The 72089-nt window shown below is 36.4% G+C and overlaps 2 protein-coding genes and 3 pseudogenes across 5 annotated transcripts; 3 read left to right on the top strand and 2 right to left on the bottom strand.

The window, feature by feature from the left end:
• Positions 1-9976: 9976 nt before the first annotated feature.
• LOC150037057 (peroxisomal targeting signal type 2 receptor pseudogene) lies at positions 9977-11387 on the top strand (annotated as a pseudogene). Its single transcript, XR_016528671.1, has one exon. The product of XR_016528671.1 is annotated as a peroxisomal targeting signal type 2 receptor pseudogene (transcript).
• Positions 11388-22616: 11229 nt separating this feature from the next.
• LOC120074129 (peroxisomal targeting signal type 2 receptor pseudogene) lies at positions 22617-23720 on the top strand (annotated as a pseudogene).
• Positions 23721-27183: 3463 nt separating this feature from the next.
• Positions 27184-28102, bottom strand: LOC120074160 (peroxisomal targeting signal type 2 receptor-like; annotated as a pseudogene).
• An 11922-nt stretch (positions 28103-40024) lies between these two features.
• LOC120073301 (alpha/beta-Hydrolases superfamily protein) lies at positions 40025-46892 on the top strand. Of its 2 annotated transcripts, none has more exons than XM_039026053.2 (14): positions 40025-40537; positions 40654-40802; positions 40998-41079; positions 41229-41332; positions 41564-41690; positions 41779-41873; positions 43455-43578; positions 44222-44302; positions 44499-44597; positions 44685-44870; positions 45649-45786; positions 45877-45933; positions 46148-46285; positions 46517-46892. In XM_039026053.2, the coding sequence occupies exons 2-14, from the start codon at positions 40762-40764 to the stop codon at positions 46712-46714; spliced, it is 1470 nt and encodes a 489-aa protein (XP_038881981.1). In that variant the 5' UTR covers positions 40025-40537; positions 40654-40761; the 3' UTR covers positions 46715-46892. The 2 variants fall into 2 exon arrangements, with proteins under 2 accessions (XP_038881981.1, XP_038881982.1); XM_039026054.2 differs by having other exon boundaries at positions 40090-40537; positions 40685-40802.
• Positions 46893-47171: 279 nt separating this feature from the next.
• On the bottom strand, positions 47172-51082 carry LOC120073302 (myb family transcription factor PHL7). Of its 2 annotated transcripts, none has more exons than XM_039026057.2 (7): positions 50611-51082; positions 49322-49547; positions 48689-48765; positions 48532-48574; positions 48353-48410; positions 48076-48145; positions 47172-47949 (listed from the first exon to the last, which is right to left on the bottom strand). In XM_039026057.2, exons 2-7 carry the CDS (start codon positions 49536-49538, stop codon positions 47437-47439), a joined length of 978 nt encoding a protein of 325 aa, XP_038881985.1. In that variant the 5' UTR covers positions 49539-49547; positions 50611-51082; the 3' UTR covers positions 47172-47436. The 2 variants fall into 2 exon arrangements, with proteins under 2 accessions (XP_038881985.1, XP_038881986.1); XM_039026058.2 differs by having other exon boundaries at positions 49709-50612.
• Between the last annotated feature and the right edge of the window lie 21007 nt (positions 51083-72089).

Here is a 72089-nt window from a genome sequence, read left to right as displayed (position 1 = left end):
TAAGTCTATCACAACCGATAGGGACAAAATTTTTCTAAGCAATTTCTGGAGGGAAATGTTCACATCATTGGGAACAAAACTGAGGAGGAGCACAACATTTCACCCTCAAACCGACGGGCAGATCGAGAGAGTTAATCGTTGTCTGGAGACTTATTTGAGGTGTTTTTGTAACGAACAGCCCACCCGCTAGATCAAATGGTTGGCATGGGCCGAGCTATGGTATAATACCACTTTCCATCAATCAATTAGAACTACTCCTTTCCAAGCAGTGTTTGGCTGCCCCCTCCCCCCCTCCTATAGTACACTACAGAGATCGGAAGTCCTCTAATAACAGTGTTGAACAGCAGCTAAAAGACAGAGACCTGGCTTTGAATGCCCTCAAGGAACACCTAGCGATTGCTCAGAACTGTATGAAGAAACAAGCAGATTCACATCGTCGAGAATTAGAGTTTGAGGTGGGAGATGAGGTATTTCTCAAACTACGACCCTATAGGCAACGAACTCTAGCTAAAATAAGAAGTGAAAAGTTGCCCCCTAAATTTTATGGGCCATATACGATATCTGAGAGGATTGGGGAAGTAGTCTATCGTTTGAATTTACCAGCTGAGGCCGCCATTCACAATGTATTTCATGTCTCTCAACTAAAAAAGAAGCTAGGCCAAACCCAGCAAGTTCAACACATTCCCCCTATGCTGACAGAAGAATTTGAACTCCAAGTCAATCCAGAACTAGTATTGGGAGTAAGGTGGAATAGTGAGACAGATGTGCAAGAGTGGCTAGTTAAATGGAAAGGTCTACCCGAAAGTAAGGCAACATGGGAGTCTGCCCCTACACTGAGACAGCAATTTCCAACTTTCCACCTTGAGGACAAGGTGTGTTTCGAGAGGGAAGGAATTGTAAAACCCCTAATTATTTACACATATAAAAGGAGGGGCAAGATAGGGAAAAAAGGGGGGGAGAATTCGGTTAGAAATGTGAATGAATCAGCAAGGGAGATGGCAGAGGAGTTAGTGGGAGGTGAAAAAGGTTGAAGTGGGCCCAACTGTGTTTTTAAAGGAGGGAAGAGGAAAAGAATGGAAGACAGGTAAAAAAAATAAGGAAGGAGATTTCCTGGGAAAGGGCTTTCCGGAGCTACCTTAGTGTTTTCAGGGATTTTGGGGTTTGTTCTATGTTTCCCGAAATTGTTTTCCATTGAAAGAGTGATTGTTGTATTGATCTTTATCCAGAAGTTAATATTGAATGAGAAGAATAGTCAAACCTTCATCTATATTTTCTGGAAGTAGTTTGTTTTGGCCTTAATCGTGTGTCTATAATTTGCTTGCTGAGTTTCTATTTCACAGGGAAAAGGTAGGTGATCAAAGGGTCCTAACAGGTTCATCTTATTCTTATGCTTTTTGATTATTGCTTGACATCATAAAGATTTTATTATTATTTATAATTTTTTTAAAAAAAAACTCCATCAAAATCTTGACCTCGCTACTATGATTAAAATTTATGTTCTTTATATCAATAATATAGTCTTATTTATAGACTTGCATGTGAAGGTTTTGAGTGTTGATTTGATTTATTATGTCCCTAAATTATTATCTAAAATATGTAAATTTGAATATTGAAGTTTTTTTTAACCTAACTTTTTCGATTTAGACTATCTAATGTTACTATTTATGTCAGTGACATTTAAAAGCTTCTATATCAAAATAATTACTATTCATAATATATAAAAAGAATAAATTAAAAAAATAATATCTCATTAAAAAAATTAAAATTAAATATCTCATTTATATAAAAATAATAACAAAAATCAATGTGTCCCACAAGGCAGATGTCGTCGATTTCAAGCTGATTGTCATCGTCGACTTTGAACTTGAGGTTACTCGGGTTCTTTTTTATGTTATTCTGGTACCTCTGTAGGCACTTCATAATATAAATATTCATTATGCTCTCTACGACCCCGACCATGTCCATGCACGTATGAAGACGAAGGACCAGCCTCTGAGTCATAATGTCCTGAACCAAATGCTGGCATCATCGAACTAGCATAATCAGTTTGACTCTGCTTCTGCATCATAGAGGGCAACTCTTCCACATTATGTGTAACCTCATTAAACTCATCCTCTTCCCGAACAGGTCCTCTACGTCTAGGAGCTGGTGGAGGAACAATAGGTATATCGTACATATAATGAATTTCCTCCATATAGCTTTGGATGTCACTACATATAGCAAGAACCTGGTTCGGATCATTCGCAACCTCACAGAGTCTACGATTGTTCGATCTCTGTGAATTATAAAACAATTAGATAATATTTAAAATAAATACAAGGCGATGGGACATCCTGCTGAAAACCAAATTGTCTCATCACCCTGTCAGGAAGATGCCACTCACCAATGTGAAAACATATCAGAGGACTCATCGTCCGCCATATGTTTTGACCATTCGTACAAAAATTAGGCAAAGTATGCATAATAATTTTGTACGGCTCCCAAATAACCTGAAACACAAAATATATTTCAATTAGAGAATATTAAAGACAAATACAATAAAAATGTGTATAAAATAATCAATTAGGTTCAGTGTAATGTACTTGTTCAGGTTGAAGTATATCAAACATGTATCTATACTAGCTTACTACATGTGTGGCTATCCTAGTCACACAAAATTTGTCTCTCCACCTAAATTTTTAAATTGATAATTTAGAATTTAAATTAACTAGACCAATGATATAAAAATTAAATTGAATTAAAACAACATACCGAGAACCGTAGGCTCGTCCAACTAATTGAGTGCCATTAACATGTTGTAGTTGTGGAGCCATTGTTGGAAATCGCTCCCAAGCCCATAGTTGTAAAAGTATGAGAGGCCCAAATGTCTCTTGAACCTCAGGTCTTGTTGTTTTGCATAGTTGTCTATACAACCATACCAAGCATGCTCCACCCCACGAATACCACCCCGCACCATGGATGTTAGCTAACAGTGGCAGGAACATCAAGTGAACAAAATGACTTGATTTATCTGAAAACAACTTCCACCCATCATTTGTAGTATATATGCTCGCGCATATCTTATGACGGTTTCCTTGTCTGCATCATCTGTGAGCTCACGAAATTGTGTTCCTAACCATATTAAACTTAATCTCGATTCTTTAATCTTGTCGGCAGGTGGGGTCGCACCGAGGTACAGTTGACAAACTTCTAACCAGTCATCGTATCATCACTCCGGTTATCGGCTCACCGTCAACAGGTAACCCCAACAACACTTTTATGTCTTGTAGAGTGATAGTGCACTCTCCAACAGACATATGGAATGTATGCGTCTCGGGCCTGCATCTCTCGACCAAGGCTGTGATCAGATGCCAGTCCAACTGAATAAATCCTAATATGACAGCCCCATAGAATCCAGATGTGCGCAATAGCGGTAATATTTGAGGGTGGAGCGGGATAGTGCGTTAGAGAACTGCCTTTCGACGCCTGCAAGATATTTCTCCAGTAGTACAATTTCGCCATATAACAGATGATCGATGAATGGACTGGTCATACAAAACATCGAGATCAATAGGTCCGGGATTTAAAGCCATGATCTGAAAAAAAAATTTATTTCTCAATTAAGAAAATGTACAACTTAATTAGAAGAATAATGTACAAGTTGATTAAAAGAATAATGTACAAGTTGATTAAAAGAATAATGTACAAGTTAATTAAAAGAACAATCTATAAGTTAATTAAAAGAATAACGTACAACTTAATTAAAAGAATAATGTACAAATTAATTAAAAGAATAATGTACAACTTAATTAAAAGAATAATGTACAACTTAATTATTAATGCACAAGTTAATTAAAAGAATAATGTATAACTTAATTAAAAGAAAAGAATAATGTACAAGTTAATTAAAATAATAATGTACAAGTTAATTAAAAGAAATACAACTTTATAATAAAAAAAATTGAATATACAATAAATTTATTTACTTTCCATAGATAGAGCGAGATTGTAATCATTACTTTCCATATATACATGACCAATGAGAAAAAAAGCTAGTAATAATTAATGGAAAAATAACAACAATAACAGAGAGAGCGAGATATTGAGAGAGAGCGAGAGTGAGAGAGCGAGATCTTAGGAGAGAGCGAGAATGTTGGAGAAAGCGAGAGTGAGAGAGCGAGATTGTAGGAGAGAGCGTACTATTGGATCTCTCCTACAATCTCTCACTCTTGCTCTTTCCAACATTCTCGCTCTGAATCTCGCTCTCTCCTAAAATCTCACTTTGAATCGCTATCTCTTAAAATCTCGCTCTCTCCTACTATCTCGCTTTGAAACTCGTTCTCTCATTAATCTGCTTCAGCCCACTTATGTTCCTTGAAGTTTCGACATGTGTGTGTCGAAACTTCAACCTTCGACAACCTAAGCGAGATTCTTTCCCTTGTCGAGGGTTGAAGTTTTGGCCTATGTATTGTTTCCTAGTTTTTCTTTGTTTGTCGAGTTCTCAACGTTCGACCTCCACATTAGTCGAGTTCTCAACGTTCGACCACTAGCCTCGAACTCCCAAAACAACAATATTTCTCTAATAAGTTTCAAAACAATAATATTTCTCTAATAAGATTTGAAAACAACAACATTAATATTAAAGGTCCGGGTATATTGTCCTTTTAGAAACTATTTAGGAAAATGTTGTTTTCAAACTATTTGTTTTTTTAAAAAAAAAATAAGTCAGTTCGACCTAGATAGGTCGAATTTTGAACGCTCGACCTTCTCCTTTCGTTTTTCTGTACGTCGAACTAAGAACTCTCGACCCTGCCCTAACATTATTATTGAGTCTGTTTAATTATCATTTCGGAGACCTTCATCATAAGTATTTGATGTGGAGAGAACGAAATACCTTCCTCATTCCGGAGACCTTCCTCATAACACTCATAATTATTTGATGTGTTAAAAATAATTTTGTATTGGAAGAGAACGAAAGAGGGAAGAGTAAAAGAGAGAGCGAGATATGAGAGAGTGCGAGATTAGAGAGAGCAAGATATTGAGAGAGAGCGAGAGCGGAGAGAGAGAGATATTGAGAGAGCGAGAGCGGAGAGAGCGAGATATTGAGAGAGAGCGAGAGTTTCCAGTTTTTTTCTTTTTAACTTGGGAGTTTCCAACTTGATATGTTATTCTTTCTAACCCATTCATTGGTGCATATCTGGCACGAAGCTTCTGTTACAACCCTTTGTGCCCCTAGCTTATTCCCCTGCAATCGAAAGAGCTCAACAATCCAAAATAAAAGGGAAATCAAGTAGAAAAAGAGAATTTAGAAGAACTTAAGAAGAAACAACAACTCTTCTCATTAATATGGTTTCAACAGTCAAATTCAATACACTGCACAAAACTTTCAAAGACAATAATTCTCCCAAACAGTCTTATTTATAGCTTTATCCTATGGACCATTATGTATTGATGTGTTAAAAATAATTTTGTATTGGGAGAGAACGAAAGAGGGAAGAGTAAGAGAGAGAGCGAGATCTGAGAGAGCGAGATTTTGAGAGAGAGCGAGATTTGAGAGAGAGCGAGAGTTTCCAGTTTTTTCTTTTTAACTTGTTTCCAGCTTGATATGTTATTCTTTCTAACCCATTCATTGGTGCATATCTGGCACGAAGCTTCTTAACTTGGGAGTTTCCAGTTTTTTCCTTTTTTGGTCTGATTTTTTTTGGAATTTTTATGAAGGGTAGTTTTTTCATCTCAAGTGATTTGATGTGGAGAGAACGAAAGAGGGAAGAGTAAGAGAGAGAGCGAGATTTTGAGAGAGAGCGATCTTGAGAGCGAGAGCGAGATGTTGAGCAACGAGATATCCGTACAAGTTTCCCTTTTTTTTTCTTTATTTAATTATTCCCTGCTACCTTCTTCTTTCTTTCTTCCTTTCTTTCTTTCTTTTTTTAATTTTCCATTTTATAAAAACAATTTCTAGAAATATTTTATTATTATTTATAATTTTTTTTTTTTTTTAAAAAAAAAATAAACTCCATCAAAACCTTGGTACCAAATGTACAAAAGGAATCCAAGATCATTATTATAAAATCTTTTAAACTATTGACTTCACTACTGTGATTAAAATTTTTGTTCTTGATATCAATAATACAGTCTTATTTATAGACTTGCATGTGAAGGTTTTGAGTGTTGATTTGATTTATTATGTCCCCAAATTATTATCTAAAATATGTAAATTTGAATATTGAAGTTTTTTTTACCTAACTTTTTAGATTTAAGACTATCTGATGTTATTATTTATGTCAGTGACATTTAAAAGCTTCTATATCAAAATAATTACTATTCATAATATATAAAAATAATAAATTAAAAAAAATAATATTTCATAAAAATAAAAAAATGTAAATTAAATATCTCACTTATATAAAAATAATTACAAAAATCAATGTGTCCCACAAGGCGGACGTCGTCGATTTCGAGCTAGTTGTCATCGTCGACTTCGAACTTGAGGTTGCTCGGTTCTTCTTGATGTTTCTCTGGTACCTCTGCAGACGCTTCATAATATAAATATTCATTATGCTTTTCACGACTCCGACCATGTCCATGCACGTATGAAGACGAAGGACCAACCTCTGAGTCATAATGTCTTGAACCAAATGTTGGCATCATCATCATTGGACTAACATAATCAGTTTGACTCTATGTCTGCATCATAGGGGGCAACTCTTCCACATTATGTACAACCTCATCAAACTCATCATCTTCCCTAACAGGTCCTCTACGTCTAGGAGTTGGTGGAGGAACAATAGGTATATCGTACATATAATGAATTTCCTCCATATAGCAGGAACCTGGTTAGGATCATTCGCAACCTCACGAAGTCTACGGTTGTTCGATCTCTGTGAATTATAAAACAATTAGACAATATTTAAAATAAATTTAAATTAAAAAGAATTAGATAATATTCATTTACCATACCCACAGCTGCTCCCAGACGAGTGACGTAGCGCCTTGTGATATTATTATACCAATGAATATATTCTGGAGTGATATCTGTGTCAAATTGTTCAAGAGAAACCCCCACTGCAATAAACCTTGCACGATAGTGCCATCGCACTACTAAATGTGCAACTTTTTTTGACCAATCTCCAGTCCTTAGGTCAATATCATGCAGTACGGGTTCAGTATTACAAGGCGATGGGACATCCTGCTGAAAACCGAATTGTCTCATCACCCTGTCAGGAAGATGCCACTCACCAATGTGAAAACATATGAGAAGACCGTAGGCTCGTCCAACTAACTGAGCGTCATTAACATGTTGTAGCTGTGGAACCATTGTTGGAAATCGCTCCAAAGCCCATAGTTGCAAAAGTATGAGAGGCCCAACTATCTCTTGAATCTCAGGTCTTGTTGCTTTGCATAGTTGTCTATACAACCATGCCAAGCATGCTCCACCCCACAAATACTGTCCCTCATCATGGAGGTTAGCTAACAGTGGCAGGAACATCAAGTGAACAAAATGGCTTGATTTATCTGAAAACAGACTTCCACCCATCATTTGTAGTATATATGCTCGTGCATATCTTATGACAGTTTCCTCGTCTGCATCATCTGTGAGCTCACAAAATTGTGTTCCTAACCATATTAAACTTAATCTCGATCCTTTAATCTTGTCGACAGGTGGGGTCACACCGAGGTACAGTTGACAAACTTCTAACCAGTCATCATACATCACTCCGGTGATCGGCTCACCGTCAACAGGTAACCCCAACAACACTTCTATGTCTTGTAGAGTGATAGTGCATTCTCCAACAAAACATATGGAATGTATGTATCTCGGGCCTCCATCTCTCGACCAAGGCTGTGATCAGATGCCAGTCCAACTGAATAAATCCTAATCTGGCAACCCCATAAAATCCAGATGTGTGCAGTTGCGGTAGTATTCGAGGGTGGAGCGGGATAGTGCGCTGGAGAATTGCCTCTCGACGCCTGCAAGATATTTCTCCAGTAGTACGATCTCGCCATACAACAGATGATCGACGAATGGACTGGTCGTACAAAACATTGGATCAACAGGTCCTGGGTTTAAAGCCATGATCTGAAAAAAAAAAAAAAATTATTTCTCAATTAAAAAAATAATGTACAAGTTAATTAAAAGAATATTTATTTCTCAATTAAAAAAAAATATATTTCTCAATCAAATAATGTACAAGTTAATTAAAAGAATAATGTACAAGTTAATTAAAAGAATAATGTACAACTTAATTAAAACAATAATGTACAAGATAATTAAAAGAATAATGTACAACTTAATTAAAACAATAATGTACAATTTAGTGATCATTAATGAAAAAATAACAATAACAGAGAGAGCGAGATGTTCAGCGAGATTGTAGGAGAGAGCGAGATGTTCAGAGAGAGCGAGATGTTTAGCGAGATTGTAGGAGAGAGCGAGATTATAAGCGAGATTCTAGGAGAGAGCGAGATTGTACAAGGAAATCTGTTCGAGATCAATCTCTCAATCTCGCTCTCTCCTACAATCTTTACTTTTTAAAGTGGTATTTATTAAATTCGGTTAAAAGTGAGACTTAAACCAAAATTAATATCCAAATGCATATTGAAAGAGAAAATCTTAAAAGATGAATAAGATTTTAAATAATTTTTTCTAAGCTAACTGTTCTTACAATTCACTTTTTTGTGGTCAAGAATGATAATATTGGCATTATAATCAACATGAAAATTAAATCAAACTTTGATCTCGAACAAGCCATGCGATTTTCTTGTACAATCTCGCTCTCTCCTACAATCTCTGAGAATGGAAGCTCCAATGGAAGTAATATACAAACCCATCTCTGAGAATCAATCTTTCGCCATTTTATTCGATCAATGAATTTATCTCAGTCGTTGCCTACTGAGAGAATTTATCACTATTTTCTCCGAATTTTTGTTATTTTGTTTGTATGTAAATCATGTTAGATGAAAGTCCATTCTTGAGCGTGAAAACTTGCATAACTAAACCTTTGTTTTTAGTTTAATTATATAAAAGACGAAAGTTTGAACATTTTACCTTACAGATATGTAACATCTTGAGTTAATTCAAAGTTAACACTAATTACTAACATAGCATCCATTAATGATAGTTCTCATGGTTAAATTAATTAAAACCTTTTAACAACGTATGTATGAGAAATGTTGAGGAGATGGGATGATTGCATAGGATTAATTAGACTAAGCTTATCCTGATTGTGTAAAGAGCATTAGTCATGGCCGCTCTCTCTCTCAATCTCGCTCTCTCTTACAATCTCGCTATCTCAATCTCGCTCTCTCTCACAATCTCGCTCTCTCAATCTCGCTTTCAATCATATCGACATTTTCTATTCTATCAATTTAAGGAAAAGTTGGTGCAAGGAGTATTGTGCGAAGGCAATCTCGCTCTCTCAATCTCGCTTTCAATCATATCGACATTTTCTATTCTATCAATTTAAGGAAAAGTTGGTGCAAGGAGTATTGTGCGAAGGCAATCTCGCTCTCTCTTACAATCTCGCTCTCTCAATCTCGCTCTCTCAATCTCGCTTTCAATCATATCGACATTTTCTATTCTATCAATTTAAGGAAAAGTTGGTGCAAGGAGTATTGTGCGAAGGCAATCTCGCTCTCTCTTACAATCTCGCTCTCTCAATAACAACGTATGTATGAGAAATGTTGAGGAGATGGGATGATTGCATAGGATTAATTAGACTAAGCTTAGCATTAGCCATGGCCGCTCTCTCTCAATCTCGCTCTCTCTTACAATCTCGCTCTCTCTCACAATCTCGCTCTCTCACACAATCTCGCTCTCTAAATCTCGCTCTCTCTCACAATCTCGCTCTCTCTCACAATCTCGCTCTCTCAATCTCGCTCTCTCTCACAATCTCGCTCTCTCAATCTCGCTCTCTCTTACAATCTCGCTTTCAATCATATCGACATTTTCTATTCTATCAATTTAAGGAAAAGTTGGTGCAAGGAGTATTGTGCGAAGGTAAATGAAAAATAAATAAATAAATAAGTGAAAAGGAAAATTGAAAGATTATGATAGGATAGAAAGAAAAGAGGGAAAGGAATGCGTAATTGGAATGGGAAAGGGGAATTGCAATTTCAAGTTGGATAAAAGGATTGAAAAAGAGATGCGTAGCTTCGAACTAACCGAGAGGGTCAGATCAGACTTCAGAGAGAGACACGGAGAGGTTCTCCTCACTCCTCAACCATGCCCGTCTTTAAGACTCCCTTCAATGGCTACTCCGTCAAGTTCAGCCCCTTCTACGAGGCTCGCATCGCCGTCGCCACCGCCCAAAATTTCGGAATCCTTGGCAATGGTCGCCTTCACGTCCTCGATCTCAATCCCGCCGGTCCCATATCTGAGCACATCGCCTTCGACACCGCCGATGGAGTCTACGACGTCTCTTGGTCCGAGTCTCACGACTCCCTTCTCGTCGCCGCCATCGCCGATGGCTCTGTCAAGCTTTACGACCTCGCTCTTCCCCCCACATCTAATCCCATTCGTTCCTTCCACGAACATACTCGCGAGGTTCACTCTGCTGACTACAATCCCGTTCGTCGCGACTCCTTTTTGACTTCCTCCTGGGACGATACCACCAAGCTCTGGACCCTAGACCGCCCCACCAGTGTCAGAACATTCAAAGAGCACGCCTATTGCGTCTATTCCTCCGTCTGGAACCCTCGTCACGGCGATGTCTTCGCTTCCGCCTCTGGCGATTGCACCGTTCGCATTTGGGATGTGCGAGAACCAGGCTCCACCATGATAATTCCAGCTCATGATTTCGAAGTTCTATCTTGCGATTGGAATAAGTACGATGATTGTTGTATTGCTACGGCTTCGGTCGATAAATCGATTAGGGTATGGGATGTTAGGAGCTACAGGACCCCGGTTTCTGTATTGAATGGCCATGGATATGCAGTTAGGAAAGTGAAATTCTCCCCGCATCGACAGGGTTTGTTAGCCTCCTGCTCCTACGATATGAGTGTCTGTTTGTGGGATTACATGCTGGAGGATGCTCTTGTTGGGAGATATGATCATCACACTGAATTCGCCGTAGGAATCGATATGAGCGTGCTTGTCGAGGGCCTGCTTGCCAGCACTGGATGGGATGAGCTTGTTTATGTATGGCAGCATGGGACGGATCCAAGAGCCCCTTAAGAAAAGGAAATATTTTGCTACTTCCTATAAATTTAAGAATTTTTCATGTTACAGTTCATAGGTTTTAAGTTAATAAGCCATTTTAGTGTTACGAAAAATGAGAATGTGTTACTTGTTGGCAGAATATATGTTAGTTCAAGATTGAACTGAGTGTGTTATTATAGTCATTTACTTTGTTCAAGATTGAATAAAAACTTGCGAACTATAGATTATTAAGCGAATGTTACATTTTTCACGAGCTTCCTCTTTTATGACCATCTTAGGTGCTTCTATAGAGTCGTATTTGTTTTATCTGTTCTGTGACTTCCATTTTTCTAAGATTAATAATTTTTTTACATGGTCTGTCATTTATATTTTTCTTTCTTTAAATATTCCAGCTTTCTTTGTCCATCGTTATCTTTCGGAACATTATGCAGCTTATGCATTCTTTTTTCTGATTTCCCGTTGAAAAACTTGAGATGATTTTCCTGGAATGAATGTTCACCCCTTGCTCATGCTTCACAAGGAATTTTTTTTCCATATTTTGCTTTTGACATTATGGTTGGATATATTGACTGTAATCATGATCTTACTGTGTTCTATAGGTTGTACTATTGTGTTCTTGAGTTGTAAGGATATATCTAGGATGCTAGGCTTGTGTGAACATGAAGTAAACAACCTATATAGATGCCAACTTGAAATTTGCGGGTATGAATTATTCAGTGCATCATTTCAGCACGAGGAGGGATCAAAACTAGAAAACTAGATTAGGACCTTGGCAGAAGTCGGGCTATTCTAAACAAAATTGGCTATTCGCTGGTTAATGATCCTAAAATTACCATTGTCTACTGGTGTTTAGACTTGGAGTGAGTTTATGATGACTCTTGAGACAAGTATTTTCATAGTAAATACTCTTTCTTTAAGAGCGTTTTAAGAGAACCGAATGCTGTGCTTCCTTTAAAAGCACATTTTAAGAATTTCTTGATATCACTGTTGATCAAGTAAATAGTTAATACCATGAAAATTTTGGAAAGTGCTTTGAATTCGTCAGAAGCATTTTGTCCCAACCCCACCTTTACTCGTCTTGTGGTCTATTTATAATCAATAAGAACTCTGTGTAGACTTTTCTTAAGTCATTTTTTAACCTTTCAGCCATGTATTATAGTGTGTGACGAGACATGAAACCATTCCATTAAAACTCAGCTTGTTTGTGGGGCAGATAATGCAGGTTGCATTATAGTTAGTTTGGTAGAATGTGTTAATTTTCTTTTCAAAAAAAAAAAAAAAAAAAAAAAAAAAAACTTTCAGCCATGTATTCGATCTCCTTTTAAGTAATTGTGTACTAGTTTTAGATACGGATGAAGACGGTAATTTGAAACCGCATCACCTTAAGTTGGGTTGGAATAATTGTTCTGCTGCATAAACCGGAATGAGAAGTCATACAGTATTATTGATGCCTTTACCTACCTACTCTAATGTATCTGCGTGTTGTATAGTTGTGATTATTAGATAAGTCCACGCTTGGCAAGTTGGTATTTTCCAATGCATGCATACAAGACTTGCGATCTATAGATGCACGGTGTAGAAAAGCCTGCAACTGCATTGTGTATTCGGATCCAGAATGGTACTCATCTTGATTCTTAGACAGTGTCTGGACCATTTGAATCTACACTGTACTCATGCAGTCACACACTTGCACATAAGGATGACTTTCATCTTTAGATCAAATCATCCTACCGAAACATTTATCTTTATAATATAACTTGAGGAATTTAATGCGTTTTAACACTAATTCCATTCACTTTTGTTTAACAAGTCTTTGGGATGAAAATTTGAATCTATATAATACTGTTTTCTTTAAGTGAGTATGTATAATTTGGGGGAATACTTTTGTTTGTAAGCACTTAGAAAGTCAATCCAAACAAGTTCTTAGTTTGATTCTGAAATAGTTTGTCGTTCCTTCATGCAGTAATATTATATTGTATTATAAAAATGTTTGAGACCAAATACTATTGTCAATGCGCCTTCACCTAAAGTTTTTCATTCACTGGTAGTGATTTGTCTAAGAAAAGAAGGCAATTTGACCATAATTGGACTTCAAGTTTCCAAATTTGTAGTCAAATTTATAGTTAGTATATAGAGAAAAGTAGATTATCATTTCAATTATTTTTTATATTCATATTTAATTTATAATTTATCATATAATATAATTTTTTGAAAATATATGGTCTGAATATTGTTTGATCTAAATTTTCGGAAAAATTAAAATAATATTGTCCTTTTAGAAACTATTTAGGAAAATATCGTTGTTTTCAAACTATTTGTAAAAATATTGTTGTTTTTTTTTTTTTTTTTTAAATAGGTCGAAATTTGAACGCTCGACCTTTCCCTTTCGTTATTTTTGTACGTCGAAATTTGAACCCTCGACCTAACATTATTATTTGAATATCATTCCGGAGACCTTCATCACAAAACTTCCTATGTTCATTGATTTCATTATCAACTGTTCTTTAGGAGAAGTTGAGATCTACGGTACCTGTTCATTGATTTAATTAACAACTGTTCTTTCCTAACATTATTATTTTTAGTAATCCAAGACATCTTCATATGGCAGCTCAATATCGTCACTTATAATAACAGGAACACAATGACTTGCAATAGAATCAAAAAGTCGATTAGACGATGGAGAGAAAGAAAGACCTTCATCATAACACTCATAAATAATTATTTGATGTGTTAAAAATAATTTTGTACTGGGAGAGAACGAAAGAGGGAAGAGTAAGAGAGGGAGCGAGATATTGAGAGAGAGCGAGATCGGAGAGAGCGGAGAGAGCGAGATATTGAGAGAGAGCGAGAGCGGGGAGCGGAGAGCGGAGAGAACGAAAGAGGGAAGAGTAAGAGAGAGAGCGAGATATTGATAGAGAGCGAGAGCGGATAGCGAGCAATTGAGAGAGAGCGAGAGCGGATAGCGAGCAATTGAGAGAGAGCGAGAGCGGAGAGAGCGAGAAATTGAGAGAGAGCGAGAGCGGGGAGAGAGCGAGAGTTCCAGTTTTTTCCTTCTTAACTTGGGAGTTTCCAGCTTGATATGTTATTCTTTCTAACCCATTTGGAAACACACTCATTTCTCGCTCTCTTCGCTCTTGCTCTCTCTCAATATCTCGCTCTCTCTCTCTCGAACTCTCGCTGCTCAAGATCTCGCTCTCGCTCTCTCTCAAAATCTCGCTCTCTCAAATCTCGCTCTTCTCATAATCTCGCTCTCTCTCTTACTCTTCCCTCTTTCGTTCTCTCCCAATACAAAATTATTTTTAACACATCAAATAATTATGAGTGTTATGAGGAAGGTCTTTCGTTCTCTCCACCATCAAATCACTTGAGATGAAAAAACTACCCTTCATAAAGTTTCCAAAAAAAAAAAAAAAAGACCAAAAAAGAAAAAAACTGGAAACTGCCAAGTTAAAGAAGCTTCGTGCCAGATATGCACCAATGAATGGGTTAGAAAGAATAACATATCAAGCTGGAAACTCCCAAGTTAAAAAGAAAAAAACTGGAAAATCTCGCTCTCTCTCTTACTCTTCCCTCTTTCGATCTCTCCCAGTACAAAATTATTTTTAACACATCAATACATAATGGTCCATAGGATAAAGCTATAAATAAGACTGTTTGGGAGAATTATTGTCTTTGAGAGTTTTGTGCAGTGTATCTGTAATACCCTAACCCTGATTTAGGAAGCATGAGGAAACAGAATATTAAAAACAAAAAAATATATATATAATTAAATTAAAAAAGAGAAATATAAATTAAATTAGGAGGGATTTAGATAAGTTAAGAGGTTTATTAACATTTTTCTTAAAGGACGTTACAGCTACTTTTAATTGGAAATTGGAGAATTAATAGGAAAACCGGGAGGAAGAGGGAAAAAAAGAAGAAGAAGAAGAAGAAGAAAAAGAGAATTTGAGAGGTTTTGGAAAAATTGAGGCGCTTTCTTTTGAAATTTCTCATTGGATGGCTTTGAGGTTAAGGGTTAATTATCTGTGCACGTGTTAAACTGGAAATTGAAGCTGTAAGTGTTATCCACGTGTCGCAACGGTGAAGGAAGCATTGAACCAACATACGCGTGATGCCAAGCGAGATTGGAGAGAAATTGGAGAGAAACTGGGAGAGAGCGAGATTGGAGAGAACGGCTTGAACAGATAGGAGGAAGCAAGGTTGGAGAAAGCAGTTTGGGCGAGAAAGGGGGAGAGAGCGACCCTAGCGAGATTGGAGAGAGCGACACCAGCGATATTAAAGAGAGCGAGATTCGAAGCGAGAAAGTGAGAGAGAGCAAGAGAGACGAGAGCAAAACTAGCGAGAAAGTTGGAGAGAGCGAGAGCCACGAGAGCGGACAGAGCAAGATTGGACAGATGGACGCATTTTAAAGGGGCTAGATACGTTCATTAGTAATTTGGATAATTAATTCGAAAATTAAGCGGTTGAAGTGGCAAAGGGAGATTTCATGTAAGAAAACTTAAGGGGATGGTGTACGGCTGAGATTACATGCAAATTAAGATAATTTTGGTTGGCAAAACCAGAATTAGACAACTCACAGCTCGGCTAGCCCAAGTTAGCGTAGGTAGCTTAAGGAGAAGCCATTTATATGGTGAGTTGTCGCACAGAAAGGAGCTGGGAACGGCTATAAATAGGAGGCCTCGGCTGAAAGTTAAACTCATTCCAAACAAATTCCAGTAGTAAAAATCCTATAGAGAGAGTGAGTTTTTAGTGAATAGGCTGCCGTTGGTCTTAAAGTAAGGAAATTCAAAGGAGTGCTGCTCAAATTCCAATTCGGTCTAAGTAGGGTAAGCCGGTAGTTCTTTAGAAAGTATTTTTAATTATATTTAAGAAATAATATTAATTGGGAAATTTTCCTTGCAAACAACGATAATGGCAGGAACAAATTACGAAAGGGGAAACTAGCAAAACAGTGAGTGTTACAGCTTTGACGTATTACGAGGGTTATTATAGTTTTGATATACTGTGAAGTTTTAATAAATAAATGCTTAATAGGAGTATTATTATAGCTTTGTTACGTATTGTTTATATGATATAGTTTTGATATATCATGAGTATTATATAACTTTGGTACGTATGCTGAATGTTACACAGCTTTTGTATATAAAAGCATATTTTGAATATTATATTATATAGCTTTGATAAATAAAGAATATTGTGACTGTTATACAGTTTTGATAGTAAATGCATATTATGAGTATTTACTTAACTCTATACTATGATATTGGAATATATGCATATGTAGATGCAAAATACATACTTTTGATGATACGATGATAGTCATGATATTGTTTGTGTAATGACTATGGAAACTGAGATTATGTCCGGGATATAGTGGAATATATAGCATGCTTAACAAAAAGGTGTATATGGAGAAATGAAAGAATCCAACAAACCTTTGTGAACCTAGGATTATCTAGAAATCCATAGACCACTGAAAAAAGAAAAAAAAAAGATAGAAATCTGAGGAAAAGAAACCTACCATTCTAAATAATATGTAGATATGATCGATGTTTATAAATAAAATTGTATGTTAGTAACATGTGTTTAACCTAATATATGAATGATTGTAGACAAAATGCCGAGAAGTGGGAAATGTGGAACTGGACAACCTTCTGGAAAGGAAAGTATCTCGAGTCACCCAAAAGAAAAATCCAGAGAGGAGGAACAAATAGACAAATTTACCCAAAAATTTCAAGCGAGCCTAGAATTTATACGACCTGATCCCGAAAAGAAATATGGGATAGAGCGATTAAAAGCGTTAGGGGCCACAAACTTTGAAGGAACCAAAGACCCTGCAGACGTAGAAATTTGGATGAACCAAACCGTAAGGTAAGTCTTGCCACATTCTTACTACAAAAATAGGCAGAAGATTGGTGGAAGCTACTAAAGAACAGAAGGGGCGAACAAGAGGAGATATGTTTGGAAGAATTTTGAAAAGTATTTTTCGAAAGATTTTATCCCCGATCATACAGGGATATGAAGCAAGATGAATTCCTGTAGCTCATGCAAGGGAACATGACTGTAGCGGAGTATGAATTAAAGTATACAGAATTATCTAACTATGCTTTAAACATAGTAGCGGATGAAAAGGAACGCTGTCGGAGGTTTGAAATAGGATTGAAGCAAGAAATTCGAACTCCGATTACAGTAACTGTTGAATGGGGAGAGTTTTCCAAACTAATAGAAGCAGCAATGCGAGTAGAAAAAAGAATCCCTAATGAGTCGGTGGCGGAAGGAAGAATCAAGAAATTTTGTCCTCAAGGTAGAAAACAGGAGTGGATGGAAAAGAAGGGGAGTCACCAATGCCAAAACAGATCCTGAACAGGAAAGCCGATTAAGGGAATCAATGATGAGCATTAATCAAAGATCAAGATGCCCGGTTTGTAATTAATATCACCGGGGCAGATGTTGGGAACAAACCCAAGAACGGCCACACACCTGTTTCAAATGTGGCGAACCAGAACACTTTAAACGAGAGTGCCCTCAATTGATGGATACTGGAAATATACAACCATCCAACAATCTAAGAGGAAAATCAATGACCAATAACGAAGGACGAACTGTAGGAAGAAGAAAAGAAGAAACCGGGAAAGTGACGTTAGGACAACTATATGGAGTAACTCGAGAAAGAGACGACAATAGGTCAGTGGTGGGAAAAGGGAAAGGAAAAGTTTTTGGAGAGTAGAATAAAAGTTGTGGTGTAATAAAACTATAACTTATTAAATAAAAACCCTGTTGTGAATTAAGTTTCGTTTAAATTTCGAAGACAAAATTTTATTTAAGGGGTGGTAGATGTAATACCCTAACCCTGATTTAGGAAGCATGAGGAAACAAAATATTAATATATATATGTATATATATGTATATATATATATATGTATGTATGTATGTATGTATATATATGTATATATATATATATATATAATTAAATTAAAAACGAGATATATAAATTAAATTATGAGGGATTTAGGTAAGTTAAGAGGTTTATTAACATTTTTCTTAAAGGACGTTACAGCTACCTTTAATTGGAAATTGGAGAATTAATAGGAAAACCAGGAGGAAGAGAAAAAAAAAAAAAGAATTTGAGAGATTTTGGAAAAATTGAGGCGCTTCTTTGAGGTTAAAGGTTAATTATCTGTACACGTGTTAAACTGGAAATTGAAGCTGTAAGTGTTATCCACGTGTCGCAAGCGGTGAAGGAAGCATTGAACCAACATACGCGTAATGCCAAGCGAGATTGGAGAGAAAGTTGGAGAGAAAGTGGGAGAGAGCGAGATTGGAGAGAACGGCTTGAACAGATAGAAGGAAGCAAGGTTAGAGAAAGCAGTTTGGGCGAGAAAGGGGGAGAGAGCGACCCTAGCGAGATTGGAGAGAGCGACACCAGCAAGATTAAAGAGAGCGAGATTCGAAGCGAGAAAGTGAGAGAGCAAGAGCGACGAGAGAAAAACTAGCGAGAAAGTTGGAGAGAGCGAGAGCCACGAGAGCGGACAGAGCAAGATTGGACAGATGGACGCATTTTAAAGGGGCTAGATGCGTTCATTAGTAATTTGGATAATTAATTCGAAAATTAAGCGGTTGAAGTGGCAAAGGGAGATTTCATGTAAGAAAACTTAAGGGGATGGTGGCTGAGATTACATGCAAATTAAGAAAATTTTGGTTGGCAAAACCAGAATTAGACAACTCAAAGCTCGGCTAGCCAAAGTTAGTGTAGGTAGCTTAAGGAGAAGCCATTTATATGGTGAGTTGTCGCACAGAAAGGAGCTGGGAACGGCTATAAATAGGAGGCCTCGGCTGAAAGTTAAACTCATTCCAAACAAATTCCAGTAGTAAAAATCCTATAGAGAGAGTGAGTTTTTAGTGAATAGGCTGCCGTTGGTCTTGAAGAAAGGAAATTCGAAGAAGGTGCTGCTCAAATTCCAATTCGGTCTAAGTAGGGTAAGTCGGTAGTTCTTTAGAAAGTATTTTTAATTATATTTAAGAAATAATATTAATTTGGAAATTTTCCTTGCAAACAACGATAATGGTAGGAACAAATTACGAAAGGGGAAACTAGCAAAACAGTGAGTGTTACAGCTTTAACGTATTATGAGGGTTATTATAGTTTTGATATACTGTGAAGTTTTAATAAATAAATGCTTAATAGGAGTATTATTATAGCTTTGTTACGTACTGTTTATATGATATAGTTTTGATATATCATGAGTATTATATAACTTTGGTACGTATGCTGAATGTTACACAGCTTTTGTATATAAAAGCATGTTGTGAATATTATATTATATAGTTTTGATAAATAAAGAATATTGTGGTTGTTATACAGTTTTGATAGAAAATGCATATTATGAGTATTTACTTAGCTTTATACTATGATATTGGAATATATGCATATGTAGATGCAAAATACATGCTTTTGATGATACGATGATGCCATGATATTGTTTGTGTAATGACTATGGAAACTGAGATTATGCCCGGGATATAGTTAGCATGCTTAACAAAAAGGTGCTTGGCGGGAAAATATAGTCGGCTTTGGTCGGCGAGAAATAATAGTCGTCTTTGGTCGACGCAAAATAATAGTCGGTGATGATTGGCGGGAAATATAGTCAAGTACCTAAGCATGACTAGCAGGATAAATAAAATGGTTGATGTTTACATTGGCTGGAATTGGGTCATAGGAAGGTTTCCATAGGTGATTGTATTGATTGATGTTATGATATGCATACCACATGTAGCTTTTTAGGATAAAGGTTACTGATTGCATGACTATATCTTTGACTGTGCATGAGTTACAATGTGAATGTTGGCATGAGATTGATTTCCCAAAAATGATGATTTTCAAAGTCATTTCCTTCCTAAAAGAACCACTCACTGGGCTTAGTAGCTCACACTCTTCAAAATGTTTTCTTAATCCCCTCCCCCCAGGTAGCAAAGCGGAGTGTTCAAAGAAGAGTCCATCACCCACCACCACCATCTAAGAATTCGGTAAACTCTTGAGGTACAGCTCAGACCATGTAACAAAGACTAGGAAGAAAATTTAATTATATGTATGGATAGATAGGGGAAATATTGAGCATAAGTATTGTCTTAGAAGGCTATATAGTCACCCTCACGCTCTCTTCCCGGTCTTAGGGTTTAAGGCTTGGGAGGGGGTGTGACAGTATCGAATTTGATCGTTGAAACCATATTAATGAGAAGAGTTGTTGTTTCTTCTTAAGTTCTTCTAAATTCTCTATTTCTACTTGATTTCCCTTGTATTTTGGATTGTTGAGCTCTTTCGATTGCAGGGGAATAAGCTAAGGGCACAAAGGGTTGTACCAATGAATGGGTTAGAAAGAATAACATATCAAGCTGAAAACTCCCAAGTTAAAAAGAAAAAAACTGGAAACTCTCGATATCTCTCAAAATCTTGCTCTCTCAAAATCTCGCTCTCTCTTACTCTTCCCTCTTTCGTTCTCTCCCAATACAAAATTATTTTTAACACATCAATACATAATGGTCCATAGGATAAAGCTATAAATAAGACTGTTTGGGAGAATTATTGTCTTTGAGAGTTTTGTGTAGTGTATCGAATTTGATCGTTGAAACCATATTAATGAGAAAAGTTTATCGTTGAAACCATATTAATGAGAAAAGTTGTTGTTTCTTCTTGAGTTCTTCTAAATTATCTTTTTCTACTTGATTTCCCTTGTATTTTGGGTTGTTAAGCTCTTTCGATTGTAGGGGAATAAGCTAGGGGCACAAAGGGTTGTAACAGAAGCTTCGTGCCAGATATGCACCAATGAATGAGTTAGAAAGTATAACATATCAAGCTGGAAACCCCCAAGTTAAAAAAAACTGGAAACTCTCGATCTCTCTCAAAATCTCGCTCTCTCTCAATATCTCGCTCTCTCTTACTCTTCCCTCTTTCGTTCTCTCCCAATACAAAATTATTTTTAACACATCAATAAATAATGGTCCATAGGATAAAGCTATAAATAAGACTGTTTAGGAGAATTATTGTCTTTGAGAGTTTTATGCAGTATATCGAATTTGATCGCCATATTAATGAGAAGAGTTGTTGTTTCTTCTTAAGTTCTTCTAAATTCTCTTTTTCTACTTGATTTCCCTTGTATTTTGGATTGTTGAGCTCTTTCGATTGCAGGGGAATAAGCTAGGGGCACAAAGGGTTGTAACAGAAGCTTCGTGCCAGATATGCACCAATGAATGGGTTAGAGAGAATAACATATCAAGCTGGAAACTCCCAAATTAAAAAGAAAAAAGCTGGAAACTCTCGATCTCTCTCAAAATCTCGCTCTCTCTCAAAATCTCACTTTCTCTCTTACTCTTCCCTCTTTTGTTCTCTCCCAATACAAAATTATTTTTAACACATCAATACATAATGGTCCATAGGATAAAGCTATAAATAAGACTGTTTAGGAGAATTATTGTCTTTGAGAGTTTTGTGCAATGTATCGAATTTAACCGTTGAAACCATATTAATGAGAAGAATTGTTGTTTCTTCTTAAGTTCTTCTAAATTCTCTTTTTCTACTTGATTTCCCTTTATTTTGGATTGTTGAGCTCTTTCGATTGCAGGGGAATAAGCTAGGGACACAAAGGGTTGTAACAGAAGCTTCGTGCCAGATATGCACCAATGAATGGGTTAGAAAGAATAACATATCAAGCTGGAAACTCCCAAGTTAAAAAGAAAAAGAACTGGAAACTCTCGCTCTCTCTTAATATCTCGCTCTCCCCACTCTTGCTCTCTCTCAATATCCCGCTCTCTCTCAATATCTCGCTCTCTTTGATCTCGCTCTCTCTCTTACTCTTCCCTCTTTCGTTCTCTCCCATTACAAAATTATTTTTAACACATCAAATAATTATGAGTGTTATGAGGAAGGTCTCCGGAATGAGGAAGGTCTTTCATTCTCTCCACATCAAATAATTATGATGAAGGTCTCCGAAGTGATAATTAAACAGACTCAATAATGTTAGGGCAAGGTCGAGGGTTCAAAGTACGACGAGCGTTCAAAATTCGACCTATCTAGGTAGAATTTTCAACCCTTGACTTATTTAAAAAAAAAAACAACATTTTTACAAAGAGTTTGAAAACAACAATACTTTCCTACATAGTTTCTAAAAGAACAATATCCTTTTAATTTTTCCTACTAGAATGGTATTTTAACAAAAAAAGAAAAAAGAAAGAAAGAAAAAAGATATTGACTAAAATTTCCTAGCGGTCACTTAACAAAAATTTTAAAAAAGAAAAAATTAGTAGTCCTTTCTATTGTGCTCATCCTCATATAAACCTTTTTTTCTGTAAAAAATCATATCGACATTTTCTATTTTATCAATTTAGGGAAAATTTGGTGAAAGGAGTATTGTGCGAAGGTAAATGAAAAATAAATAAATAAGTGAAAAGGAAAATTAAAAGATTATGATAGGATAGAAACAAAAGAGGGAAAGGAAGGTGTAATTGGAATGGGAAAGGGGAATTGCAATTTCAAGTTGGATAAGAGGATTGAAAAAGAGATGCGTAGCTTCGAACTAACCGAGAGGGTGAGATCAGACTTCAGAGAGAGACACAGAGAGGTTCTCCTCACTCCTCAACCATGCCCGTCTTTAAGACTCCCTTCAATGGCTACTCCGTCAAGTTCAGTCCCTTCTACGAGGCTCGCATCGCTGTCGCCACCACCACAAATTTTGAAATCCTTGGCAATGGTCGCCTTCACGTCCTCGATCTCAATCCCGTCGGTCCCATATCTGAGCACATCGCCTTCGACACCACCGATGGAGTCTACGACGTCTCTTGGTCCAAGTCTCACGACTCCCTTCTCGTCGCCACCATCGTCGATGGCTCTGTCAAGCTTTACGACCTCGCTCTTCCCCCCACATCTAATCCCATTCGTTCCTTCCACGAACATACTCGCGAGGTTCACTCTGCTGACCACAACCCCGTTCGTCACGAATCCTTTTTGACTTCCTCCTTGGACGATACCACCAAGCTCTGGACCCTAGACCGCCCCACTAGTGTCAGAACATTCAAAGAGCATGCCTATTGCGTCTATTCCTCTATCTAGAACCCTCGTCACGGCGATGTCTTCGCTTCCGCCTCTGGCGATTGCACCGTTCTCATTTGAGATGTGCGAGAACCAGGCTCCACCATGATAATTCCAGCTCATGATTTCGAAGTTCTATCTTGCAATTGGAATAAGTACGATGATTGTTGTATTGCTACGGCTTCGGTCGATAAATCGATTAGGGTATGGGATGTTAGGAGCTACAGGACCCCCGTTTCTGTATTGAATGGCCATGGATATGCAGTTAGGAAAGTGAAATTCTCCCCGCATCGACAGGGTTTGTTAGCCTCCTGCTCCTACGATATGACTGTCTGTTTGTGGGATTACATGCTGAAGGATGCTCATGTTGGGAGATATGATCATCACACTGAATTCGTCGTAGGAATCGATATGAGCGTGCTTGTCAAAGGCCTGCATGCCAGCACTGGATGGGATGAGCTTGTTTATGTATGGCAGCATGGGACGGATCCAAGAGCCCCTTAAGAAAAGGAAAGATTTTTCTACTTCCTATAAATTTATGATTTTTTCATGTTACAGCTCATAGGTTTTAAGTTAATAAGCCATTTTAGTGTTATGAAAGATGAGAATGTGCTACTTGTTGGCAGAATATATGTTAGTTCAAGATTGAACTGAGTGTGTTATTATAGTCATTTACTTTGTTCAAGATTGAATAAACTTGCAAACTATAGATTATTAAGCGAATGTTACCTTTTTCACGAGCTTCCTCTTTTATGATCATCTTAGGTGCTGCTATAGAGTCATATTTGTTTTATCTGTTCCGTGACTTCCATTTTTGTAAGATTAATAATTTTTTTACATGGCCTGTCATTTATATTTTTCTTTCTCTAAATATTCCAGCTTTCTTTGTCCCATCGTTATCTTTCGAAACATTATGCAGCTTATGCATTCTTTTTCCTGATTTCCCGTTGAAAAACTTGAGATTATTTTCCTGGAATGAATGTTCACCCCTTGCTCATGTTTCACAAGTAATTTTTTTTCCATATTTTGCTTTTGACATTATGGTTGGATATATTGACTGTAATCATGACCTTACTTGAACAGGATCTGTTCTATAGGTTGTACTATTGTGTTCTTGAGTTGTAAGGATATATCTAGGATGCTAGGCTTGTGTGAACATGAAGTAGACAACTTATATAGATGCCAACTTGAAATTTGCGTGTATGAATTATTCGGTGTATCATTTTAGCACGAGGAGGGATCAAAACTAGAAAACTAGATTAGGAGCTTAGCAGATGTCGGGCTATTCTAGAACAAGATTGTCTATTCACTGGTTAATGATCCTAAAATTACCATTGTCTACTGGTGTTTAGACTTGGAGTGAGTTTATGATGACTCTTGAGACAAGTATTTTCATAGTAAATACTCTTTCTTTAATAACGTTTTAAGAGAACCAAATGTTGTGCTTCCTTTAAAAGCACATTTTAAGAATTTCTTGATATCACTTTTGACCAAGTAACTTAATAGTTAATACCATGAAAATTTTGGAAAATGCTTTGAATTCATCAAAAGTATTTTGTCCTAACCCCACCTTTACTCTTGTCTTGTGGTCTATTTATAATCAATAGAACTCTGTGTAGACTTTTCTTAAGTCGTTTTTTAACCTTTCAGCCATGTATTCGATCTCCTTTAAGTAACTATGTACTAGTTTTAGATAAGGATGAAGACGGTAATTTAAAACCGCAACACCTTTAGTTGATAAATTATAAATTAAATATGAATATAAAAAATAATTGAAATGATAATCTATTCTCTATATACTAAACTATAAATTTGACTACAAATTTGGAAACTTGAAGTCCAATTATGGTCAAATTGTCTTCTTTTCTTAGACATAGTTAACCCAAGTCTAAAAAATCACTTTTTGAGGATTATTTGCCATTGACAAACAAATTCTTCAATGCTCATTCAACAATTTTACTTTACTTTTCACAATCTCTTTACTTTCCACAATCTCTCGCTTTCCCTTCTGCTGGTTGCAAAGTAACAATACTGAGGTTGCCCTATAAATTTCTTTCTCCATCCGATGAACCATTTCCTGCTACGTGTAATACTCCACTGTTACATTTTCCAGGATTTCTCGCACGGGTTCCTTCTATCACGACCTTAATCTGCCTGCAATCCACTCAACACCATTTTCTTGTTATCCTACCTAACCTTTTGACTCGAGATAACCAGAAACAACATTCAATCAAATTATATAGAACAGAACAAAATGTAATCACTACCAGTTAATGAAAAACTTTAGGTGAAGGCGCATTGATAATAGTATTTGGTCTCAAACATTTTTATAATACAATATAATATTACTGCATGAAGGAACGACAAACTATTTTAGAATCAAACTAAGAACTTGTTTGGATTGACTTTCTAACTGCTTACAAACAAAAGTATTCCCCCAAGTTATACATACTCACTTAAAGAAAACAGTATTATATAGATTCAAATTTTCATCCCAAAGACTTGTTAAACAAAAGTGAATGGAATTAGTGTTAAAACGCATTAAATTCCTCAAGTTATATTATAAAGATAAATGTTTTGGTAGGATGATTTGATCTAAAGATGAAAGTCATCCTTATGTGCAAGTGTGTGACTGCATGAGTATAGTGTAGATTCAAATGGTCCAGACACTGTCTAAGAATCAAGATGAGTACCATTCTGGATCCGAATACATAGTGCAGTTGCAGGCCTTTCTACACCGTGCATCTATAGATTGCAAGTCTTGTATGCATGCATTGGAAAATACCAACTTGCCAAGCGTGGACTTATCTAATAATCACAACTATACAACACGCAGATACATTAGAGTAGGTAGGTAAAGGCATCAAGAATACTGTATGACTTCTCATTCCGGTTTATGCAGCAGAAAAATTATTCCAACCCAACTTATGAGATGCTATCCTTCCAACTAAAGGTGTTGCGGTTTCAAATTACCGTCTTCATCCTTATCTAAAACTAGTACATAGTTACTTAATGGAGATCGAATACATGGCTGAAAGGTTAAAAATTGACTTAAGAAAAGTCTACACAGAGTTCTTATTGATTATAAATAGACCACAAGACAAGAGTAAAGGTGGGGTTGGGACAAAATGCTTTTAACGAATTCAAAGCACTTTCCAAAATTTTCATGGTATTAACTATTAAGTTACTTGGTCAAAAGTGATATCAAGAAATTCTTAAAATATGCTTTTAAAGGAAGCACAACATTCGATTCTCTTAAAACGTTCTTAAAGAAATAGTATTTACTATGAAAATACTTGACTCAAGAGTCATCATAAACTCACTCCAAATCTAAACACCAGTAGACAATAGTAATTTTAGGATCATTATCCAGCGAATAGCCAATCTTGTTCTAGAATAGCCCGACTTCTGCTAAGTTCCTAATCTAGTTTTCTAGTTTTGATCCCTCCTCGTGCTGAAATGATACACTGAATAATTCATACCCGCAAATTTCAGGTTGGCATCTATATAGGTTGTCTACTTCATGTTCACACAAGCCTAGCATCCTAGATATATCCTTACAACTCAAGAACACAATAGTACAACCTATAGAACAGATCCTGTTCAAGTAAGGTCATGATTACAGTCAATATATCCAACCATAATGTCAAAAGAAAAATATGGAAAAAAAAAATTACTTGTGAAGCATGAGCAAGGGGTGAACATTCATTCCAGGAAAATCATCTCAAGTTTTTCAACAGAAAATCAGGAAAAATAATGCATAAGCTGCATAATGTTCCGAAAAATAATGATGGGACAAAGAAAGATGGAATATTTAAAGAAAGAAAAATATAAATGACAAACCATGTAAAAAATTATTAATCTTAAAAAAATGGAAGTCACAGAACAGATAAAACAAATACGACTCTATAGCAGCACCTAAAATGGTCATGAAAGAGGAAGCTCGTGAAAAAGGTAACATTCACGCTCATACATAAACAAGCTCATCCCATCCAGTGCTGGCAAGCAGGCCCTCGACAAGCACGCTCATATCGATTCCTACGGCGAATTCAGTGTGATGATCATAACTCCCAACAATAGCATCCTCCAGCACGTAATCCCACAAACAGACAGTCATATCGTAGGAACAGGAGGCTAACAAACACAGTCGATGCGGAGAGAAGTTCACTTTCCTAACTGCATATCCATGGCCATTCAATACAGAAACCGGAGTCCTGTAGCTCCTAACATCCCATACCCTAATCGATTTATCGACCGAAGCCATAACAATGCAACAATCATCGCTTATTCCAATCGCAAGATAGAACTTTGAAATCATGAGCTGGAATTATCATGGTGGAGCCTGGTTCTCGCACATCCCAAATGCGAACGATGTAATCGCCAGAGGTAGAAGCGAAGACATCGCCGTGACGAGGGTTCTAGACGGAGGAATAGTCGCAATAGGCATGCTCTTTGAATGTTCTGACACTGGTGGAGTGGTCTAGGGTCCAGAGCTTAGTGGTATCGTCCCAGGAGGAAGTCAAAAAGGAGTCGCGACGAACAGGGTTGTAGTCGGCAGAGTGAACCTCGCGAGTATGTTCGTGGAAGGAACGAATGGGATTAGATGTGGGGGGAAGAGCAAGGTCGTAAAGCTTAACAAAGCCATCGGCTATGGCGGCAACGAGAAGAGAGTCACGAGACTCGTACCAAGAGACGTCGTAGACTCCATCGGCGGTGTCAAAGGCGATGTGCTCGGATATGGGACCGACGGGATTGAGATCGAGGACGTGAAGGCGACCATTGCTAAGGATTCCAAAATTTTGGGTGGTGGCGATGGCGATGCGAGCCTCGTAGAAGGGGTTGAACTGGATGGAGTAGGCATTGAAGGGAATCTTAAAGACGAGCATGGTTGAGGAGTGAGGAGAACCTCTATGTGTCTCTCTTTGAAGTCTGATCTCACCCTCTCAGTTAGTTCGAAGCTACGCATCTCTTTTTCAATCCTTTTATCCAACTAGAAATTGCAATTCCCCTTTCCCATTCCAATTACACCATCATTTCCCTCTTTTGTTTCTATCCTATCATAATCTTTTAATTTTCCTTTTCACTTATTTATTTATTTATTTTTCATTTACCTTCGCACAATACTCCTTACACCAACTTTTCCTTAAATTGATAAAATAGAAAATGTCGATATGATTTTTCACAGAAAAAAAGGTCTATATGGGGATGAGCACAATAGAAACGACTACTTATTTTTTCTTCCTTTAAATTTTTGTTAAGTGACCGCTAGGAAATTTTAGTCAATATCTTTTTTCTTTCTTTCTTTTTGTTTTTTTTTTTTTTTTGTTAAAATACCATTCTAGTAGAGAAAATTAAAAGAATATTTTTCCTTTTAGAAACTATTTAAGAAAATATTGTTGTTTTCAAACTCTTTATAAAAATATTGTTTTTTTTTAAAAAAAAATAAGTTGAGGGTTGAAAATTTGACCTAGATAGGTCGAATTTTGAACACTCGACCTTTTCCTTTCTTATTTTTTGTACATCGAACTTTGAACCCTCGACCTTGCCCTAACATGTTTATTGAGTCTGTTTAATTATCATTTTGTAAAGCCTCCCATTATATTCACATACAAAAGGAGGGACAAAAAGGTAAAAACACCACAAGAGTTAGTTAGAGAGATAGTGAAGTATGAGAATATGGGGAAAAGGGCAATTCTGTTGAGGATCTGTTGGAGGTGGGACCACAGACGGATTAAATAAATTGGAAGAGAAAGAGAAAGAAGGCAGAGAAGATTTTGTGTGCGAGGACGTTCGTCTTTTCAGGAGGGGATCCAACACCTCTTGAATTGAAGGCTAGAAGCTACTGTTCTTAGTTTTCTAATTTTTCCCACTGAGTATTCTAGTTTTCTCTCTGGTTTGGTTATATTTCTTTTCATCTGTAATTCTGGGTTGAAATGATTGATTTTCGGTAAATAAAGATTGGAAGAAGTGTTGATTACCATTATTTCTTTCTTTGGTTTTATTTACTTGTTCATTCGATCTGGGAGAAGGGTAGAAAGAATCTGGTGCTTAACACTTTGGTATCAGAGTCGCAACTCTGAGGAAAACGCGCGTCATGGCCCAAAAACAATTGGAAGAGAGGTTGGAGGCTACGGAGAAAGAAATGGTAGGGCTGAAAGAGCTCTATGTCGGCCTGTGCAAGAACTTGGAGAAGCTAACCGAGAAGGTTAGAGAGAATAACATGGCTCGAAAGAAAGAAGAATCGATGTTAACTGAAGGAAGCAATCTCAAGTCGAAAGGGAAGATAGAGGAAGTCGAATCTTCTCATATTTCCAACGGAGGCAGCTTGGACAGAGGTAAGTATAAACGTTTGGAAATGCCCTTGTTTGCAGGTGATAACCTGGAATCGTGGGTCTATCGAGCAGAGCATTTCTTTAAAATTCATGAGCTCTCTGATGCTGAGAAGGTGAAGGTGGCTGTGATTAGCTTCGCCCCTGATGAAGTTGATTAGTTTTAGTGGAGTAACAACCGGAGGGCCATTACTACATGGGAAGAGTTGAACCGTAGGTTGCTTGAACACTACCGGAGGGTTGGATAAGGAAGTTTATGCACGAGTTTATTGAAAATTCGACAAGAGGGTTCATACCAAGAATATGTAAAAAAATTCATCAACTATTATGCTCCATTGCCGGACTTATCAGAGGAAGTACTGAAGGATGCATTCTTGAACGGGTTAGAACCGGAGCTGCAAGCTGAAATGGTTAGCTGGAATCCCAAAACTCTTGACGAGTGTATGAAGGAATCCCAATTGGTGAATGACCGGAACATCGCACTCAGGTTGGCCTTGAAAGAGTTGGGCCGCAAAAGGCTGAACCAGAAGATGGGCCAAATGGACAGAGGGGAATCTAGTGATAAAAGTCAGGGAAAGCCTATGGACAAACCAACCATGAAACAAATCGCATTACCTGTGAAGCTGTTAGTTCCCATTCCTGCAAAACAGAATCTTCCCATCAAGAAGGAGGCCCCAATGAAGAGACTAAGTGACCTCGATTTCAGAGAACGACTTGACAAGGGACTGTGTTTTCGTTGTAATGAAAAGTATGCCCCGGGACACCGCTATAAGTTCAAAGAAAATAGACAACTCATGCTGTTTATAGCCAATGAAGAGGAGGAAATGGAGGAAAATGAGTTAATCGAAGGAAAAGTACCTGTGGAATTGAAGTATGGTGAAGTACAAGAAAAGGTGGAACTATCGTTGAACTCCCTACTTGGTTTTTCAGCAAAGTGAACAATGAAACTCAAGGGAAAAATCAAGGACAAGGAAATGGTAGTCCTCATTGATTCGGGAGCTACTCACAACTTTATCCATCAAGAAACGGTTAGGGAGCTGAAGTTACCATTGGAACAACAAAAGAGGTTCGGGGTGGTGATAGGAAATGGAAGTGAAATCGAAGGAAAGGGTATTTTCAAAGGGGTAGAGCTCACACTCCCAAATTTAATGGTGAAGGCTGATTTCTTGGCTATGGAGTTAGGAAGGATGAATGTAGTTCTTGGAATGCCCTGGCTATGTACCACTGAGTTCATGGGAATCCACTAGCCTTCATTAACAATGGCCTTTTGGTCGAATGGAGCACCTATCGTGTTAAAAGGGGGGTGAGGGTTTAAGTTTCCTTTAAAATGCTAAGTAAAAAGTGGAATGAGGAAGATATGGGCTTCTTGGTAGATTTCCAGCATCTTGAGTTTGAAGACCTTAATGGCACGGAGGAAGGGAGGAAGGAAGAAGACTAACTTGCATTACCTGTCATGATTCAAGCACTATTAGAGCAGAACCAAGATGTATTCAGCTTACCAACTTCACTGCCCCCTAGAAGGGCAGTCGACCACCGAATAACCATTAAAGACGGAACCAATCCAATCAATGTCAGGCCCTACAAGTATGGATATGCACAGAAGGAGGAGATAGAGAAACTAGTTCATGAAATGTTGCAAGCTGGATTCATTAGACCTAGCAGGGGTCCCTACTCAAGCCCTGTTTTACTGGTAAAGAAGAAGGATGGGGGTTGGAGATTTTATGTTGACTATAAGAGGTTGAATCAAGCTACAATAGCTGACAAATTCCCTATTCCAGTCATTGAGGAGTTACTTGACGAGTTACACGGAGCTATAGTATTCTCAAAGCTTGATTTAAAGTCAGGTTACTACCAAATCCGCATGAGAGAGGAAGACATCGAGAAGACAGCATCTAGAACTCACGAAGGGCACTACGAGTTCTTGGTTATGCCTTTTGGGCTCACGAATGCACCTGAAACTTTCCAATCACTGATGAATAAGGTTTTTAAACCCTTTATACGTTGCTTTATACTTGTGTTTTTTTATGATATTTTGGTGTATAGTCCAGATGTTTCCACTCATGAGACTCACCTAGGAGTGGTGTTCAACATTCTAAGAGACAACAAACTCTTTGCTAACCAAAAGAAATGTGTATTCTATCGAGAGAGGTTACAATATTTGGGGCATTAGATTTCACACCAAGGGGTTGAAGCTGATGGGGAGAAGATCCAAGCTATGGTTAACTGGCCATGTCCCATGAATGTGACTGAATTGAGGGGTTTCTTGGGGTTGACCGATTATTATCGGCGCTTTGTTCAAGGTTACAGCATTAGGGCAGCTCCATTAACACGTTTGCTCAAGAAAAATAGTTTCAAATGGGATGAGGCTGCCACTCGAGCATTTGAAGACTTGAAGCAGCAGATGGTGTCCTGTCCGGTTCTAGCATTGCCAGACTTCAACCAACCTTTCATTATAGAAACATATGCCTCGGGAATAGGGGTAGGGGCTGCTCTGACTCAAGGAGACAAACCAATAGCCTTTTTTAGCCAAAAGCTCTCACAGCGTGCTCAAAACAAATCCATCTATGAAAGGGAATTAATGGCAGTCGTATTAGCTGTCCAAAGGTGGCATCATTACTTATTAGGAGGAAAATTCATCGTGATTTTAGACCAAAAAGCCTTGAAATTCTTGGTGGAATAGAGGGAAGTACAACCCTAATTTCAGAGGTGGTTAACCAAGCTTCTTGGCTATGATTTCGTGATACTTTACCAACCCGACTTGATAAACAAGGCAGCAAATGCCCTGTCTAGAGTCAACTTACCTTCTAAACCTGTTAGCTTATACTCCTTAGCAGTGTTAGATGTGGAACTCATATTAAAGAAGGTGGGAGAAGATGAGGAATTACTGCAAATCATTGCCGTATTAAAAGACAATCCGGATGGTAAACCAAACTACAAATGGACAAATGGAAGACTACTCTATAAAGGAAGGTTAGTCATCCCTAAACAATCGACTTTGATTCCCTCTTTATTGCATACTTACCATGATTCCATACTTGGAGGGCATTCGAGTTTCCTAAGGACCTACAAACGCATGAGTGGGGAGTTATATTGGGCGGGAACGAAGAGTGATATAAAAAATTATGTGGTCGGATGTGATATTTGTCAAAGAAACAAAACAGAATCTCTAACCCCTGCAGGACTGCTACAACCGCTACGTATTCCCGAGCTAACTTTGGAAGAGTGGACCATGGACTTTGTTGAAGGACTTCCTAGGGCAGGGGGCTTTGATTCCATCTTAGTAGTGGTTGATAGATTGAGCAAATATGGATACTTTATCCCCCTCAAGCATCCAATTTCAGCAAAGCAAGTAGCAGAAATCTTCATACAGGAAATCATCAAGCTTCATGGCATTCCCAAGTCGATTACTACTGATAGGGATAAAATCTTTTTGAATAAGTTCTGGAGAGAAGTTTTTGCAGCCGTAGGAACCAAATTAAGAAGAAGTACAGCTAACCATCCTCAAACAGATGGACAAATTGAACGTGTAAATCGATGTTTGGAAACTTATTTAAGGTGTTTTTGCAATGAGCAATCTAAAAAGTGGAATAAATGGTTGGCTTTGGCAAAATATTGGTATAACACCACCTTCCATGCATCAATAAGGACCACCCCATTCCAAGCGATTTATGGGAAGACTCCCCCACCGTTAATACATTATGGGGAAACAAAATCCAGCAATGACAGTGTTGACAACCTATTAAAGGAACGAGACTTGGCTTTGAATGCACTTAAGGAGAATCTGGAAATTGCACAAAATAGAATGAAAAAGCAGGCCGACCAGCATAGACGTGAGCTGACATTTGAGAGAGCGAGATTTTGAGAGAGAGCGAGAGCAAGATCTTGTGAACGAGAGCGAGATATCCGTACAAATTTTTCCTTTTTTTTCTTTATTTAATTATTCCCTGCCACCTTCTTCTTTCTTCCTTTCTTTCTTTCTTTCATTTTTTTTTTAATTTTCCATTTTATAAAAACAATTTCTAAAAATATTTTTTTATTATTTATAATTAAAAAAAAAAAAAAACTCCATCAAAACCTTGGTACCAAATGTACAAAAGGAATTCAAGATCATTATTGTAAAATCTTTTAAACTATTGATCTCACTACTGTGATTAAAATTTTTGTTCTTGATATCAATAATACAGTCTTATTTATAGACTTGCATGTGAAGGTTTTGAGTGTTGATTTGATTTATTATGTTCCCAAATTATTATCTAAAATATGTAAATTTGAATATTGAAGTTTTTTTTACCTAACTTTTTAGATTTAAGACTATCTGATGTTATTATTTATGTCAGTGACATTTAAAAGCTTCTATATCAAAATAATTACTATTCATAATATATAAAAGTAATAAATTATTATATCTCATAAAAATAAAAAAATGTAAATTAAATATCTCATTTATATAAAAATAATTACAAAAATCAATGTGTCCCACAAGGCAGACGTCGTCGATTTCGAGCTAGTTGTCATCATCGACTTTGAACTTGAAGTTGCTCGGGTTCTTTTTTATGTTGCTCTGGTACCTCTGCAGACGCTTCATAATATAAATATTCATTATGCTCTCCATGATCCCGACCATGTCCATGCACGTATGAAGACAAAGGACCAGCCTATGAGTCATAATGTCCTGAACCAGATGCTGGCATCATCATCATCATCGGACTAACATAATCAGTTTGAATCTACGTCTGCATCATAGGGGGCAACTCTTCCACATTATGTGCAACATCATCAAACTCATCCTCTTCCCGAATAGGTCCTCTACGTCTAGGAGCTGGTGGAGGAACAATGGGTATATCGTACATATAATGAATTTCCTCCATATAGCTTTGGTTGTCACTACATATAGCAAGAACCTGGTTCGAATCATTCGCAACCTCACGGAGTCTATGGTTGTTCGATCTCTGTGAATTATAAAATAATTAGACAATATTTAAAATAAATTTAAATTAAAAAGAATTAGATAATATTCATTTACCATACCCACAGCTGCTCCCGGATGAATGACGTAGCGCCTTGTGATATTATTATACCAATGAATATATTCTGAAGTGACATATGTGTCAAACTGTTCAAGAGAAACCCCATTGCAATAAACCTTGCACGATAGTACCATTGCACTACCAAATGTACAACTTTTTCGAACCAATCTCCAGTCCTTAGGTCAATATCATGCAGTACGGTTTAGTATTACAAGGTGATGGGACATCCTGCTGAAAATCGAATTGTCTCATCACACTGTCAGGAAGATGCCACTCACCAATGTGAAAACATATGAGAGGACTCATCGTCCGCCATATGTTTTGATCATTCGTACAAAAATAGGCAAAGTATGCATAAAAATTTTGTACGGCTCCCAAATAACCTGAAACACAAAATATTATATTAGAGAATATTAAAGCAAATACAATAAAAATGTGTATAAAATAATCAATTAGGTTCAGTGTAATGTACCTGTTCAGGTTGAAGCTGATCAAACATGTATCTATACTGGCTGATTACATGTGTGGTTGTCCTAGTCACACAAAATTTATCTCTCCACCTAAAATTTTAAATTGGTAATTTAGAATTTAAATTAACTAGATCAGTGATATAAAAATTAAATTGAATTAAAACAACATATCGAGAACCGTAGGCATGTCCAACTAACTGAGCGTCATTAACATGTTGTAGCTGTGGAGCCATTGTTGGAAATCGCTCCCAAGCCCATAGTTGAAAAAGTATGAGAGGCCCAACTATATCTCGAACCTCAGGTCTTGTTGCTTTGCATAGTTGTCTATACAACCATGCCAAGCATGCTCCACCCCACGAATACCGCCCCGCATCATGGAGGTTAGCTAACAGTGACAAGAACATCAAGTGAACAAAATGGCTTGATTTATCTGAAAACAGACTTCCACCCATCATTTGTAGTATATATACTAATGCATATCTTATGATTGTTTCCTCGTCTGCATCATCTGTGAGTTGATGAAATTGTGTTCCTAACCATATTAAACTTAACCTCGATCCTTTAATCTTGTCGACAGGTGGGGTCGCACCGAGGTACGTACAGTTGACAAACTTCTAATTAGTCATCGCACATCACTCCAATGACCGACTTACCGTCAATAGGTAACCCCAACAACACTTCTATGTCTTGTAGAGTGATAGTGCACTCTCCAACAGATATATGAAATGTATGCGTCTCGGGCTTCCATTTCTCGACCAAGGCTATGATCAGATGCCAGTCCTACTGAATAAATCCTAATCTGGCAACCTCATAGAATCCAGATGTGCGCAGTAACGGTAGTATTCGAGGGTGGAGTAGGATAGTGCGCTAGAGAACTGTCTCTCGACGCCTGCAAGATATTTCTCCAGTAGTGCGATCTCGTCATACAACAGATGATCGATGAATGGACTAGTCGTACAAAACATCGAGATCAACAGATCCTGGGTTTAAAGCCATGATCTGAAAAAAAAAATTATTTCTCAATTAAAAAAAATAATGTTCAAGTTAATTAAAAGAATATTTATTTCTCAATTAAAAAAAATATTTATTTTTCAATCAAATAATGTACAAGTTAATTAAAAGAATAATGTACAAGTTAATTAGAAGAATAATGTACAAGTTAATTAAAAAAAATAATGTACAACTTAATTAAAACAATAATGTACAATTTAGTAATCATTAATGAAAAACAAGAAAAAAAAGCTAGTAATCATTAATGAAAAAATAACAACAATAACAGAGAGAGCGAGATATTCAGCGAGATTGTAGGAGAGAGCGAGATGTTCAACGAGATTGTAGGAGAGCGACATTGTAGGAGAGAGCGAGATTGTACAAGGAAATTGCATGGCTTGTTCGAGATCAATCTCTCAATCTCGCTCTCTCCTACAATCTTTACTTTTTAAAGTGGTATTTATTAAATTCGGTTAAAAGTGAGACTTAAACCAAAATTAATATCCAAATGCATATTGAAAGAGAAAATCTTAAAAGATGAATAAGATTTTAAATAATTTTTTCTAAGCTAACTGTTCTTACAATTCACTTTTTTGTGGTCAAGAATGATAATATTGGCATTATAATCAACATGAAAATTAAATCAAACTTTGATCTCGAACAAGCCATGCGATTTTCTTGTACAATCTCGCTCTCTCCTACAATCTCTGAGAATGGAAGCTCCAATGGAAGTAATATACAAACCCATCTCTGAGAATCAATCTTTCGCCATTTTATTCGAACATTGAATTTATCTCAGTCGTTGCCTACGGAGAGAATTTATCACTATTTTCTTAGAATTTTTGTTATTTTGTTTGTATGTAAATCATGTTAGATGAAAGTCCATTCTTGAGCGTGGTAACTTACATAACTAAACCTTTATTTTTAGTTTAATTATATAAAAGATGGAAGTTTGAACATTTTACCTTACAGATATGTAACATCTTGAGTTAATTCAAAGTTAACACTAATTACTAACATAGCATCCATTAATGATAGTTCTTATGATTAAATTAATTAAAACTTTTTAACAACATATATATGAGAAATGTTGAGGATATGGGATGATTGCATAGGATTAATTAGACTATGCTTATCCTGATTGTGTAAAGAGCATTAGTCATGGCCGCTCTCTCCTTCAATCTCGCTCTCTCCTACAATCTCGCTATTTCTTACAATCTCGCTCTTTCTTACAATCTCGCTCTCTCTTACAATCTGCTTCACCCACTTATCTTCCTTGTTGAAACTTCAACCCTCGACAACCTTAATGTTTCTCTGTTTGTCAAAACTTCAACCATCGACAATCCTAATTTATGTATTGTTTCCAAGTTTTTGTTTGTTTGTCGAGTTCTCAACATTTGACCTCTACATTAGTCGAATCCTCAACCCTCGACTTCTAGCCTCGAACTCCCAAAACAATAATATTTCTCTAATAAGTTTCAAAACAACAATATTTCTCTAATAAGTTTTGAAAACAACAATAAAAATATTAAATGTTCCATTTTTTTCTCTCTGACACCTTTGTAAAAAGTCGGAAAGTAAGTTAATTTCCAAGTTTTCAACGGACAAATAACAACTTGTTTGAAAATAATTTGTTTTTTTTCATATGGAGTACAAATATTTCGAAATTTGATTAATCGGGAAAAACAAACTTTACATATATCTATGCATTCTTTAAAGCAAATTAAAGCAATTTATTTCCTTTTCTTTTTTTAAAGTACCACAATGATTTCTTTTTTGAAAAAAAAAATATTTTTTGATTAATTTTTATTTTGTAAAATGTTATACATTTAGTCCTTAAATTTTGAGTTTGATTTTAATTTTTCCTATCAAAATGCTACAACTTTACCCATGACATTTAAATCAATTTGGTCCCTACATCTCGAGGTTTACATTTTTTATCTTAATTTTTTCACTAAATACTCACTTTCCATATTTTGGAGTTAATTTATGTTAATAAATTAAAAATTGTTAAAAAAAACTTGTAGTTAATTAAGTTTAATTATTTCTATTGTTTTTAAAATTAAATTTAAAATTTTACTTCTAATTATTTTTAATTAATTAATAGAACTTGACGTCAATAATTGAAAGTAAGTATTTAATGAAAAATTGAGGTTAAAAATGTAAAATTTTGAAATTCATTGACCAAATTGAAACAGAACTCAAATCTCAAAGGTAAAATTATAACATTTGAAACTTAATTAAATTGAAACAAAACCAGACACCAAATAGAAACTATATCAAAAGATTTAGGGACAAAAAAATGTATAATTCTTTTTCCCCCCTTTTTTTGGGCTTAATTAACATTTATTGCCAATTATGTATTCAAAATGAAAAAGTCTACCTGGAATATCTGCTTTAAAAGCAAGTCATTAGATTGTCATCTATTTGGAAGTTGACTTTTATTTACAAGAAATACAAGTGCAAAAGTCAAGTGTTATCCCTTCAAACCAAGAAATAATAGTAATAAAGTATGTCCAATGTTTAGATCATAAATTTAAAATAGTACGTAAGATCAAATTATCAATAAATACGTAAAATTTCATAAAAATTTAAACATCACTTTAATCTTATTTTAGTTCATCAAATTTATACGTGGAATTTCCTACCTTGACATCTAAAAAAACAATAGGTGTTAAGTTACCTTATGGTTGACTATCAATTTTTTTATTTTATATTTTTGTGTAATATATATAGATAGATAGAGGAGGAAAAGACATAAAACCAGGTTATGACATTAAAATGTGTAAAAAAAAAAGTTATTAATTATTGGTTAAATTATAGAAGTAGATTTTAAATTTGAGTTTTATGTCTACTTAATATCTCAATTTTTTAAGGTGTCTAAATTTCTTCAACAATTTTTTTAATAGTTGTCTAAGCTTGTTAAAAAAACATTAAAATAATAATGATAGTTCTCTAAATTTTCAAGTGTTTTAGTAGTTTGATAAAAAAAACATATCTTCTCTGATAAGTCGTTGATAATCTTAGTTAAAACGAGTGTAACTCCATTGACATTAAAATGCATTAGCACTCGAATCTCTCTATCTACCCATTGTTGTATTAGAAGAACTCTTGATAATCTTAAGATTTTGTAAAATTTATTGATCTATAGATAAAAATTTAAATGGGTTTAAATCTTATTTTGATCTATAAACTTTGAATAATGTTCTATTTTGGTCTCTAAACTTTTAAAAATACATATTTTAGTATTTGAACTTTGAATATTATTTTATTTTGGTTCCTGAACTTTTAAAATGTTTGTTTTAGTCTTTAAGAGTTTAAAAAAATGTTTATTTTGGTCTTGAATATATTAAGATTTTGTTAACTATTTAACAAAATGACAATGTGACTTGTATTTTTGGATAACTAGGCTAGTAAATAAGTTAATTGCGCTAAAAAATCTAGAGTTTCAAATTTTGAATGAGGTGATAAAGCATAAGAATTTAAAAGATATTTTTAGTTCAAAATTTTGGTCATTCAATATTTTGGAATGTTGATTATTGCTGTTGAAACGTTAACATAATTTTAATAGTAGGACTAAAATAAACACTTTTCAAAGTTTAAGGACTAAAACAAATGTTCTTGAAAGTTCAGGGATCAAAATAGAACCGGATTCAAAGTTCAGGTACTAAAATAGGATTTAAATCGATGTAAATTTTATACCACGAAAGCTTAAATATTTAATTTTGTGAGTGTTCTACAATTTTTAAAAGTTTTAAAGAAAAATTATTTTAAATGATAAAACTGTTAAAAATATTTACAAATATAGAAAAATATCACGGTTTATTTGTAATAGACCATGATAGATTACTATTATATACATATAGGTACATATAGTAGTCTATCGCAGTCTATTACTGATAGACGTTAAAATTTTGCTTTCTCACATAAATATTTGGATTATTTTTGTTCTATTTCAAAATAGTTCAAATTTAAATACTAAATTTATAATTGAAAAGAAAAATTAAGAACTAAATTGACACATAAGGAAGAGACTAAAACTCAAAGTTAACATTCTATGTTTAGTAGTGTTTGCAACTTTGCATCTAAAAGAATATCCACTTTGTTAAAGCTTAAAGGGAAATGCTTTAGGAAAATCCCATGGCTTTCAGGCACAGAACAGCGATGCATCAGAAAGATTTTGGATAATTGTTTCCAAATACATCCATTAGTGAGAGCAACCAAAGCATTTGAGCCAATAATCTCTCACATTTCCCCTCTTCTGTAAATCGTACGATTCTTGAGAAGACGGGCGAAGTGTTTAACATCTGGAATCACTCCGAAGAGACTTTTCAATGATTGTGAAACTCTGGACGAGAAACAGCAGCGTCAAAGGAATTTTCACTACTTGGGGTTGGGGCCACCAGCTGGATTGCCTCTGTTTGCTGCTGTTTTTGTAGCCGTATCTCTTGCTCTTCCCCTTGCCTTCTGCCGATGACTCTGGATCTGGATATGCTTACAACCAGGTAGTGTATTTCTGATTCCTGTTCTTCCATTACGGAGTTTTGTTCTTTGTTGCTTTTGCTGTGGTGGGTTTGGACCGATTTGAGAGTTTGTGGCCCTCCTTCGTTTTGTTCTGTAGATTGAGAAGTGGTTAAACTTTTGTTTTGAAGAATGGTGAACTGAAATTGTGACTTGGGATTTCCTTTCCTATGAGGCGGAGTTGCCGTCGAGGACTTTTGTGATCAATATGATTGATCAGTTCATCAATTTTGTCATTCGGCCGCCCAGGTATTTTTTCTGCTACGCTTGCCAATTTCTTGAGCTACTGAGCTGGTTTATTGAGCTACAAGTGAAGTGACGATTATTCTGCAGTTGAGATCTTGTTTGTTTCTGAGGCCTATGAGCAGTGGAAACACTCAAATTAGTCTTTATACTGCATTTTTTTCCTCATTGTACATTTTGTTATATATTTTTGCCGTACAGGGCGGATTATAACCCTGATCAATATTTATGGGAGAAAAACTTCACTCTCGCGGGCAGAGCATACCAACGACAGGATTTGGAGGCAAGTATGGACGGACAAATTCTTTCGTAAATTTGAAGTTGTTCCTTTTTTTTTTTTTTTTTTTTTTTTTTAATTTTTAAATCTTATTTATTCCTGCCTATTGAATGATATCCATAATCCTTCCATATTAACAAATTTTGCCAATGCAGCTAAAAAATTCAAGGGGCCATACCTTGCAATGCAGTCATTATTTGCCTTCATCTATTCCTGAGGATACCCCTCTGCCTTGTGTCATCTATTGCCATGGTAACAGGTACTTGCATTTGTGGAACAATTTACAGTTGGAAAAGATTCCGGAATCTGATCATTCTCTGCATTGGAGGATTTCCTTGTTCTATTGCTTTTCTTTAGTAATATTGGTTTTGGACATGGTTTTGACAAGTGACAACTTGTCCTTTTTTTACTCTTTGTGGTGATTCTATATGATTTCGGACATTCTATGCTAAGAATTCTTAACTAAGTTTATTCTTGGGGAATTATTCAGTGGATGTCGAGCAGATGCTAATGAGGCTGCTGTCATACTTCTTCCATCAAATATTACCGTTTTTACGCTTGATTTTTCGGGTTCAGGCTTGTCTGATGGAGATTATGTCAGCCTTGGTTGGCATGAGGTATGCATCTATTAACCATACATCATGGTTTCAGTTAATTGAGGTTCTGAATCTGAAATATTTTGAAATATGATTTCAATGATGAAAGAGAGATGACCTCAAGGTTGTGGTGACATACTTGAGAAGCAACAAACAAGTATCCCGTATAGGTCTCTGGGGAAGATCTATGGGTGCTGTAACTAGGTATGTTGAGTCATATTTTTTACCATGCTGTCATCAATATATTGTATGCCTTGATGTTTTAATTTGTCATGAAATTGATCTTAGAGCGAGAGTATGAAGTGTACATTCTTTAGCTGTATTCATTTTAGTTTGTTCTCTGCATCCTTTGTCTATTTTGTCCTCATCTTTTGACAGATGATATATTGATGCAATCGTGCTAAATCACGGTTTTGTACTTCTTGGCTGCCACGTGGTAGTGGCTTGAACTTGTATGTGAGGGAATTCTGCAACTTTTTTCAAGTTAAATATAATTTATTTCCAGTAACAATGTTTATTTTTAAAATAACACCTTCAATTTATTATATCTCATAATATAGATGAAATTTGTACCCACTAAGGACCTTACGGATGGTGCCCTAAGTAAAGGAAAGTTTACTTGGTTTAACATGAGAGAAAATGTTGTTCATAAATCATACTCTTATCCATTGTTTTCTTGTCGCGAATTAGTTGTTAGATATTTCAAAATTCATGGGAGTTGAGAGGCTTGGTAGAGTTTTCAAACCACTTTCCAACTGTACGTGAGACAAGATTGTTGGCATGGGGCAACTAAACTGTCCTATTTGAGCTACCCAACTAAACCGTCCTATTTGAGACACTGATTATCTGGTCCCAACTTAAGACATTGATTATCTTATGGGCATTTATTACCTGACTTTTTTTTGTACTATGAGCTTGGTTTGATCCTCTGGGATTTGAGTCTGTTTCTCTAGTTCGTGATAAAGCCCATTTCCAACCCCCCACCACTCATGGCTAAAAATCTGCCTTTGTACATCCTTCCATTTCTCTTAATAAAGGCTCGGTAAAATCTGCATTGGTGAAAGCAAGCACTATTCTGTTCTGGAAGGATGATGGAAGGGTGTTGCTTTAAATCAATGGATACACCCAATTGACAAGTACTTCTGATATTACTGTGGTATAGAGATGTATCAGACTTGAAGAAACTCCCATGGCTGTCAACTTCCTGCTAACTAGGAGGCTACAAAGATAGCCATTTGAACTTTTAACTTTAAATTATACGTCGAAAATGATATCCAACTTTGAAAGAAGAGTGAACAGAAATTCCCTTGACCTCTAATGCTAGCCTCCAAACCCTCCATAAATTGGAGGGTTTTCTGGGAATACTCTAAATGGAAAAATCTTCTTAGGAGTGAAGGGAACTATGATTGGTGTTCCTTCTTGTGTAGTGTTCTATGTGGAGTCTCGTGTAAAAGCCCTCTTCTTTTGTAGCAATTTGAGACCTTTTTTGTACCTCTTTTGGTTTGGTGAATCTTGCCTTGTTCTTTCATTTTATTAGTGAATTTTGTTTCCTTGGTTAAAAAAAGTAGAAGAAAAAGAAGAAAAAACCTTGCTGTTTCACTTCTTTAGTACATCCATTTCTCATATTTCTGTGAAAAAAAGATGTTCGGTGAATATTTAAAAATTTAACGGTCTGGTTTGGTTTCTTTTTTTTTTTTATCTTTTTTTCAGTTTGACTGGAATTTATGATATTTAAATTTTTTAGGATGTATTCAATTACCTGAAGCCTTCTGTGATACAATGCAGCCTTCTTTATGGAGCTGAAGATCCTTCCGTAGCCGGAATGGTGCTTGACAGTGCCTTTTCTAACCTTTACAACCTAATGATGGAACTAGTTGATGTTTATAAGATCCGACTACCTAAATTCACGGTACAACCTCTACCTTATGCCACTTTTCACTAACTAGTTTCACCCATCTGCATATTTCATTGGACGCTGCTAATTGTGTCACACTAATTACTGAGAACTATAGCTGTAACAAATCTGCAGAAGTGAACAATTGTTCCTTCTTCTTCTTCTTCTTCTTCTTCTTTTTTTTTTTTTTTTTTTTTTTTTTTTGTAAAAGTAAAAAACAATCACTAGTGAAAAAAAAGATCGTGGAGTGATTGTGATAATGCTTGAGGCTTTGGAGACAAAGAAAAGGAGTTGGATCTTTAAATTAGACCTAATGAAATCTTATGATATGGTGGGTTTAGAGTTTTTATTACATGTAATGTAAAGAAAAGGCTTGTAGAAAGGTGGTACTACTATTTAAATTTGTGCTAGTTGACGTGAGCAGTTCCAGGTGGAGTATTCTCTACATGTCTTTTCAGTAATTATTCGACTGTCTGTATTAATTTGGATTGGGAGTGCTTCCTTTAGTCCATAGATAGGGAAGATATTTTCTGTCTATTTGTTTTGGCTTGTCCCCGGTTTACCTTTTTTTGTGTTAATTAAATTATATGCTCCGGAGTGTTCCTTCTAGAAAGATATGATGTACTAATGGTGACATAATGTAAACTTGATATGCCAGGTAAAGATGGCTGTTCAATACATGAGGAGGGTAATTGAGAAGAGGGCAAAGTTTGATATCATGAATCTTAATTGCTTACAGGTTTGTCTGACCCATTATTATATTAGAGCTTGCTAGATTGGCTTCTTCATTTATATTTATCTGGTCGTGCCAATTATTTTACTGGGAGGATCTGTCTTCAAAAGTTTGCCATTGACCCTACTTGAACATGAAGCAGAGTTATTTCATTGCAGTGCAGTACGTTTATGTATGAAACCATTTTTTGAAATGCCATCAGGTGACCCCAAAAACTTTCATTCCTGCTTTGTTTGGGCATGCTAATTGTGACAAGTTCGTTCAACCTCATCACTCCGAACTCATCTATAATTCATATGCGGTACTGTCCAATTTTGAAAGAATTATACTTTTTAGCTATAGGATTAAAAATTTCTCATTTCTGATTCATTTTTTCTTTATAATGCAGGGGGATAAAAATATTATTAAGTTCGATGGGGATCATAACTCGTCAAGACCACAATTCTATTATGACTCGGTTTCTATTTTCTTCTATAATGTTCTTCATCCACCCCAGTTACCTTCCGCTCATGCAAGCAAACTTGAGAAATATTATGATTTAGGGGATTTGAAGATTGGGGCTGATAAGGATGAGGTAAATTTCTGTCTTGATGCCAGAGTAGTACTATTTTTTATTCAATATATATTGTCTTTTATTCATATGTTATTCCTATTGTTTTTGAAGTTTTGATTCCATGTCCATGATCAAGTTTTGATACCGAAAGTTTGTCACTAATTTATGCAACTACAACACTGACATGATTACTGTCTTCTTGATATCTCTTAATTCTTAAATTATGTAATAGCTTATTTCATAAATATTGTTAGCAGCTGTAAAATCTTAAATTATTTAATAGTTTATTTCATAAATATTGTTAGCAGCTGTAAAATATTTTACTGTTAGGAATGTTAGAGAGTATCAAGAATGTTGGCAATTTGCTAATGAGTTCATTTACTAGCAATTTGGAGAATATAAACATATTTCGTTCTTTTGGTTTGATGAGACTCCTAGGTCTCTAGGCTAGTCCCTCTTTGGCTCATTTTGGGAGGATTGTTTGTTGGCTATTAATGGACTTCTTGTATTTATTCATTTATTCACCTGAAACTTGGTTTTCAGATTTCAAAAAGAAATTATTAGATTATAGTTTAGATAGAGTTAGGGAGATTGAGAAAGAAGCAAAATTTGGAGAGTTGAGTCAGCGGTGTTTTTTAATTCTTTGGTTATAATTTATTTACTGTTAGTATATGTATAGATATATTTTTTAAAGCATTTACTGTTAGTATTTTAATACCTATTATATATTTTCATTATTCAGTACTTGAATTTATAGTGTCTATCAGATTCACACAATCTCCAACCTTTTGATTTCCAGAATCTAATATACGAGATAATATCAAGGCTTCGCTCTACTGGAAATGATGTTGCTGGTTCATCTTCGGCTCCTAGTGTTCCAACCACGAAATTTGTTGGTGACCTTATTTCTGAAATTCCTCCAGTGATAACAGAAATTGTATGTCTTAAATTAATTGCCATCTTTTGACCTTTCCTTTACCCATTGCTTAACGTTGTGATTGTGATGTATTTGTGATGTCTGCTGTAGGATAACATACCTAATGACTATAGTACAATTAACAGTGATGAGCCATCACATCTGCAGGTGATCTTAATTTACTGTCATTGAAACTTGAAAGTGGTTTTAATTTTTAAATCTTCTTGCTTATTGTTTCTGGGATTGATATTCAATAATCAGTATCCATTTCTAGCATTTGCATCTTATAGTTTATGCCTCTGCACCTTAAAGAAAAAAGGTCATTAGTGCAGGCCTTGCCATTTGTCATCTTTTAACAGGGGTCTGTAGTTTCAATTTGTAGGACCAGCTAGATGGTGAAACTGAAGAATGTTGCTCGTACACGAGTTCGAATAGAGAAAGCTGGGGAAGATGTTCTTCCCTTGGCGGCAGTGAAGAAGAATCTTCTGCTGCTTGTGTGGTTTCTAAGAACAAATTTCAGGTTCTCTCCCCATCTGATGAATTTAATCCTGTTATGATCAAAATCCCATTTCTTAGGAATAGAATATCTATATCAATGGGCATTAAATCACCTGGCAATTTTTTGGTTTTTAGTCTGATACCTTGTTAGAGAATGGGTGAGAAGGATTTGATTTCAGTGTTCAGCTTCAAGATAGATAGTTGCCAGTGTTGTTTTTCTGTATGCATGATATTCCATTACATATGATTGCAGGAGACTTTTGAAGCATTTCCAACACCTCTTCGAAGCACACAAGGAAAACCATCTGATTCGTCAAAAGATGAAAAGAAGAAGAAAAAGAAGAAAGTTGCGACCTCTCAGTCTCAGAAGCAGAAGAAATCGAAAACGGAGAAACTAGAAGCCCTTAGTAGACACCTTAGGCTTTGCATTTTAAGGCGAGTACATCGTTGAAGATGGCCATTTATGGTTTACACTGTAGCATACCCACAACATTGTAAAATGTCAGCCGTCGTTTCTTTAGATTAAATTGTAGCTTCCCCAACCCAACAACATATGGAACAAAGTTGGCAGTAACCATTAAGATTCTTGTCTTAGTAAATTAAATTGCCCTGTGCGAGTGTTTATATCATTTTGTGCTTCGATTACTTCATCTTCATGTTGGAGCTATAACAAATTTTAGAAATTGCAGATGTGTTGGATCTTTAAATTAAATGGATGAGGGAAGATTCAAAATTTGGTTCGAACTTGAATTCTCTGAAGTTCTATCTGGTAACATACTCCCTATCTGCATTCTAGTTTGGACTCAACAGGCTAGATTTTTCATTTAATATCTTATAATGGATTTATAACCTGCACGAGCTTAACATAGATTTTCCTTTAAGGTTTGGTATTGGATTGAAACGATACATTTCAAATGGAAGGGGAATGTGGATTATATCGAGAAAATGCAAAGATGAGTTCAACTCCAAACAATTCTCCAAGACTAAATATTGGTCCAACCCGGATCATCGATATAATCATCATGGTTCACCAAATATTGGTCCTACTCAGGAAAATATTTTTGTGCCGAGATGTGATATGATACACATGTAAAGACTAGCAAAACTATAACAAGAGTTAACCGTGGAAGAACGTGTAAAGAAGGAACACTAGGACTAAAACAACCTTGTTGTTTAGTCTAACTGGTCGTCGTCCCCTATCGATATTCCAGATGAAGGATCGAACTTTTCCCTGGCTGGAAAAACAGCACGTGATTCCTTGTGAGTGGAGTTTAAGCTTGACTCCAGTATCTGATGTGCAAGTATCATCTCTGATTTGGAAAATGCACCATCCCTGTACTGTCTTTGCTTCTTTACTGGCCTTGGACTCTCATTTGGGGAGCTATGGCAACCAGAATCTGGTGTCAATGGTTCGTGATGCGACGATAAAGAATCATCAACAGAGACACTCTTGGCTTGGACACGTTCCTTTGATGTTTTCTCTTGGCGAGGAATCTCGGATGTGGGAGCAGGTGTTGGTGGGTCGTTTTTATCAGTTTCTGGGCACTTATCACCAGAAGCAGGAGCCGTAAAGGCAGAGGCAACAGGGGCTCCTGAAAGAACCCCACTAAGTTTTTGTTGCTCTTCAATTATCTTCTTCAGGTACTTGCCTTGAGCTTCAATCCGTAATTGTAGCTGTCTCTGAACCTGCATACCATAAAACAATCAGATGCTTGTGGAAATTTAGGCTGTTTCAAAGCTCTGTCCTGCATCAGTTAGAGACATCACATATGGCTTAAACCAAAAGTTGAATAGAGAATAACTTGAACATACCTCCAATTGTTCATGCAGTCGCTTCTGGACCTCCATCTGCAGTTTAAGTGCTTCAGTAATTTGCATTCCCCTGCAAATAGAAAGAACAAATAAAATAACGATGAGTTTATTTACTTGTCCTTTTAATCAGGTGGTGACAGAGTTTAGGGTTAAGCCCATCAAAAAGTCAGTTACCAACTAAGAGCAAGAATGGTGCCTGTTTCTAAATTATATTTACATCAACTTTCAATATAACACAAAGCTGAATGAGAAGTGTATGGCTATTAGATCTACTTACGACGAGCCATCAATGTTTGCTAGTATGTCACCAGAATCCTTCTTGTCAGCCTTTTTCCCTTGCATCAACAATACAACGGGTGAATGACTTGGTGAATTTCACTAGACATAGCGTCATGGCTGCAAATTTTTGTGCGCATAAAGATGGAAAATGAACAATTGGGAACTAGATTCACTTACCATCAGATGAAGAGTCGGGAAGGTATTTTGCGAGTCGATATTTCTAGAGGGATCCAAGAAGACATCTTAGAAAACAAATTTTATGCATGCTAACATAAACTTAACTTATGTAAGAATAAGAAAAAAAAAATCTTAATTCTGTGAAAGTTCACAGTACCTGTAGGTGGCTTTTGACGTGGTATATTGTTAAACCTTGAACACCCATTACTCTAAGGACACCTTTGGGTGTAGCACCTAACAAAGAGATGAAACATGCACACATAAATATGGTTTGACATCATTTGTTAGCACACAAGTTCAAGATAATCTACCCTAGCTGCAAATTTACTAGAGTTCATCATGTTTTACTCTTCCATTCCCTATACTATTTACAAAAGTATGCTTCTCCCTCCTCGATTAACAAACTGGGCATGATCAATAAAAGGCTTCTACAAGGAGGAGGATTATGTATGTAGAAAAACACCCCCTCAATGTAAATTTGCATAATTACTTTTTTCTTAAAAAAGATCGAGAGATGCATCCAATTTATTATGTCTATTTTCATATGTTTGTTTATTTTATTCTGCACAAGAACCTAACACTTTCATTTATTTCATATGAACAGGAAGGGAAAATTGGTACAACTTGCCAACAAATAACTAGCCCTATCCAATTGTTTGAAATGTAAAAATATGACGAGTTAAATTTGGTATCAACAACAGTCATTTTCATTTATATTATACTATATAATAGACATATAATATAAATGAAGATGCTAAACTATAAAGCCACAAGAGGTGAGTTTACTCACGATCTGGACCACCAAGTTGTGCCACTGCATTAACAAATCGTTCGTGAAGATCATGTGTCCATCGCAGTCTCTGCTTTGAGGCCAAATTTGGGTTGTTGCTGGTATTATTTCCATTTGTGGGGTCCATCGAGCAGGCATCAGAAGGTATATGCTGATCACGAACTAATAAGTTGTTTTGAAGAAAGCTTGAATTATGAGCACTCTGTTGTTGAAACATGTCATTTACCTGTAAACAATAAGCAACCGAGTCTAAATGAAGAAAAGATGACTGAGTTCAACAACAGAGCATCATGATGAATTCAAAATCTGAAGAAAAAGTGACTTATGATAGAGATTCATGATTTTGCTAACATATACTATTCTCTGCTAAGATCAATGACAGAAAACCTTAGAACTTGGCAACTTTATTGGGTTTAATAGGTCTCAGAGATGTTTGGATCATTTGCTCTTCAGAGGGGGCACTCTTCCTCAATCAAACCTATACCCAACAACATAAAAAATGTGGTATCTGGAGAATTTATATGCAAATTCGGCAGTAATTAGCAATGGCCGAGCAAAGAGCGTGGTATCAAGAGAGGTGTCAGTGTCACCCCCAGAACACTTCTCTTCACCAAAGAAAATAGATTAGAATCTGAAAAGACCAATTGTTAATGATAATAAAAAATATGCCAAAGAAACAGATGCCTATTCGACACTGATTGGTCCCCCCAAAAATTCAATTAATCAAATCAATGTAATCTTGAAAAGAATTAAAACCAGCGACATGGATACTTGAGCATCAGAATAACTCCATTTCGTTTTCATTAAGAAGCTTTAGAAGAACACGGACCTCGTTAGTTATTCCCTTCAAAGGTAAGTAACCAATGCTTCAATCACTCAAAAGAAAGAAACAACGCCCCCCCATTTTCCAATCGGTAATCACATACAAGCCCAAAACTGATTAAGAAGAAAACCCTCCAAAGAATAAACAAACCAAACTAGCCGAATCAAATACCACGACTTAAAACAAACTTAAAAGCTACAAAAAAATTAACTAGTTGGCATTACAACAAGCGAAAGAGAAAAGAAGAACAATGGACTGATAAGAACAGAACCAGAAATGAGAAACCGTTGGCTAGGGTTCTAGGGTAGACAATCAGGCTTAGTTAAATTCTAGAGGACATGGATGGGGGTTAAAATTGAAAACTTAGCCATTGCAAAGCATAGAAACAACTTAAACTAGAAACCCCATATGAATGGAAGATAAAATTATAGGTTTAGAGAGGGAGAGAAAGAGAATAAGTAGGTACCCAGATCTAAGACCGCATCCCCCAATATTGGGATGGCGCCATTTGTGAGTGTCTTGAAGCTTTGAAAGTATGTAATCTTGTGGACAATCAAAGGAAGAAGAAGAAGAAGAAGCAGAAGAAGAAGAAGAAGAAGAAGAAGATAAAACTGGATTCTCTAGTGGGTTGTGACAGTTAAACAAATGTAATGGCATCTGATTCCTTCCTGTCTCTCGGTTTCTGCGTCAAAGAACAGTGAGTGTGATTTCTGTGGAAGTTGAAATGGAAAGAGTGAAAGAGGAAGTTGTTCTGTGACTGTGAGAGCAGTCTCATCATCAGCAATTCAGCTTTTGCCTGATGCGCTTTATAGGAAGGAACCCAAAAACCGGTCCGTTTCGAAGTTTGGGTAAACCTCTTATCTCTTCTCCATCACTCACCTTTCGCCATTTCATAACTCTCAATTCATTAGAGATAGTCTTAAAACTAATTCTAAAACAAATTTAAATAGGTTAAATTGCAATATATATATATATATATATATATATATATATATCAACCACTTAAAATAGCTTTTAATTGAAAAAAATTTTAAAAGTAGAAAAATAAAGAAATTTTTTTATACAAATAGTAAAATTTAATTATAATTGTGATGACATTGTTATCAATGTCTATCACTGATTAACGCTGATCGAAGTCTATCAGTGTCTAGTAGTCATAGAAATTGATACAAGTCTATTATTGAGAGAGGTTGATAGAAGTCTATTAGTGTCTATCAATATATATATTACAATTTCTGTAAATAGTTTGATATTTTTACTATTTGTAAAAATTTCTTCTTTTAAAATGTATTTTAAATCGTTTTTACCAAAAGAGTTTAAATAAACATGATTTTTTAAAAAAAATATTTAATTTTTAAGTCAATTAGAACAATTCCTAAGAAGTTAGAATTTAATCTAGTTTGATAAAACTTTATAAAAAATCCTTGTAGCTTAATAAAATTTTCATAAATAGTTCCCACACAGGTTTTAAGAAGTTAGAATTTAATCATTATAGTTTGATAAAACTTTATAAATAATCTTTATGGTTTAATAAAATTCTTGTAAAATAGCTCCTACAATAGGGACTATTTATGAGAGTTTTATCAAACCATAAAGATTAAATTCTAATTATAAATTATATGAACTAAATTCTAACTTATTTTTCAAATTATAGGGACCAAATTTGCAATTAACATTTTAAAAATAATAACTTGAAAATAAAAGGTCCATGTTTTTCAAAATAGTCATTTTTATTTACTCTTTTGATAAAAATTGTTTGAAATGAACTTTAAAAGTATTTTAAATATTTTTTTTTGAGTGATTGTCAAACATTCATTTTTTTAATTAACTTATTATCAAAATTAAATACTTGATAAGTTAAACCAAACACGTCTTAAGTTTGTCAAGTAACCATTTGACTTTTGATTTTTAGATTTTAAAATTTATGGTGTCAACTTTACAATTTTTTTTGCTATATTTTTCATATTTTTCACCTGAACATTTCAATTCTTACCCATATTCTAACCACAAAAATAAATTTAAAAAATGATTTTTTTCCTTTTTTTTTTTTTTTTTTTTTTAAGATTTGAGGTGATTTTTTAAAACATTCTTAAAAAATAGATAATGAATTTAAAAAATCAACCTAATTTTCAATAAATGATTATCAAGAGACATAAGAGACGAGATTTATATTTTAATCTAAATAGCAACCTTTTATACATGTCTGTTTATCTACATTGTCCAATTACTCTCTAATTTTCTTTTTTTATAATTATTTGATTGGTTGAAGTTATACCTGGATAGAATACTAATTATCATTTTAAAAATCGATTTTCGATCACCTATTTTATAGTAGTTGAACTAAAAAGGTGAATATAATATTCTACTAGAAATTTGCAATTGAACCATAAGAGCGTTTGCTCACTTTTTGGTTGCTGGTTAGGCCAAGTTGACAATCATTTCTTGGACCTTTGGTTTAAGGAATCCAAAATGCATTTGAATTGTCTTTTGAGGTTACAATAAAATGAAAACTCTATAATCCAAGAAATAATTAAATAAAGTTGATTTGTTGGGATAAAATGAAAATATGATGATAAGCCATTAATTAAAAGATCAGATGTTCAAATCCTGAACTTCAATCTATTGCTAATATTTGGGATGCATTCTCTATCTCTGGTTTCAAAGGTGTCGATAATTCGATTCTTTATTCCACAATGATTGAACTCAAAAATAAATAAATTAACTTGTACTTATTCATAGTACTTATTTTCATTCCATTTTTCGATTTGAAAAATTAAAGTTGAGGAATTCTTAATTCTAATTTCTACTTAAATAAAATTCTCATCCCATTTCAAATGGAGCTTGAAAAAAATCTATATCAATCTTTAGAAGTAAAACTAATGTTTATGATGTCGATGTCGATGGATGTGTCATAGTCTCGATTTTAAAGAACGTCGATGGAAATATCGATAAAACGAAGATGTTGATGGATATTTCTAAAAAAAATTATAAAAACCAAAAAGGAAAATATTCTCCTTGAAAACATTGTTGAAAACCCAGTGAAGATTTAATGTTGCAAATAATTTCCTCCATAATTCCAAAGAATAATGACATTCAAAGAAGATATGTTGGGGGCCTATTGTAAAAAGAAAGAAAAGAAAAAAGAAATGATGGGACTCTCTATATTCTCATGAACCACCTTATACCGCCCCTCCCCACTACTAGCCCTTCTCCAATGATGTTGACCCCTTCTCCCCAAATCTAATCTATACCTCTTCTGTCCAACCATTATGCCCTCGCCCAAACCAGTCTCTGTATCCATAGATCAAAAAGTCTTCTCCATTGAAGATGATTACTGTTACAGAACCTTTCGCATCCGATTGACTGATACTACCAAAGATCGAGCATACTTTCTCGCCTTGCATTGGATTGAGTAAATGAGTAACCGACGAGAGTTTCGATTTGATGAACAAACCGTGTGGATTGAGTAAATGAGTAACCGACGGGGTATACTGGCAGAAGACGCTATGCTCAATAATAATGGAGGGTTAAACAAGATCCTGGTCCCTATCAGTGAAGGAAGAAAGGGTTGGAAAGCCTTTTATACATTGACCTTATCCTTCCAAGACAAAAAGATAGATCCCCCTCAATCACAACCACATCCCTTAAATGCACCAACCAAATCCTTAAAGGAAGCCTCTCCCCTATCCTTTAAAGAGGCATTAAAGACAAAATCTTCTCTAATACAAACCGAAGGGGCAGCTATAAAAGACAAACATTCCTTGGGGTTAACTCATGCCACGATTCACTTTAGCATGACCATCATTGTCACGAGGCATTGTTTTCACGATGATTGGTATAATATTATGCAGACCCTACAGATACATGTTTGTGGCCGATGTGCAATCAATTCGATTGAAGCTGATCGAGATCTCCTTAGATGCGAGGATGAAGAACAAACTAAATTCCTCGAGTTGATCAAAGACTGGTACAAGGTTGGTCCGTTTTCCCTCAAGTTCACCCCATGGAGTAATAACTCAACCAAGGCAAACCTAGTTGTCCTCTACTATGGTGGATGGATCAGAACCAGAAACCTCTCTTTGGAATGTTGGAACAATCGTACCTTCAAGTTCATTGGGGTCACCTGTGGCAGCTTCTTGGAAGTTGCAAAGAAAACCTTATCTCGTCCAGATCTTTTAAAAGTATCGATTAGAGTCAAGGAAAATACCACGGGTTTCATTCCGACTATTGTTGGTATCACATCTTCATCTACATCTCTGATGATGGTACAAATAGACTCGTTCTTTAACAATAATATATCAATTTCTGGTCTTTGTTGCCGAAATCTATGGCTCTCAGCCCCCGGACGGTTGACCTCCTCAGGTGATGCGGAAACGAGGTGCATGTTGACTTATATAAGGACTACTTGGACCATATCTGATTTCAGCAACTACACACACTTTGCAGGCACCCCTTCTGACCCCACACCTGAAGGAAATCTAAAGCAGAGATCTCCATGAGCAGCGGAAGTGGATCATTCCCAATTCTAATCAAAATGAACACAACAATTATAGTCTAACTGGAAACAAATAGATTATGCATCAATAGAAATTACAACATGCTACAAGAGGATAAGGGATAGAGTACGCATTCCTTTGAAGAACTATTCTTCAAGTATCTCTCTACCAGTCTCCAATGCGTCCAAAGCAGCACTCAAACGCAACGAATGGAACACGACTTCCATGAATGTCTAGATACACCTCAAATCCAATAGAGTCCAACTCGATCTACGAACTGAGTTAGAAAACCACCACAAGTGTTACTTTGGTATTCTCGGTGTGAGAATCCAGGAGTTGTGAGCTATGTATGATCTTGGATTGAGGAAGATAGGAGGTTTACGATCGAGTAGACGATTGAGTAAGTAGGAGATATGAACATTTTCTATCGTATAGATGATGTACTCAATCGTTTAGAAGATGAAACCTATCGTATAGACTTTGCTACTCGATCGTGTAGCAACGATCAAAATAGTAACTATTGTATAGTCAACTCTTAATGATTGTGTAGACTTTCAATGGCTATCGCTTAGTAAAAACTCTTTTTACTTAATGGCCTTTTTCCGTAGATTCTTCCAAGTGAATCAACTCCCTAATTTTGGAAAAAAATTTCTTTTTATCTCACAGTTACCATAAAACTTCCAATAACCTCCGACTCAAATCAGTTTTTAGAGAAAAAGAATTAATTATCATATAATTAATATATTATAAATCAATATGATAACCAACTTATCATATTATATTTATAACCTATAGTTTTAATATTTCATCATATGAAACATATAAACAATAGTTCTTTTTCTATTTTATGGTACTTAATATAAATCATATTTATATTAATTCCTCCAATTAATGTATCTAATACATCATATCAATTATATCACATATAATTGAACTTCCTCTTGTTAATTTGAACACTTCAAATTAACCCAAAATCTGATTCTCAACTTGAACCCATTGAGCTATCAAAGGAACCTCATAGACCTGTAGCTTAAAGCTCCAATGGTACGTGAGTAATTGACTAAATTCTTTAGTCACGAGATCCACCATCTATTAACTATTGGTCACTCCACTAAAGACCGGTAGCTACACTCTTCGCACTACAGATATATTTATGTGTCCATATGGCCAATCAATAGTGCAATAATCCTTCACAAATCGCTTGTAAGTACAGCTAGGCCAATTTACCGTTTTGCCCCTGTAGTTACATCTAACTTCTTAAGTACCATTGATTCCTCTAATGAATAATAAGTCATAGTCCTACTATGATTGAGTCCTCTCTTCCAAAGAGAGGGTGTGGCCACTATTTTCAAGACCTGGAATTAGCCCTTAAGGGAGCAATTTATCTACATACCCCTACTTCGGGGGAGGAGTGAATTCCGTCTTGTATAGCTAAGTTTCCAGCTCCCCAATCAGACGAATCCCCAAAAAGGTAGGCTTGTTGAGTTGGCAATCTAGCCACTCTCACCCATACTAATCAAAGGACTGTCCTTATAGGCAGGAGTTCCTAACTCACTCAGAATTAAGGTCATGTCACCTATGGTCATTTTAGTGAAATGTAAGTCTCAAATTATCAATGGCGTTATATAAAGAGACTAATCATCTCGTGGTCTGGTATTATACAAACTATTTGTATAAGACACCTTTACTCACATGACTCCACATGAATGGTCAGGATCAGACTATGTGTAGCACTTTATGACACTTGTAAATATCTACAAAGCAGGCCGTATCTGCAGTGTCACCAAGAAAAGGTATTCCTCCTTTATCCTTATACTACAGACCAATTAGGTTATTACTTAAGGTTGATTCACTTATATGTCTCACATACATGCTTAAGTTACATGAAATAACTACAAATCTTAGTTTATTGGATATGAGTAAATGCAAATAAAATCACATTTATTTTATCAATAACAATGTGTACAAAATGTTTACAAACTACGAAACCACCAGGAGAATTAGGATACCAATCCCAACAAGACCTACCTGTTCTGACCCACCCTACAACCCACAGCTTATACCTATTTGTCCTTCCTCTTTAGCCAAACAGATCGACCCACCTTCCATTAGCTCACCTAAGTCCATTTTATCCACCCTTTCAAAAAATCCCATTCTTCAACCCATTATCTCACCCAAGCCCATGCTTCAGCCCTTACCTACTGGACTTCCTTTTAACCTCGATAAACTCATAGTCCTTCCTTTAGTCATCAGAATCGATCCCCTTCAAACCAAGCCTAACCATTTCCTCTCGCCATTCCCACTTTGAACCCCCGTCGATCTTCCTTCCCCCCTCCCCCCCCCCCCCCCCCCCCCCCGAGCTTTTTTCCTCCCTCCACAAACTATCCATCACTATTCATAACAAGCAGTTTTACTTTGTCTCTGGCACAAAACTTAGCTATTCGATTTCCTGCCCTTTTTTTCAGATCACGACGACTTAGACCTTAGTCTTATCCCCCTCTCTTCAGCTCCTCCTTCCTCGCTCTCTCACCCCTCCTCCCCTCCCCCGGCTTCTCCTTACAAAATACGTTGGTAGGCGCCTCATTGATGGCTGAGAGCGACCTTGAGCTGGAGAACAACCCTACTTCTCACCTTCAAATTGTGGTTCCCTGGCTCTTGGAACATAACCTGTGCATTACAACAATTCCATCCACCTCAAAAAAGGTTAAGTGATCTCATAAACAAAGAAGAGGCATAAATGAATTAAAAAGGCTCTACTCCTCAATCAATTATGACAAAGACCTTTCTAAGGTTTACTTTGGTGGGTTGACCACCTCTACATGATCATTCTATCCTGGAACGTCCAAGGCATTGAGGCCTAAGAGAAGCGTGCAGTTGTGAAAAATATCATCTTAAAGCACAATCCGACAATGGTCATGTTGGGTTGTATGTCATAAAACTCGTGGTTTGTGAACAATAAACTTATTTTGTTATCAATAAAGATGTTTTTGAGGTTTCTTTCAATAAAATTGTTATTGAATGTATGAATTGCTCATTTTGTTTAAGAAAGAATCTAAATCCAATAAACTAAAGATCCATGAATATTATATAAATACTTGAACTTTATGTGGTAATATAAAGATGGAACAAGTTCGAGTAAATAGTCAAAACGGTCTATAGTATATGAATAAGGTTGGGTGCCTTATTTTGGTAACACTATCAGATACAACTTACTCTTTAGTTGTTACAATTTGTTGTAAAGTGCTACAAACGAAGTGATCTTAATTCGTTCATGTAGTGACATGAGGAGCAAGGGCGTCCTATACAATGAGTTTGCATAAGATTGGACCAAGAAATAAGTTACCCTTACTTTATAACGTTGTTTACTGTTTAAGACTGACTATTTCAAAGTGATGACCTAGGTAACTTGACCTTAATCCTGAGCTAACTATTAACTCCTGTTTATTTGGGATTATCCTTATATTTCCATGGGTGAGGATTGACTCAACAATGCCAGCTCAATAAGCCTCCAATTTCAGGGGTAAAACTGGGTAGATAGCTGGGGATATAGGGTGCAAGATGGAATTCGCCCCTACCCGTTTTTAAGGATATTAGAGAGGTTGTTCCCTTAAGTGCTGACTCCAGGTCTTGAACAAAGGGCCCTACCCTCTCATTGGCTCGAGAAGGATTCGGTTTAGTGATTGGATAACAAACTAATTGTTCATTAGAGGATTAGTGAGACTTAAAAAGCAAGATGTAATCTTGTGGTAAAACAGCTTTTGACCCAGCCATTATTACGAACAACATGTGAAGGGTTGACTTACTTATAATGGTTATATCGAGTGGACACAATATATCTACAGTAAGGGAAGTGAAACTACTGGACTTTAGTGGAGTGACCCAGTAGTAACAAATGGTGGTTAATTAGATTAAAGAGTTTTGCCGGTTAATCTCGGATCATTGGAGCCCATGATCTGTAGGTCCATGAGGTCCCCCTACTAGATCATATCGGACTAAACCTTATAACAGTATGACGAACAAATTTGAAGTGTCCAAATTCTATTTTTGGAGCAAAGCATTAAATATATACGATATATTTAACTTAATCTTTAATTGTGAATTAAACATAAAGAGAGAGAAATAAGAGATATTTAAATAAGATTTAAATATCAAGATTATGAATAGGATTCATATTAATTAGAATTAGTATTGGATTTAATATTAAATTAAATTAATTAAATTATTTAATTAATTAATATTAATTTAATTTTAAAATTAATTATTAGAATTCATTTTGAAATTAAATGGAATTGGTCAACATTGCATTAAAAGTCAAAATTGTTGATTAGGTAAAAAATGCAATGAAAGTCAAAATGTTGACTTTTGACTTGGAAGTCAAAAAGTCAAATTGTTGATTTTGGACTTTGAGAGTCAAACTTTGACCTTTGACCAAGTTAGTGGAAAGATCCAACAATTGTGAATGGGAAATGTCAACATTTGCTTGCTAAGTGTTGTCTTCAATGAAGTCACTTGCCTCACTAATCTCACTTTAAGTTAGTGGATTTTTTAGTGTCAAATTCTCATCAAGCTCAAAGTTGCATGTTTTCATGAAATTGTCTTTAAAAAGAAGAGTTTAATGAATTTTAATCTTCTTGGCCAAGTGGAATTTTGTGAGATTATTTGATAATCTCAACCCTTATTTTCTATTAAATTCTTAACCTTTTTCTCTCCAAATTAGTCACTCACCGGATCCCACCATCCCATTCTAAGGTAGGAGAATAGTAAAAAAGACTCTCATGGTGGTCTACGAGCCGTTCGTGAGGATATTGGAGCTAATTTGAAGAAGATTTGAGTCTACAAAGGTTGCATTTCTTCTATCTCTTTGTTTTTATTTTACTTGCATGATTATTCTTTGAAATTAACCTAATCAAAGTACTTTAGATCCTATATTTCTTCCATTGCGCATGTGTTTGTTCTATCAATTGGTATCAGAGCATGCTTAAAAGTACTCAATTGTGGTTAATTTTTGCATATGGTGGGTATTGATTCATGTGGTGAATGTTTGTGTGCTAAAGTGGATAATTTCAGTTTTGGCATCCAAATTCTCTCTTGGATTGTAATAATTATTACAATTGCCTAGTGTTTTATGGGCTTTAACGTGTCATGAAGGGTTTGTAGTTTTGCTAGAGTCATTAGAGTCGTTTTTAGGTTGTAATTGCTCGATTTCAAAAAGTGGATAGCTTCCTTTTTGGTGAAGAATAGCTCACAAACCCGAATGCAGCTCTCAGACCTGATTTTGACTCGTTGACCCGACCTGGAGTGACGATCCAACCCATTGTCGCATGAAAGAGGGGACCAATGTTCGTGAACATGTCCTGGACATGATGGTCCACTTTAATGTGGCTGAAGTGAACGGTGCTATGATGGATGAGAGAAGTCAAGTTGGCTTTATTCTAGAATCTCTTCCGAAGAGTTTTCTACAATTTTGTACCAATGCCTTGATGAATAAAATCGAATACAACTTAATAACTCTACTTAATGAGCTGCAGGCTTTTCAGACCATGCTGAAAACTAAGGGTCTGGAACCAGTACCAGAAGTAAATGTTGCTTCTGTTGAGAAGAAAGGAATGTCCTCCAAGCCTGAAGTTGCCTTATCTTCGTAGACTAAGAATATTCCAGCGAAGAAAGACAAAGGGAAAGGGAAAATGCCTGCTGGTAAGAAGTGCAAAAAAACCACTGCAGAGAAAGGGAAATGTTCCCATTGCAACAAGCTAGAGCACTAGAAGAGAAATTACCCTAAATACCTTGTAGAGAAGAGAGTAGAGAAAGACAAACAGGTTGCTTAGATCCTGGAGACCGTTTGCTCAGCTCATCCAGTAGGAAAAGTTGTTGATGAAGATGTAAATTACCTGCTTTTGTTAAATCTTGTAATGAATCTTTTGTACATATTTTTTGTTATGAATGAAATGTTTTTCCAAGAAATATGTTTGTTCTATCTCATAGCAACTTATGTTAAGAATCAAATTGTTAATAGCCATCAGCAAATATTCAGATATTTAAATGGCTAAGATCGAAGTATAATGAATTTAAGATTTCTAGCTCTAACTGTTAACAAGAATTATTAAGATAGGTCAGACCATCTTAATCAAAGGGTTGAGAGTACCTCAATGTAGTGGGAGGAAAATGTGTTTCCTAGCCATTATTAAGAAATAGATGAATTCCCCAAAGAAACCTATTTGTATACTAATATGTTTACAATGATTCTATCGGCTAAAGTGTTTAAGAATCATCTAATAAGACTAGAAATACCAGAGTTTAATAACCTAGGGCAAGTGGGAGAAATATTAGGTATGAGATACCAAATGGTAAAACCATAGGTATGGGATGCCCTAGTTTATTGCATTTCTCTATAAAACTCAGAAACTCAGTCTTATATATTGGATATATAAGTTACCACTGGAGTTTTAGTCCAAGTGGGAGTTTGTTGGGTTTTATATCTTAAAACTCGTAGTTTGTAAACATTAGAACTTATTCCGAGAATTCGATAAAGTTGTTGTTGAATATATTGTTTTTTTAGAAATCCAATAAACCTAAGTCCCTTGACTATTATATGAATACTTGAACTTTATGTGGAGACATACAAGTGGATCAGGTTCGAGTAAATAGTCAAAATGATTTATAGTATATGAATAAGGTTGGGTACCTTATTCTGGTAACACTATTGGATGCGGCCTACTCTGTAGTTATTATAAAGAGTTGTAAAGTGTTACATACGAAGTGATCCTGATTAGTGCATGTTGAGACATAAGGAGTGGGGATGTCCTGTGCAAATGTGTTTTGTGCAAGATCGGACCACGAAACCTGTCATTCTTACTTTATAACATTGTTTACTGTTTAAGACTGACTATTTCAAAGCGATGACATAGGTAACTTAACCTTAATCCTGAGCTAACTATGATCTCTTGTTTGTTCGGGATTATCCTTTGATCTATAAACAGTGAGAGTAGACCAATTGCCTCTGCTCAATAAGCTTACCATTTTAGGGATAAGAACGGGATGAATAGTTGGGAACATAGGGTGCAAGAGAAAATTCACTCCTACCCGATTAAGGTTAGTAGAGAGGTTGTTCCTTTTAAGTGTTGATTCTGGGTCTTGAACAAGAGGCCTCACTCTCTCATTGGCCTGAGAGGGATCCGATTTGTTGATTGGATCACAAATCAATTGTTCATTAGGGGATCAGTGGAACTTAAGGAACAAGAGGTAATTTCGAGGGTAAAACAGAGATTCGACCCAACCGTTATTATGAGCAACCTGTGAAGGGTTAACTTACTAATCATGGTTATATCGAGTGAACATAATATATCTACAGTGAGGGGAGTTCATCTATGGGCTTTAGTGGAATCACCCATTAGTTAACGAATGGGGGATAGATCGATCTAATGAGTTTAGCCGATTAATCTCGGATCATTGGAGCCCATGATTTGTAGGTCTGCGAGGCCCCCCTACTAGCTCATAAATGGATAAGCTTTAGGGTAGCTTGAGAAAATAATTTGAAATATTCAAATTAAACGGAACAAGAGAATAAATATATAAAGATGATTATTGTGCAAAAAATTAATTTAATATTTGATATTAAATGAATTAATTTATGAAACTAATTTAAGAAAATCAATTTTTGAATTAAAATGATTTAAAAGTCATTTTGTGTTTTAAAAAAAAATGAAAAAATGTTTTGCATGGTTGCACAAAATGGAAAATGAGTTTTCTTCATTACCGTCATCTTTATGCTCACACACAAACCATTATCTTCTCTACTTTGATTCTCCAAGCATGAGCTACAAGCCATGCACTCCATCTCTTTGAATGTTCATCTAGATATATAAAGAAGATTGGATTTGTTGGAGAAGGGGAGAGAATACAAAATTCGGAGAGAAAAATCAGGTGGAGAAGAAACTGTCTTCTTCAATTTGCTGCTGTGAGCTTTTCTTGTTTCTTCACATCTACAAGTTGTTCTTGAGTTTACAACTCTGCCTGAAGCTCCAAGAGCATACTAGGGAAGGTTTTGAGGTGGTTCACGTTGATATCAAGTGAAGAAAGCAGCTTAACAGACATTTTCTTGGAGAGTTCATCAAAGGTATGTTCTAAAAACTCATTTTTATGAAGCGCATGCTTTAGTTTTTGCCAAAATTAGTGAATTAGAATACTTATGGGTCCTTGATACTTCTGCTGCATGTTGTTTAACTCTTACACCCATGAGGTGTCCCTAACGCATGTAGCTGTCTCAAATCCAGCGACCCATTCCAACCCGACCCGCATTCGTATCGTCAACGCTCCGGTAAACTGCTCTGTGTTGCAGCTCAATCGCGTGACCCAGCCCAAGCCGTTCGGTCGGCCCACTTCAGTAGCTCTAGCCGCGCCAAGATCCAGCCCAACCTAGTTTGCTCCGACCTATATCCCGTTTGGAGCTTCAGCCGACTCGCGCCTGCTTTATCTAACCTAGTTTAGTGGCTCAGTCGATCCAGATGGTCTAGACCGGTTTGGTTTGATTGTTTTGATTAATTTTGGGCGATTTTTGCAAGTTTTTAGGTTTTTAGGCCGATTCAAGCATTTTTCAAGCAGTTTGAGCTAGTTTGAAGTGTTTGGAGGCAGTTCGAGGCTGTTTTCTGTTTATTATTGTAATAATCTTAGCTTTTTAGCTAGCTTAGGATGCCAAAACTGGTCCATTTTAGTGTGTTTATGTAATTATGCATTATGAATGTATAAATTAAATAATTTATATATTGTGTGAATATTGTATGTTATGTAGATTTAAAATCTAATAAGCATGTAGAAGGGTTATAATATATAGTATGCATGTTTAAGGGTTTCTAAAGTTTAATATAAGTGTTATATTAGAAGTTTGAATGCCTTTGATGAATGTTATGGGTGCAAAGCATGTCTATTATTTTATAAGTTGTTGTAAAATTTGATTAGACATTAAAATCCACAACAAAGTTAAGTTGCATGCTCACGTAGATTTACCACTTGTTTTAATAGTTAAAATAAGTCGTTATCTTATAAAACCTAGGTTACAAACTTAACCAGTATATAATCCTGTCTAAGGCTGGGGGTACTTAAGTTGACAGTCTATGGAACACCTCCTACCTAGGGATTATGGTTGAACAATTGAGCGTTGTTAACTGATTTTATGAGCATGTGTGAGCGATCTGAGGTTTTAAAATTGGTTTATCACCTAAACATCATAGGTTAAATCCAATTATAATCGTTATACTTGGATAAGCCACATAGAATTAGGTTGTTTAATTAGTCAGAACATACCTAAGTAAAAATATTACCCAAAAAAAATAGAACACTTCAACGGGAGATTAATAACATATACGATATGTTATTCTTAGCTCTCACGTCCCTAAGAGTTCAATCGTGAGATCCATGCCACGCTTCTTGTCACCCTGGAAGTGACCTCCATTCAAAAAGTGTTTACATGAGTCAATATCAAGGTGAATAGAGGAAGTAGTTCACAGTAAGTGGGTGAAGGATGTGTGTCAAATGTGTCTTGCGGTCTCTTCCATTAGTTTGAACCATGAGATTCCTATGTTGCGTCTGCTTGTTGTCTTTAGGGCAGTATTAGCTAGTCACTAACCACAACTATCCCCTCGAAGGGTTGTAACATAGGATTCAGAACAACTCAAACTCAGAAACGGATAGGATTTCTTAGGTCAATTCCGAACTTTAACTCTCCATTTCAATATCATCGTTGGAGCCGCTACTTTCTAAGATCTAAAAATGGAGGGTTATTACAGCGTAGAAATGCACGTTATTACAGCGTAAAGTTATAAAACATTGCAGGGTTGTGATGATAAAAATATACAATATTGCATCTAAAAGTATTAAGTTCACAATATTAAAAAAATTAACTTATGTATTTTTGTGCAGAATATGCGTTGACGCAAGGTGGAAAATGTGATCCAAAGAAATCAACGGCAGAACGCATTAAGAGATTGCGTTAACGCAAGGCTATGCGATCATTTGCGCTCGAGATTAGTTGTTCAAGAAGGTCACTTCCAGTGAAGGATTATGCGCCAATTGTATAGAAATTAGCTTAGTTTGCTAATAATTCCAAATGATTGTAAGGAAACCCACTAACACCGAAAAGATGAAGAAAATGGCGAATATTTGCTCTGTTTTGCAGGAAAATCAAAGTCACCATTTGCGACCAAGGCTCAACCGAATTCTATCAACGCATCCCTATCACCTGTGCACCTTGATATGTGTAAATGCATAAAACAAGTTATGAAAGGGCGGCACATGGCGATAATTGATCTTGTTTTTCCTGACAACCGCATGCGGTTATGAAAACCAACGCCACATGCGAACCAATGATCAAGTGATGCAAGTGAGCAACACAAGTGGAGGAGATCACAACGCATGTGCGGCTAACGGCCGCGCACGATTGACGGAATTGATTGCAAAACGGAAAGGAATAAAATCCCTCAATCTCCAGAATTTCCATAACTAAATGTAGGACCATTTGGTCGGAGTCAAAGCCATTCTGTCTATAAATACCCCCCATGGAATTCAGTGAAAGGCATTGGGCAAAATTCCAGTTAAGGGAATTTCAGTGACAGAGGATTCCATTGAACTGGGTTTTATCTAGTCATATGCTATTTGGTGCTGGGTAAAGTGCTGCAAAATTCTAAAGAGAGGAGAAAGCTTAGCTGAGTGTATAATGATTCATCCGGGAAGAAGAAGACGAGATAAGGCCGAAAGGTGCAATCTCTAAGCCTGAATCCATAATCCCCGAGCGAAGCTTTGTTCAAGGACTCTGTTATTGAAAAGCCAGCCCGAGATGGGAGCTTTTTTTACATTGTCAACCTTAAGTGGCAAGTGGATTTCCACCAGTCAGTGACCAACATATTGGCACTGATTGTCTCTATCTACCCCTTCTTTGTGTTTCATATCTTTGTCATCTTTATATTCATTCATCATGTATCAAAAAAATTGTTAGAAATAATAGTTGTTTTGATTATGACCATCTGCCGTATATTGTTTATCACTGCTTTCCTCATATTTGTTGTCTCCATCATGTTTTCTTTATCTAAGCATCCTAAGACTTAATGTAAAGTAAAGTAATAAATACGTTTAATTAAAGCATGCTGAACGACATCTTCACCTGTGAGAGCAGAAGTGAAAATGTCATTCTGATCTATCGAAAGAAGGTCAGAAGAGTGCGTTAACTAAAGCGAGTAGTACTTCCAGACATGGAAGCAACCTTGCATTCATTATGTTTAGCTCTAGTTTCTACACAGACAAGTGGGAAGCACGGCTGATCACTGAGAGGTGTACGCCATGAGAAGAACGGAACAATATTCGTTTCTTTATTTTCATTAAGACCTTGCGATGATGTGTAAGCTTATCTGTCTTTTCTTTTCACACCTTAAGCCTTGCCATCGCCACCCCCATCTTTGCATAGACTTCACAACTAGCCCACTCTTTAGCATCTTGTTCATTGCGCCTGTATCAAATACATCTAGTTTAGGTTTACTATATTTAATTTACTGCTTTATTTTACGTTATCGCAATTTTTAGCTTTTGTATCATATAACCACACTTCAAAGAATTGAGAAAAATCGGTTGCATAACAGCATGAAATATCACACTAAACCGGCATCAAATTTCCCCATGTTCGACCTCGGATTACACCGAAAAACTTGCGATGGAATTACACTTGGTTTCATCGTAAGATAACTTGTGACAACGCATAACATACTACAAGATCATCTACTCATAACGCATATCTAAGTAGTATCGCATAATATTCCATTCATCTGTGCATTATCATCGCATAGAATTTCACATTACCACGCATCTGTGTGAAAATCGTAATAAATCACGATGGGACAGAAAGCTGGTGACGGTCGATTCTAAATTAAGTCGACAAGCCGTTAACGAATTACTGTAGCAAGTACACTCAACCTTTCAGTGACAAATATTCGGCGCATCAGACAGAGAATTAATGCCATCCCATTAGTGGAATCATAAGATAGAGACTTAGAGATAAGCTCTGTTTGTCAACATGTATCGCATGCACCCTAGAGATAGGTTATGGTATTATGCGGTCGCCTTGTATGTATGTGTGTCATTCATCATCGCATAGACAAGAATAGAGGCTTATGTGTAAGTCCTATAGACATCATCGCATATATCGCATGCGTTCTAAACTAGAAGTCGTAGCATTTGCATTGAGAGATGATTTGCTATTGTATGTGTGTAGCATGATTGTATAACATGAACGAAATCTTAGGAAGTGTTAGTTGAACGCCTTCTCAACTCGTTCCCCTACATATTCATCGCATCTCTCGTAATATTAACTTTTTTCTGAACTCCGTCGCATACATTTTATACTATAAACAACAACCCAATAACTCTTTGATTTATTTGTTACCACAAAGTAATCTAAAAATTATTGCTGCATACTGTTTTCCTTAGTCCCTGAGTTCGACCCTGGGCTTACCAAGAAACTCGGTAGGATTTATACTTGGGTTCTGCTGAGAATGTTGCACAGTGCATTTTCCATCACCGCAATTCCTTCCATTATTTCATCACATAAAATAACGCATCAAGTTTTTGGTGCCGTAGCCGGGGACTTTGGCAATACAGTGTGCTAACGGTAATTTTTTGATTTTCTTTACAGCTTTCAATCTCTGGCAAATTACGACCCAGAAATTGAAAAAATGTTCCGATGAAGACTGAGAGATAGCCACCAGCAACAATAACAAGAGAAAGATAACATGACGGAACAACCTGAAAAAGGAGCACCAAATGAAATTAATGTCATGGCGAACCCCATCCTATTGGCAAACGACCGCGATAGGCCATTAGGGACTATGCGTCGCCCAACCTCTACGATTTCTCCCCAGGAATCATAAGGCCTGCTCTTGATGGATCGAGATTCGAAATGAAACTGATGATACTACAGATGATCCATACTGCTGGACAGTTTGGTGGGAAGCATGGCGAGGACCCGCATACCCACCTCTGGAGCTTCATAGAGATCTGCAACACTTTTGTGTTCCCTAATATCTCCACCGAAGAAGTTCGACTAACTTTGTTATATTTTCGTTGTGTGACCAGACACGAAAATGGGCGTACTCTCTCGAATCGGGGGAGATTACCTCATGGGAGCAAGTAGTAGAGAAGGTTATGAAGAAATATTTCCCTACAATGGAGAATACCAGAAGAAGAAAATTGATCACCAATTTCGAACAAGATAATGACGAATCCTCAGCGATGCTTGGGCGAGGTTTAAGAGGCTGGTAAGAGATTTCCCGCATAACGGTTTACCAGACTGTTTACAGATGGAGATTTTTTTATCACGGATTAAACCCTACTTCGCAGACTGCTGCCAATGCGACAGCCGTTGGACGTCTACCAGATAAAACTTATGATGAGGCCAAGAACATCCTTGATCGCATTTCCAAAAACCATGAAGACAGGAGGGAAAGCGATCAGAGATTGAGAATCAAGGATAGTGACGCGAACAATGGTGCTATTGCATCCCTTCAGAGTCAAATGACTGCGATGATGAACTTAATATAAGGAATCGTAATCAACAGCCCAACAACGCATAATGGGCAAGTGAACGCAATCAACCAGACGACTGCAAGGTGTGCTACTTGCGACGAAGGACATGCAATGGAGGAATGCCCACAAAACCGACAGTCAATTTATTTTGTGAAGAACAACCCGTTTTCTAACACGTACAACCCTGGGTGGAGAAACCACCCCAACTTTGCGTGGAAAAATCAACAACAAAATTTTCAATCAGTGGCACAAAAAGAAGGGCCATCCAGATTTTTCCCACAAACCAACGGTCAGACGAGTAATCAAGCCAACAGTTCGCAGGCGCTGCAATCTTCCTCTTTGGAAAGTTTGTTGAAGCAATATATTGAAAAGAACAAAATTGTGCTTCAAAACCAAGCAAAGTCCATCTGCAACCTGAAAATACAAATAGGCCAGATTATGGGCGAACTCAAGAATCGACCGTAAGGGGCCCTACTGAGTTTAACGAAACTCCCACGTAACCCCGAGGGTACGGGTAAAGAGCAATGTCAAGTCGTGACGTTGCGAAGTGGAAAGACTGTGGCAGGGGAGAAGAAGGATCCTAGTCGGACTGCTCCAATTGCGCTGAAACAAGAGATTGCGGTGACTCGAGAAGAAACAAAAGAAAAAGAAGTGATGAAACTTGAGATTGCATCCACCTCAGAACCAAAAGAATAGGGGACCGTAAGAATACAGCTGCCACCTTTCCCACAAAGACTTAGAAAGAACAAAAATGATGAGGTACAGTACCAACGCTTCATGAATATGTTAAAACAATTGCATATTAATATTCCGTTCACTGAAGCAATTGAGAAGATGCCCGCATATGCGAAGTTTCTAAAGGATATGGTGACAAAGAAGAGAGGCATTGGTAAGTTCGCTGATAACGGGCAGAAATGCACGTTATTACAGTGCTAAGTTCTTAAACAATGTTGGCTTCTACTCATAAAATATGTTAGATTGCGTCCAAAAAGCATTAAATTCATAACATTGCGATCGCATGCGTTCATCGCATAGAAACAGTTGATTTTTGTATTTTTATGCAGAATATGCGTTGACGTAAGGCGAAAAGAGTGGTCATAAGAAATCAACGGACGAGCACAACTTACCGTAAGGCTTTGCAGTGATTTATGTTCGCAAACATTTGCTAAAAAAGGATTGCCGCATAGAGCTGGCGCAACTTGGTAGGCGCATCTGGGTGAAAGGCATAATTAATCACAATGGGACAGAAAGCTGATGACGATCGAATCCGAATTAATTTGATAGTCGCTAACAATAACAAGTACACTCAGCTTTTTGGTGACAAATATTCGGTGCATCAGTCAGAGAATTAAAGCCATCCCATTTGTGCAATCATCAGAGAGAAGTCGTCTTTCATCCCGGAAGCTCTATAAATAACGAAGGCACCCTTCAAGGGGTTCAACAACTCACGAGTTCACAAGTTCTGTGATTCAACAACTCATGAGTTCACAAGTTCTGTTCATAGTTTAGCCTTGTTCTTAGATTTTCTTTTATTTTAAGGCGGATGCGAGAGAAGGAGGTTGAGCTGACAGATCGTTCCAATAAGCTTGGAAGAGCGCCGGAAGCCATCGCCTATTTCTCGTTCTCGCTCGGGAGATGAAGACCATCCATGACGATCAAACCCACATAGATAGGGACAAGCCTACAAGTACAAGAACAGGGACAGGGCTACTAGAGGGCTCATTTCCATACATCTGAGGAGCACACCAAGAATTAACAGTAAAAAAAGGAAAAATGGAGGAACAAAAAGAAGCACATTCTTCATTCCCCCAAGCCCTTCCTTCATAGAGCCATGTATTTTAAGTGATCCGAACTATGAATGTGGTTTCGATCCTTCAGGTGATGCCAGAAGTCGTTTCGATATGCTCATTCTCGATTATATTGCCTTGACGGACTCAATAGATGAAAGATAGAGGTGATTGCATTCTCATAGACTAAGGGATAAGTAATTCGACTCATTCACATCCAGATCATGAATGTTTGGAATCCATACTATGCTTCAAAATCAGAGAAAGGGCCAACTCCTGCGGAAGAAGGAATATCTTTTGAACCGAATAAAGTTGCAGTGTAAAATCCTTGGGCAGCAAGGGATTACTACCAGGCTCTCTACCTTTATCTTCCATTGTTATTGTGTATTCAAACTCTTTTATAGAAATATAATTTACTTCTCTATATCTTTCCACTCTCTGTTTATCACGCATGAGTAGCTAAATCTGTTGAATAGGTTAAGAAGCATTTTGTTAGCACAACTGGGGATCTTCATTCCATGTGATTATCTTGTATTATGTATACTTCATTCGTCCATTAGAGATACTCGAGAGGGTAATCTAAGAACAGGATCTAGGCTTGGAAAAGTCAAGTTAGAATCTAGGCTCAGGAGAGTCATATTAGAACGCATAATCAAGAGATAGGAGCTTAGGAATAAGCATTGTTTGCTATTAACGCATCGCATGCATCTTAGAGATAGGATATGATTGTGTGCAGTCACCTTGCCTTTGTGCATCTCGCATCATCGCATAGGAAAAGAGTAGAGACTTAGGAATAAGCTCTATGGACACTTTTGCATTCAACACATACATCCTAGACTTAGGAGCATCGCATTTGTATTGGAAAATAACCTGTTGTGCATGGGTGTAGCATGATCGCATAGTCTAATACATTCCCAAGTAATGCTAACTAAAGACCTTCTCAACCTGTTCATCCGCATGCTTAGTGCATCTATCACACAATCAAACTTTCCTCAAATCTGCTGTATTTGTTTATTTTTCATTATCGCAATCAACAAAACCAAACAACTATTTAAGTTACCGGTTACTACAAAGTCTTTCGAGAAATTACCACCACATATTGTTTTCCAAGTTCTTGAGTTCGACCCTGGACTTACCAGGAAACTTAGTGAGGTTTACACTTGGATTCCACTGAGAAAACTTGATTGCTCAATGCAACTTCATCACCTCATTTCCTTCATAATTTCACATCATAAAATAACGCATCATTTGCCACGGTGGCTTTGACTCAGAGCTCAAAATCTATAATCCCACCGAAAATGCACAACCCTGGGAGTTTCACTATACCTTGTTCCATTGGAGGATTATACATCAGGCAAGCGTTATGCGATCTTGGAGCCAACATTAACTTGATGCCTCTGTCAATTTTCAAGCAGCTGAATGTGGGGCAACTTGCGCCCACGACAGTGACTCTCCAATTAACGGATAGATCTCTGGTGTATCCAAAAGGGAAGGTGAAGGACGTGTTGGTTACAATCGACAAATTTATATTGCCAACAGATTTCATCATCTTGGACTATGAAGTGGACAAAGTTGTGCCCATCATTCTAGGGTGGCTATTTTTATCGATCGGTCGTGCCCAGAATGATGTGCACAAAGGAGAGATCACCTTGAGCATGAATGGACAGAAGCTCAGGTTTGACATTATCCGAGCCATGAAATATCCTGGTGAATCCGATGATGAACAGAGTTTGAATGAAGAAGAGAAGCCTGAAGATGAAAACGAAGATGAAGATGCGATCGCATCCATTGTAGCATGCAATGCGATCACAGAAAAAACAAACAAGGAAGATGAGATGATCGCAACCCAAGAAGATAAGTCGATAGTGAATGACGAAAGAAAAACAACGCAACCGTCCTTAAAACAACCACCAATAATAGAGTTGAAGACCCTTCCTAACCACTTGAAGTATGCGTTTCTGGGGCAGAATGAAAAGCTACCGATAATCATTTCCTTTGTACTTAATGAAGACCAAGAAAATGCGCTGCTGAGCATTCTGAGAAAATATGTAAAAGAAATTGGCTGGACGCTCGTAGACATCAGAGGAATCAGCCTCGCATAC

The sequence above is a fragment of the Benincasa hispida genome, chromosome 3 (genome assembly GCF_027475165.1).
Source record: "Benincasa hispida cultivar pf3 chromosome 3, pf3_genome.v1.1, whole genome shotgun sequence".
Taxonomy (NCBI): Eukaryota; Viridiplantae; Streptophyta; class Magnoliopsida; order Cucurbitales; family Cucurbitaceae; genus Benincasa; species Benincasa hispida.
This window is presented reverse-complemented; position numbering and strand designations above follow the sequence as displayed.

Bases quoted from the DNA above. Each gene is read 5' to 3' on its own strand.
- LOC120073301 (XM_039026053.2), top strand. From the start codon at position 40,762: ATGATTGATCAGTTCATCAATTTTGTCATTCGGCCGCCCAG. The intron at 44,871-45,648 runs GTAAATTTCTGT...TTTGATTTCCAG, and splicing joins TTGGGGCTGATAAGGATGAG to AATCTAATATACGAGATAAT. The intron at 46,286-46,516 runs GTTCTCTCCCCA...ATATGATTGCAG, and splicing joins TTTCTAAGAACAAATTTCAG to GAGACTTTTGAAGCATTTCC.
- LOC120073302 (XM_039026057.2), bottom strand. From the start codon at position 49,538: ATGTTTCAACAACAGAGTGCTCATAATTCAAGCTTTCTTCAAAACAAC. The intron at 48,766-49,321 runs GTGAGTAAACTC...TCTCTTTGTTAG, and splicing joins ACAACTTGGTGGTCCAGATC to GTGCTACACCCAAAGGTGTC. The intron at 47,950-48,075 runs GTATGTTCAAGT...TATGGTATGCAG, and splicing joins GACTGCATGAACAATTGGAG to GTTCAGAGACAGCTACAATT.